The sequence below is a fragment of the Salvelinus fontinalis genome, chromosome 34 (genome assembly GCF_029448725.1).
Source record: "Salvelinus fontinalis isolate EN_2023a chromosome 34, ASM2944872v1, whole genome shotgun sequence".
NCBI lineage: Eukaryota > Metazoa > Chordata > Actinopteri > Salmoniformes > Salmonidae > Salvelinus > Salvelinus fontinalis.
In genome coordinates, this window is record NC_074698.1 from 18,842,245 (window position 1) to 18,914,333 (window position 72,089).

A 72,089-nucleotide genomic window follows, 5' to 3' on the forward strand; every position below is an offset into this window, starting at 1 on the left:
TCAGAGGGTGTGTGTGGGTTCAGAGGGTGTGTGGGTTCAGAGAGTATGTGGGTTCAGAGGGTGTGTGTGGGTTCAGAGGGTGTGTGGGTTCAGAGGGTGTGTGGGTTCAGAGGGTGTGTGTGGGTTCAGAGGATGTGTGGGTTCAGAGGGTGTGTGGGTTCTGAGGGTGTGTGGGTTCAGAGGGTGTGTGGGTTCAGAGGGTGTGTGTGGGTTCAGAGGGTGTGTGGGTTCAGAGAGTATGTGGGTTCAGAGGGCGTGTGTGGGTTCAGAGGGTGTGTGGGTTCAGAGGGTGTGTGTGGGTTCAGAGGGTGTGTGGGTTCAGAGGGTGTGTGGGTTCAGAGGGTGTGTGGGTTCAGAGGGTGTGTGGGTTCAGAGGGTGTGTGGGTTCAGAGGGTGTGTGGGTTCATAGGGTGTGTGGGTTCAGAGGGTGTGTGTGAGTTCATAGGGTGTGTGTTGGTTCAGAGGGTGTGTGGGTTCAGAGGGTGTGTGGGTTCAGAGGGTGTGTGTGAGTTCAGAGGGTGTGTGGGTTCATAGGGTGTGTGTGGGTTCATAGGGTGTGTGTGGGTTCATAGGGTGTGTGGGTTCAGAGGGTGTGTGGGTTCAGAGGGTGTGTGGGTTCAGAGGGTGTGTGTGGGTTCAGAGGGTGTGTGGGTTCAGAGGATGTGTGGGTTCATAGGGTGTGTGTGGGTTCATAGGGTGTGTGTGGGTTCAGAGGGTGTGTGTGGGTTCAGAGAGTGTGTGTGTGGGATGAAACAGAATCAAAGAGAATGTGTAAAATAGTAGAATCTTCATTACAGACACATTAATTCAACCTTTCATATTGTATTTCACTGTGTAAGACATGAGGATACGGATGTCTGGGCTTTTTATAAACTACTGTGCCCCACTTTAGGCAGGGACTCTGGCCCATTTTCTGTAGTGACAAGTCTATCACAGCCCGCGGTTTTAACACAATAAATGGAGGGCGACGATGTGACAAAAGGGGAAAAAGGCACACTCTGCGGTGTGTGTGTGTGCAATTTTGTGTGTGTATGTGCACGTGTATGAATGCGCGTGTGTATGTGCTTAAAAAGCCCCAGAGAATCATAATGTTTCACACTTCCAGAAACAGAATGCACTCTGATAGAACTAACGTGCTCTTCAGAAACACAATCAGAAGCCTACTGAACCAGCAGATGGACAGTAATCAGCAACACTGGAAGACAAACTAAGGCCCATGGAGTTGAATCAAGACCTTTGTGTTCATTAGCACTTTTGTTCACCTGGATTCATTCTCTGTGAAACCTCTCTCTTCCTCAACCCAACCCTCCTCTCACACTTCTTGAGAGAAAGATTAGCAATTTCTCTCTCTCTCTTTCTCAACCCAACCCTCCTCCCACCCTTCTTGAGAGAAAGATTAGCAATTTCTCTCTCTTTTGAGCTCTCTCCCTCTCCTTCTCTCACTTTCACTCTCTTTCTCTCCCTTTCTCTTCCTCCCTCCCTCTCTCTCTATCTCTGATGACATGTCAGTTGGGAGACCTTTCTATATTTGTAATAATGGTATATTTCCGTGCCGCCTGTCTCCCCAGCTAACCTCCTATCTGTGCCGGTGTAGAATCAAACACCATCCACCTGCGGTGTCGCCAAGCAACAGCCAACAGCGACAACTCATGTTCCTAGCGTCCCTGGCAATGATGGTCAACATCATCACACCACGGAACCTCTGTCAACCTGTGAAGGATGAGAAACAGTGAATAGGCTCAACACCGTGCGGCAGGAGACTGTCTGTCTCTGTCTTTCACCTGGGAGTGTTATTCAGTGAACTCCGAGGTGATTTTCCTTTAATACCGTATCTCCTTAATGTTCTTGTAACGGTCCTGACCTGTTTTATGTTGTTTTTGTATGTGTTTTTGGTCAGGGCGTGTGTTTTGGGTGGGCAGTCTATGTTTTGTATTTCTAGGTTGGTTTTTGTGTTCGGCCTGGTATGATTCTCAATTAGAGACAGGTGTGTATCGTTTGTCTCTAATTGAGAGTCATACTAAGGCAGCCAGGGTTTCACTGGGGTTTTGTGGGTGTTTGTTCCTGTGTCCTCACAGGACGGTTGAAAGTTAGTCACATTTGTTGTTTTGTAGTTTTGTAGTGTCTTGTTTTGCTGTTGTCATTAAAAGATGGCTTATTTCCCTCAATCCGCATCTTGGTCCTATCCATGCTCCTTCTCGTCTAAGGGGGAGAACAACATTGACTGCCTTTACAGTTCTCCCTTAATCGTTTCTGAGTTATTCTTTTTTTCTTTCGAAAAACAGCCTTAATTGGTGGCTAATTTTACCGGGCGCAGATCATAATTTTAGGGCCTTCTGAGGGACCGATTGTATTCCTTTGCTAATGACAGACAACATTACTCAATCTAAATGAGATTAGCCCGGCCCCAGGCCATTTCTAGTTGGGTCATGTTAATACTTAGCTATCACACAATGAATCAACAAGCGTTTAGCATTAGTGCTAGTTTACGCTAATGTGCCTGTTGTTATGCTAACGTTGCGCTAGATTCGACCACGGATCAGAACAGAATTCAAAACAGGAACATTATGAGGGGCAATTATGCAATCATGAGGGCTGGCAGTTAATGCGTGTAATATCATACAAAACTCAATTAAATGTAAATGTTCAAGGGCTCGCATCTCCTTTGTAGTCTGGTATCAGATATTCATATCCAAGGATAATTTCCCCTGCTAGATCAATTGCGCTGATGCCTCTTTATTATAAATGACATTCTACAACCTCAGTACAAACTAGACAGTGAGGTAGATGTCGCCTTTGCAGTGAGTGTCAATACACTATCGTGTTCATATAGTTTCTACGTCTATCTGTATTTACCGTTTTATAACAGTTGAAGTTTGATTAGAATCTTAGATAATAGTATTTTTCCACTGAAGTAATGGGACTGTAAGCATTTTTCTCCAAATAAAGTATTTTTAGTTGACTGATGGGCTATAGATTTTATGCACAGATCCTTCACTTTACGTATGAATAGGCATTTCAAAGACCACATCACGCCTCTGAACGTCTCCTTCTATTGTGAAAGGTCAATTACAAAGTGATGGGCCAACATGAAGGTTTGGTGCATGATGACAAAGAAAAGAGAGAGGAAAAGAGAGAGAACATCATTTGTTTGAGATTGCATCATCATGTGGTATGAATGGCCTCCCAACAGAAGTTGGTCATTCGACACGCTGCTTTTTCGGCCACTGGCGATTGGCTAGTTTCAGAGGCAGGACTGTCGTCACAACTAGGGTCATCTAAACCCACTGCCTCTGTCTCCATCTGCAGCCTGTGACTTCTCTCATTCCTTAAGGATGGTAAGTTGGACCGTCTTAGGATGGTAAGTTGGTGGTTGAAGTTATCCCTCTAGTGGTGTGGGGGCTGTGCTTTGGCAAAGTGGGTGGGGTTATATCCTTCCTGTTTGGCCCTGTCCGGGGAATCATCGGATGGGGCCACAGTGTCTCCTGACCCCTCCTGTCTCAGCCTCCAGTATTTATGCTGCAGTAGTTTGTGTCGGGGGGCTAGGGTCAGTTTGTTATATCTGGAGTACTTTTCCTGTCTTATCCGGTGTCCTGTGTGAATTTAAGTATGCTCTCTCTACTTCTCTCTTTCTCTCTCTCGGAGGACCTGAGCCTTAGGACCATGCGTCAGGACTACCTGGCATGATGACTCCTTGCTGTCCCCAGGTAACCTGGCCGTGCTGCTGCTCCAGTTTCAACTGTTCTGCCTGCGGCTATGGAACCCTGACCTGTTCACCGGACGTGCTACCTGTCCTAGACCTGCTGTTTTCAACTCTCTAGAGACAGCAGGAGTGGTAGAGATACTCTAAATGATCGGTTATGAAAATCCAATTGACATTTACTTCTGAGGTGCTGACTTGCTGCAATCTCGACAACTACTGTGGTTATTATTATTTGACCATGCTGGTCATTTATGAACATTTGAACATCTTGGCCATGTTCTGTTATAATCTCCACCTGGCACAGCCAGAAGAGGACTGGCCACCCCTCATAGCCTGGTTCCTCTCTAGGTTTCTTCCTAGGTTTTGGCCTTTCTAGGGAGTTTTTCCTAGCCACCGTGCTTCTACACCTGCATTGCTTGCTGTTTGGGGTTTTAGGCTGGGTTTCTGTACAGCACTTTGAGATATCAGCTGATGTACGAAGGGCTTTATAAATACATTTGATTTGATTCAACCTCTCCTCTCATTCTTCAACCTCTCCTCTCATTCTTCAACCTCTCCTCTCATTCTTCAACCTCTCCTTTCATTCTATCACTCTGTTATTTTATTCATGGTTTTATAGAGCAAGGGATGGAGGGACAGGAGGGGAAATGGTTGAATTGATTGATTGGTCCAATGTGGTTGGTATGTTGATCGATTGAGTCCAACCACAGCATCACTTTCCTCCGTGTGACACTGCCCGACCACGGCATCACTTTCCTCCGTGTGACACTGCCCGACCACAGCATCACTTTCCTCAGTGTGACGCTGGCCGACCACAGCATCACTTTCCTCAGTGTGACGCTGCCCGACCACAGCATCACTTTCCTCCGTGTGACGGTGCCCGACCACAGCATCACTTTCCTCCGTGTGACACTGCCCGACCACAGCATCACTTTTCTCCGTGTGACGCTGCCCGACTACAACATCACTTTCCTCAGTGTGACACTGCCCGACCACAGCATCACTTTCCTCCGTGTGACACTGCCCGACCACAGGCATCACTTTCCTCCGTGTGACGCTGCCCGACCACAGCATCACTTTCCTCAGTGTGACGCTGCCCGACCACAGCATCACTTTCCTCAGTGTGACACTGCCCGACCACAACATCACTTTCCTGCGTGTGACACTGCCCGACCACAGCATCACTTTCCTCAGTGTGACACTGCCCGACCACAGCATCACTTTCCTCCGTGTGACGCTGCCCGACCACAGCATCACTTTCCTCAGTGTGACGCTGCCCGACCACAGCATCACTTTCCTCAGTGTGACACTGCCCGACCACAGCATCACTTTCCTCAGTGTGACACTGCCCGACCACAGCATCACTTTCCTCAGTGTGACACTGCCCGACCACAGCATCACTTTCCTCAGTGTGACGCTGCTTGACCACAACATCACTTTCCTGCGTGTGACACTGCCCGACCACAACATCACTTTCCTGCGTGTGACACTGCCCGACCACAACATCACTTTCCTGCGTGTGACACTGCCCGACCACAGCATCACTTTCCTCCGTGTGACGGTGCCCGACCACAGCATCACTTTCCTCCGTGTGACGGTGCCCGACCACAGCATCACTTTCCTCCGTGTGACGGTGCCCGACCACAGCATCACTTTCCTCCGTGTGACGGTGCCCGACCACAGCATCACTTTCCTCAGTGTGACACTGCCCGACCACAGCATCACTTTCCTCAGTGTGACGCTGCCCGACCACAGCATCACTTTCCTCCGTGTGACGGTGCCCGACCACAGCATCACTTTCCTCCGTGTGACACTGCCCGACCACAGCATCACTTTCCTCCGTGTGACGCTGCCCGACTACAACATCACTTTCCTCAGTGTGACGCTGCCCGACCACAGCATCACTTTCCTCCGTGTGACGGTGCCCGACCACAGCATCACTTTCCTCCGTGTGACACTGCCCGACCACAGCATCACTTTCCTCCGTGTGACGCTGCCCGACTACAACATCACTTTCCTCAGTGTGACACTGCCCGACCACAGCATCACTTTCCTCCGTGTGACACTGCCCGACCACAGGCATCACTTTCCTCCGTGTGACGCTGCCCGACCACAGCATCACTTTCCTCAGTGTGACGCTGCCCGACCACAGCATCACTTTCCTCAGTGTGACACTGCCCGACCACAACATCACTTTCCTGCGTGTGACACTGCCCGACCACAGCATCACTTTCCTCAGTGTGACACTGCCCGACCACAGCATCACTTTCCTCCGTGTGACGCTGCCCGACCACAGCATCACTTTCCTCAGTGTGACGCTGCCCGACCACAGCATCACTTTCCTCAGTGTGACACTGCCCGACCACAGCATCACTTTCCTCAGTGTGACACTGCCCGACCACAGCATCACTTTCCTCAGTGTGACACTGCCCGACCACAGCATCACTTTCCTCAGTGTGACGCTGCTTGACCACAACATCACTTTCCTGCGTGTGACACTGCCCGACCACAACATCACTTTCCTGCGTGTGACACTGCCCGACCACAACATCACTTTCCTGCGTGTGACACTGCCCGACCACAGCATCACTTTCCTCCGTGTGACGGTGCCCGACCACAGCATCACTTTCCTCCGTGTGACGGTGCCCGACCACAGCATCACTTTCCTCCGTGTGACGGTGCCCGACCACAGCATCACTTTCCTCCGTGTGACGGTGCCCGACCACAGCATCACTTTCCTCAGTGTGACACTGCCCGACCACAGCATCACTTTCCTCCGTGTGACGCTGCCCGACCACAGCATCACTTTCCTCAGTGTGACGCTGCCCGACCACAGCATCACTTTCCTCAGTGTGACACTGCCCGACCACAGCATCACTTTCCTCAGTGTGACACTGCCCGACCACAGCATCACTTTCCTCAGTGTGACACTGCCCGACCACAACATCACTTTCCTGCGTGTGACACTGCCCGACCACAACATCACTTTCCTGCGTGTGACACTGCCCGACCACAACATCACTTTCCTGCGTGTGACACTGCCCGACCACAGCATCACTTTCCTCCGTGTGACGGTGCCCGACCACAGCATCACTTTCCTCCGTGTGACGGTGCCCGACCACAGCATCACTTTCCTCAGTGTGACGGTGCCCGACCACAGCATCACTTTCCTCCGTGTGACGGTGCCCGACCACAGCATCACTTTCCTCAGTGTGACACTGCCCGACCACAGCATCACTTTCCTCCGTGTGACACTGCCCGACCACAGCATCACTTTCCTCAGTGTGACACTGCCCGACCACAGCATCACTTTCCTGCGTGTGACACTGCCCGACCACAGGCAGCGTCACACGAAGTTTGTAGCTTTTGTATTTGCACTTACGTTTATAGCTTCACGGTCGTTTGTTGTTTTGTTTAGTTTTGTTATAAGTGTTCGTTTCGTGTTTTCACTCTTCTCTAATAAAAGAGAATGTATTTTTTACATGCTGCGTTTTGGTCCTCTCTCTCACCGCAAGACGATCGTGACACCTCTTGAGATGGGAAACATTTTTTTATTAAGTTGAACATGTGCTCTTTATGAAAGAATGTTACATTTATGTGAAATCTGGAGGGGAAAGAATCTGGAAGGTACATACTGAAACAACAATCATAAAGTTACACATTTACCAAACTGAAAGAGAAAGTAACTTTTGAGGAGTCGTTATACCGCACTGAGCCAGGACAAGTGATGAGTGTTAGGTCAGCGTGTGGAAGAAAGATTTCTTATATTATCTTATCTTATCTTACCTTTTCATGTCCATAACGTCCTTGTCAAGGTAATTAAAACATACAAATGATTGACCATTTACTGGAATATAGAATAGAAAGAGTTTCACTGCAGAGATTCAAACATCTCGTGTCAACCTTCAGTACAGGTCAGTGACTCACTATTTGACAGGCTGTGCGTTTGTATGACTGTCTTTGGACCAGGCTTAGTAAGACCTGGATCCTTGTTGAAATAAGACCTTTCTTGACTAAGTTACTTCTAATCTTAAATGTGTGAGGTAAACCTTTGCCACCGTAAGACGAATGGAGAAATAGAAAGTCACATTTAGAACATTAGGACAGAGCTGAATTATGTCATTGCGCTTCTGTATTACTGTCATTGGAACAGGAACAGTTCGTCCTGGGTTCTTGTTAATCTCTTGTATCATATTTGACTGATTTCTCTCTCGTTTTTAGATATGGGGTGTGAGTGTGAGAATAAGAAAAGATGGCTGGTTGGTGTTTTTGTATCTTTGGTGTTGATCATCTTGTTGATCGTCTGTCTTTACTATGCAGTGGTGAGTTATTTATTCACTCTTCATTTATTATATTATACATATTTAACTGTCATTGATTGCCCTCGATCAGTGTTTACCAAACTCTATTACAAGCACCTTCATCGTGGGGTAGGCAAGCTAAGGCTCCATCATACAATCCATCCTCACCACTACTGCTGTATGCAAATGTGATTTCAAGCACTGGACTGTTTCCATTAAAAAAATCTTCTGGGATGTAGGGACCTGGCATGTCTTTATTTGACACTATGAAATGTTGTTTTTACAGTTCAAGCCGTTTGCGCTGGACATGGCCCCAGATTCTGTTGATGACAAATATGATGGTTGCACAACGGAAATGTACACTAAGGCGGCCAAGTATCTCCAGGAAGAGAGAAATTCAAACTCAAAGTTCAATGAAGCCTGGAAGATAGCCGAACAAAAAGCAAAGTCACCTAAATATGGTCTGTACAGAGAGCATTCCATTGCTATGTATTTGTACACAAATAACAAACCCAAAACCAAATCTAAATCTAAATCACAATCCTTCTACTTTGACTTCAACAAAGCAGTTAGAAATGGCAAATCACTGTATGGAAAAACATTCCAGTACCAATCCCTGCACTTCTATCTGACTGATGCCATTCGCATCCTTAAACTAAGTCAAACAACATGTAGGACCACCTACCGTAGAACTGGCACGTATTTTGATCAGAGTGTTGTTGACAAAGAGATCCGTTTCGGTTCTTTCACCTCAAGCTCTCAACTCAAAACCTTATAAACTTTCGGTAACGTTTCCTGCTTTGAGATCAAAACATGTTTTGGGGCTAACCTGACATATTACTCTGCCTATGCAAATGAGAGTGAGGTTTTAATTCCGCCCTATGAGGTATTCAAAGTCACTGAAGTCCAGAAGAACCAGTTGTGTAAGGTTGTCTACAAGGTAGAGAGCACTAGATCTCAGAGCAACCTGAATTGTAGATTGCTAAATGGAGTGCAATCAAACCAGAGAGGGAGCTTTTTTCCATTCAGCAGAACATCAGATAAGCCTGCAGGCTTCATAATGCTCTATTTTATGTTCATATTTACTGTATATTACTGATCATTCACCAGCAATGTACAATGACACGTCATCTGAAACAAAGAAAACAGTTCCATCTAATTTGTGCTTTTACAAAGGTTCAGCTCTCAGATAAAAATGTTTTTAAAAAACTGTTTCAACTTGCGTTGCTTTCTCAGTTAAGATTGTTGTTGTTTTTCTCCTGACATTGTATAGTTAATCTGTGGATATTGTACAGTTAAATGACAGAGTTCGGTTCTGAACAAACTGAGTAAAAAGACTATAAAAAGTGTCTTCACCCAACTGGGTGCCTCAGCTACAAGCACACTCTGCACATGATCAAACAACCATGTATATGTCAGGGCAAGAGAAGGGTACAACTTATTGGAACTTCTCATCTGTTGCCCAATATTGCCTAACTGTTGTGCTGTTGCTTCGGGGTCGAGCAGTCTGGTAGCAGTTGCTCTTTCTCTAGTCACTTCTCCATGATGTTTATCAGTGACCTCCTGTTCACCTTACTCAACAGACCTGGGTCATGTACTCTGTTACCCTTTTCTCTCACAGTAACTTACCATTCACAAAGTTCCGCTTCACCCTTCATTGACCCCTAACATGTTTATTGTTCATGTAACATAATCAATCAGTTCTAATCTGGTGACATGAAGAAGTATATTTAAGCAATAAGGCACAAGGGGGTGTAGTATATGGCCAATATACCACAACCACCCGAGGAGATTTATTGTTATTATAAACTGGTTACCAACGTAACTATAGCAGTAAAAATACATGTTTTGTCATACCCATGGTATATGGTCTGAAATACCACAGCTGTCAGCCAATCAGCGTTTAGGGCTTGAACCACCCAGTTTATAATTCAGGTTAGAACCCAACAATCACATGAAGAAGAGTTAAAGGGGCACTTCAGATCCTTCAAGGAGCACAGTTCCGTGTCGTGTTCAGTTACGGATCCTTCTGGAAGACATACAATCGTATGAAAAAGTTTGGGCACCCCTGACAATTTCCATGTTTAACCCTTTATAAATAATTGGGTGTTTGGATCAGCAATTTCATTTTGATCTATCAAATAACTGATGGACACAGTAATATTTCAGTAGTGAAATTAGGTTTATTGGATTAACAGAAAATGTGCAATATGCATCAAAACAAAATTAGACAGGTGCATAAATTTGGGCACCCCAATAAAAAAAATCACATCAATATTTGTTACAGCCTCCTTTTGCTAAAATAACAGCCTCTAGATGCTTCCCATAGCCTCTAATGAGTGTCTGGATTCTGGATGAAGGTATTTCGGAACATTCCTCCTTACAAAACATCTCCAGTTCAGTTAGGTTTGATGGTTGCCGAGCATGGACAGCCCGCTTCAAATCATCCCACAGATTCTCAATGATATTCAGGTCTGGAGACTGGGATGGCCATTCCAGAACATTGTACTTGTTCCTCTGCATAAATGCCCGGGTAGATTTTGAGCAGTGTTTTGGGTCGTTGTCTTGTTGAAATATCCAGCGCCGGCGTAACTTCAACTTTGTGACTGATTCTTCAACATTATTCCCAAGAATCTGCTGATATTGAGTGGAATCCATGCGACCCTCAACTTTAACAAGATTCCGAGTACCGGCACTGGCTACACAGCCCCACAGCATGATGGAACCCCCACCAAATTTGACTGTGGGTAGCAAGTGTTTTTCTTGGAACGCTGTGTTCTTTTGCCGCCATGCATAACGTCCCTTGTTATGACCAAATAACTCAATCTTTGTTTCATCAGTCCACAGCACCTTATTCCAAAATGAAGCTGGCTTGTCCAAATGTGCGTTTGCATACCTCAAGCGACTCTGTTTGTGGCGTGTGCAGAAAAGGCTTCTTCTGCATCACTCTCCCAAACAGCTTCTCCTTGTGCAAAATGCGCTGAATTGTTGAACGATGCACAGTGACACCATCTGCAGCAAGATGATGTTGTAGGTCTTTGGAGGTGGTCTGTGGGCTGTTTTTGACCGTTCTCACCATCCTTCGCCTTTGCCTCTCCGATATTTTACTTGGCCTGCCACTTCTGGCCTCAACAAGAACTGTGCCTGTGGTCTTCCATTTCCTCACTATGTTCCTCACAGTGGACACTGACAGCTTAAATCTCTGCGATAGCTTTTTGTAGCCTTCCTCTAAACCATAATGTTGAACAATCTTTGTTTTCAGGTCATGTGAGAGTTGTTTTGAGGCCCCGATTTTGCCACTCTTCAGAGGAGAGTCAAAGAGAACAACAACTTGCAATTGGCCACCTGAAATACCTTTTCTCATGATTGGATGAACTTGTCTATGAAGTTCAAGGCTGAATGAGCTCACCAAACCAATTGTGTGTTCCAATTAATCAGTGCTAAGTAGTTACAGGTATTCAAATCAACAGAATGACAAGGGTGCCCACATTTTTGCATATCCTATTTTTCACATCTGATTTAATTTCATACAACTTAATATTGCTACACTAAACATCTTTGTCTGGACAATACCCCAGTACTCAGCTTTTATTAGAAAATGAATGGCATGCCACTGTGATCATTTTCTGTGACGACAGAGTAAATTGATATGCTGCCTCAGAGGGGTGCCCAAACTTTTTCATACGACTGTATATTGTGAAGAGCAGACATGTCTTTCTTGTGGAATCTATCAGCTCCATTACATCTATTCTATTAAAAATGTTATCTGTATTATTTTCTTTTTATTGATTATATTTCCCCTGACAGTGTGATCGATTGACATTTTGTTAGCATGTCCACTGCTGCTTGTATTGAAAGCAATGTGATTGATAGACATTTTGTTAGCATGTGCACTGTTGCTTGTATTGAAAGCAATGTGATTGATGGACATTTTGTTAGCATGTGCACTGCTGCTTGTATTGAAAGCAATGTGATTGATAGACATTTTGTTAGCATGTGCACTGCTGCTTGTTTTGAAAGCAGTGTGATTGATGGACATTTTGTTAGATGTGCACTGCTGCTTGTATTGAAAGTAATGTGATTGATAGACATTTTGTTAGCATGTGCACTGTTGCTTGTATTGAAAGCAGTGTGATTGATGGACATTTTGTTAGCATGTGCACTGTTGCTTGTATTGAAAGCAGTGTGATTGATGAACATTGTGTTAGCATGTGCACTGTTGCTTGTATTGAAAGCAGTGTGATTGAGGGACATTTTGTTAGCATGTGCACGGCTGCTTATATTGAAAGCAGTGTGATCGATGGACATTTTGTTAGCATGTGCACTGCTGCTTGTATTGAAAGCAATAAGTAAAAACAGAAAAAGAAAGCATTATGACAGTCCTTTTTATCCACTGCTTCTGTTCTAAGAAGGATATATTCCACCTCATCTAAAGCAACTACACGTTACATGTAAACAAATATTACCTTCAGCCTCGAAGCAAAACTGTATCTAGTTTGAAATATACTTCACTATCAGTGTAGCCTGGGTACCAGTATGTTTATCGAACATTCCACTACTTGTACTGCATGTCATATGTTTTTTTTTTTTTTTTTGATTTTGTGCACAATATTTAATTTTAAAAGCCTGCTATATTAAATGAAGTGCCCTTCAATAAAGACCAAATGGAACATTCAACAAATCAGTTTTTATATGAATAAAGTCTTAAAACTGCCACTGCTTTTTACTTTGCCATTATCTGCCATTATCTGCTGTTATGTGGTGGGAAACTGAGCGGGTCGAGCATAACACGACATCCCTGTTACCCATAGAAAGACAGGCTAGAAATACTTATTTTATTTAACCTCTTGAGATGGGAAACATTTTTTCATTAAGTTGAACATGTGCTCTTTATGAAAGAATGTTACATTTATGTGAAATCTGGAGAAAAAAATCTGGAAGTTACATACTGAAACAACAATCATAAAGTTACACATTTACCAAACTGAAAGAGAAAGTAACTTTTGAGGAGTCGTTATACCGCACTGAGCCAGGACAAGTGATGAGTGTTAGGTCAGCGTGTGGAAGAAAGATGTCTTATCTTATATTATCTGATCTTACCTTTTCATGTCCATAACGTCCTTGTCAAGGTAATTAAAACATACAAATGATTGACCATTTACTGGAATATAGAATAGAAAGAGTTTCACTGCAGAGATTCAAACATCTCGTGTCAACCTTCAGTACAGGTCAGTGACTCACTATTTGACAGGCTGTGCGTTTGTATGACTGTCTTTGGACCAGGCTTAGTAAGACCTGGATCCTTGTTGAAATAAGACATTTCTTGACTAAGTTACTTCTAATCTTAAATGTGTGAGGTGAACCTTTGCCACCGTAAGACGAATGGAGAAATAGAAAGTCACATTTAGAACATTAGGACAGAGCTGAATTATGTCATTGCGCTTCTGTATTACTGTCATTGGAACAGGAACAGTTCGTCCTGGGTTCTTGTTAATCTCTTGTATCATATTTGACTGATTTCTCTCTCGTTTTTAGATATGGGGTGTGAGTGTGAGAATAAGAAAAGATGGCTGGTTGGTGTTTTTGTATCTTTGGTGTTGATCATCTTGTTGATCGTCTGTCTTTACTATGCAGTGGTGAGTTATTTATTCACTCTTCATTTATTATATTATACATATTTAACTGTCATTGATTGCCCTCGATCAGTGTTTACCAAACTCTATTACAAGCACCTTCATCGTGGGGTAGGCAAGCCATCGCTCCATCATACAACCCATCCTGGGGTAGCCAAGCCATCGCTCCATCATACAACCCATCCTGGGGTAGCCAAGTCATCGCTCCATCATACAACCCATCCTGGGGTAGGCAAGCCAAGGCTCCATCATACAACCCATCCTGGGGTAGCCAAGCCATCGCTCCATCATACAACCCATCCTGGGGTAGCCAAGCCATCGCTCCATCATACAACCCATCCTGGGGTAGCCAAGTCATCGCTCCATCATACAACCCATCCTGGGGTAGCCAAGCCATCGCTCCATCATACAACCCATCCTGGGGTAGCCAAGCCATCGCTCCATCATACAACCCATCCTGGGGTAGGCAAGCCAAGGCTCCATCATACAACCCATCCTGGGGTAGCCAAGCCATCGCTCCATCATACAACCCATCCTGGGGTAGCCAAGCCATCGCTCCATCATACAACCCATCCTGGGGTAGCCAAGTCATCGCTCCATCATACAACCCATCCTGGGGTAGGCAAGCCAAGGCTCCATCATACAACCCATCCTGGGGTAGGCAAGCCAAGGCTCCATCATACAACCCATCCTGGGGTAGGCAAGCCAAGGCTCCATCATACAACCCATCCTGGGGTAGGCAAGCCAAGGCTCCATCATACAACCCATCCTGGGGTAGGCAAGCCATCGCTCCATCATACAACCCATCCTGGGGTAGGCAAGCCAAGGCTCCATCATACAACCCATCCTGGGGTAGGCAAGCCAAGGCTCCATCATACAACCCATCCTGGGGTAGCCAAGCCATCGCTCCATCATACAACCCATCCTGGGGTAGCCAAGTCATCGCTCCATCATACAACCCATCCTGGGGTAGGCAAGCCAAGGCTCCATCATACAACCCATCCTGGGGTAGGCAAGCCAAGGCTCCATCATACAACCCATCCTGGGGTAGCCAAGCCATCGCTCCATCATACAACCCATCCTGGGGTAGGCAAGCCAAGGCTCCATCATACAACCCATCCTGGGGTAGGCAAGCCAAGGCTCCATCATACAACCCATCCTGGGGTAGGCAAGCCAAGGCTCCATCATACAACCCATCCTGGGGTAGGCAAGCCAAGGCTCCATCATACAATCCATCCTCACCACTACTGCTGTATGCAACTGTGATTTCAAGCACTGGACTGTTTCCATTAAAATAATCCTCTGGGATGTAGGGACCTGGCATGTCTTTATTTGACACTATGAAATGTTGTTTTTACAGTTCAAGCCGTTTGCGCTGGACATGGCCCCAGATTCTGTTGATGAGAAATATGATCGTTGCACAACGGAAATGTACACTAAGGCGGCCAAGTATCTCCAGGAAGAGAGAAATTCAAACTCAAAGTTCAATGAAGCCTGGAAGATAGCCAAACAAAAAGCAAAGTCACCTAAATATGGTCTGAACAGAGAGCATTCCATTGCTATGTATTTGTACACAAATAAAAATTAAAAAAACAAATCTAAATCACAATCCTTCTACTTTGACTTCAACAAAGCAGTTAGAAATGGCAAATCACTGTATGGAAAAACATTCCAGTACCAATCCCTGCACTTCTATCTGACTGATGCCATTCGCATCCTTAAACTAAGTCAAACAACATGTAGGACCACCTACCGTAGAACTGTGTTTTGATCAGAGTGTTGTTGACAAAGAGATCCGTTTCGGTTCTTTCACCTCAAGCTCTCAACTCAAAACCTTATACACTTTCGGTAACGTTTCCTGCTTTGAGATCAAAACATGTTTCGGGGCTAACCTGACATATTACTCTGCCTATGCAAATGAGAGTGAGGTTTTAATTCCGCCCTATGAGGTATTCAAAGTCACTGAAGTCCAGAAGAACCAGTGGTGTGAGGTTGTCTACAAGGTAGAGAGCACTAGATCTCAGAGCAACCTGAATTGTAGATTGCTAAATGGAGTGCAATCAAACCAGAGAGGGAGCTTTTTTCCATTCAGCAGAACATCAGATAAGCCTGCAGGCTTCATAATGCTCTATTTTATGTTCATATTTACTGATCATTCCCCAGCAATGTACAATGATACGTCATCTGAAACAAAGAAAACAGTTCCATCTGATTTGTGCTTTTACAAAGGTACAGCTCTCAGATCAATAGTAAAAGCCTGTTGAAAAGCTGCATTGCTTGCTCAGTTAAGATTGGTGTTTTATTTTCCTGACATTGTACAGTTCATCTGTGAATAGAAAAAAGAATGAGGCTTAACATGAATTGCAGCTTCTTTTGAAACCAACAAAGAAAAACATTGAGAATGAATACCTGAATACTGACACTTTTTATGTGCTATTATGCCTATGCATTAGATTTGAGATGTGATACGTTTTACACTTGTCTTGCCTGAAAGAAAATAAACAATAGGGAATTGAAGGGAATCAGACACACAATAGAACGACAGACAAAACATACACAAGCCAAACAACAAGAGGTTGTACCCCAATTTTATTTATTCTCATTCATAGTAACAACTTTATGTTGACTGTTGGATGGAGACTGAAAGAAAGATAGAGAACAGCAATATCAGCTAACAGAGATGTGATGGGAATCAGCAGGTAGTTCCTCAGAGTTAGTAGAGGAGAAGAGTACAGGCATACTGTGTGTGTGTGTGTGTGTGTGTGTGTGTGTGTGTGTGTGTGTGTGTGTGTGTGTGTGTGTGTGTGTGTGTGTGTGTGTGTGTGTGTGTGTGTGTGTGTGTGTGTGTGTGTGTGTGTGTGTGTGTGTGTTTTATTGTTATAACAGCAAGGCTCAATAGTAGTCCTGTTTAGAACATTGAAACACATTATAGGTGTTGAGCACAGAGGCATAAAAGACATGTGTTCCTCTCCCTCTACGTTCATCACTCTACAGAAGGGAACGGGAATGTGTTTTCAGTGTATTAAATGGTATCCCAGACAGGAACAATGGTATCCACCTCCATGAGTAAAAAGCATGACCGATGCAACAAACTATCAAAGTCTTTTTCCGTCATCACATCTTGTTTGATACATTATTCTATTAAAAGATGTGATTTCAATTCAGCAACACTCTATACATGCTTTGTGTTGGCTTGACTTTTGTATATACATTTTCACATTTCAAACCACCACACGTCTGTTTCAAACTGTAACAATGGTCACACAATGATATCAGCATTTCCTGTTTACGGTGGCCCCTCAGGGACAAACATCCACTTTGAAATCCCCTGCCCATAGTCCAGTTCTCTGCCTCACAACAATGGCAATAAAGCAGTGAATCCTTGAATCTCCAGACGTCAAGGGGTTGAACTGTAGAAGCTATAATGGAATATTTCCTGAGAAGCCAAAATGAAAGAGAGGTTTGGAGGACAAGGATGCCATGGATGACTGGAGCTCCAGTTTACAGATGTGGATTGGCGCTAGGCCTCTCGAGAGATGGCTAACTTTTTTTTCTCCCAACCTTCAGATCGACTTCTCTGTTCTGCACTGGACGGTGGAGACCTAGAAAACATCCACCCAGACAGAGAGCAGACAGACAGACAGGTAGCCTTTCAGCCACTTCATTCTCTGTCGGTTCTCGATCCTTATCCAACCGCCGGCCTGGCTGTTGAAAAGCTGAAAGAAGTCCTGTGCTCTCTCAATTCCTGGGAGAGTCGGCTTTTGTTAGCTGCTCTTTTCCTGTGACCAGTGCCCCCACAATGTCAAATCTCAGTAGGGTTTTAGATTAGAACACGGAAGAAAGGGGACTGGGGACTGACATAGAAATAAATAAAGATTGCAGAATGTCCATAGGTTCCATTGACATCATCATGTCAGCCATATTGGACTGGACTCTATGGTGACTGAGCAGTAGGAATGATCTTTGACACAGAGATGAGATGGGGATGAATTGAGATTGCTGTAGGATGAAGGGTATCAGAGATAAGTTTTAATACAGCTGGTTCGACTTAGCAGTTATGGATAAAATGTCATCAATCCAGTTTCAATTTAAAAAAAGAATTAAACATACACTGAGTGTACCAAATATTAGTAACACTTCCCTAATATCAAGTTCCACCCCCTTTTGCCCTTTAGAACAGCCCCAATTCGTTCGGGTTTGGACTCTATATGGTGTCGAAAGCATTCCACAGGGATGCTGGCTCATGTTGACTCCAATGCTTCCCACAGTTGTCAAGTTGGCTGGATATCCTTTGGGTGGTGGACCATTCCTGATACACACTGGAAACTGCATGAATAACCCAGCAGCATTGCAGTTCTTGACACAAACCAGTGTGCCTGGCACCTACTACCATACCCTGTTCGAAGACACTTCAATCTTTTGTCTTGCCCATTCACCCTCTGAGTGGCACACATACACAATCCATGTCTCAATTGTCTCAAGGCTTAACAATCCTTCTTTAACCTGTCTGCTCCCCTTCATCTACACTGATTGAAGTGGATTTAACAGGTGTCATCAATAAGGGATCATAGATTTCACCTGGATTCACCTGGACATTCAGTGTCTGCACATTCAAAGGTGCCATTTCTCTTTTAAACTTGAAAATGTACAACACATTCTTAATCTGGAAATTAGCAGTAGTTTGGATGTGTGTTTTTTTTTATAACAGATGGTCATTTAATCATAGAAGTGTCTAGAATTAAATGGCTATGGTTGCAGGAAAAAAAGGGCATAATATAACATAACTCTAACCCTCACCTTAACCAAACCCCTAACCTTAACCTAACTACAACCAACTAAGTTTTACATGGGTTCGCTGGTCAGTCATGTCCCTTTAGTTTTTCCCAGATACAAATGAATGGCTTTGTTGAGAACTCAATCCTTGGATTTGTTTCTCTATTAAACTGACAGTGACACAAAGTAAGGCTGGACAACAGTAGCTACTAACAGATATCACAGAGACACAGAGCTCTACTCCAGTAGGCTATACAGTAGCATGCAAAGGTGACAGAGGGCTTCAGGTTGGACAATACATTTAGTTGAACTACGTTCGATACTTAAAGCAGGTAAAATAGGGTGAAATGTTGTACATTGAACAATTCACGCAACAGTTTCCCAACACACATTGGCAATCAAAATCCATCAACAAGAGGATATTCCACTCTCTTCTCTTTTAAGCATTTCAAGGACACATTTTAAAGGGAATGGTTTTCTTGTATGTAGTGTACGACATAAACAATGATGGTGACTAGTCTGTTGCAGTCAAAAAGCACACAGGAACAACAAGGAAGAGAACCAAGCACTGTTTATGTCCAGTGACCCTTAGAAACCATGTCACGGGCAACATTTTATAACCTTATATCTCTGTCCATGTCCTCAGTCCTCGTCCTCATGTTGTTTTTCACTGAGGAGGGGCTTTGTCTTTTCACTGGCTCCGTCTTTCCCTGGAACCACGGACTCTGACCTACCTCCATCCTCCATCCACATCAGGGGGGCATCCTCAGTCCACCGGCCCGTCTAAAGCTCATCTCACACGGGCGTGGTCCGCCGGTTGACCCCGTCCTTCAGGTCATTGGGGAAGCAGTTGTGCAACTGCAGGAAATTGCCTGAGCCGTGCTCGGGGCTGTATGCGTTCTCCGGCACGCCCCCTTTCAGACCCCCCTCGCGGGTCAACGTGTACATGGTCAATTCTCCCAACGGCCCCGTTGCCGAGGTCCCACCCTTCAGCCTCGCCGGCGAGTTCTCCTGCGAAGCGTCAGAGGAGCGCGAGCTGGAGTGGGACGTCCGCCGGCGGAAGCGGTAACTGGGTATGCGTGAGTAGGGTGAGGAGGAGGACATGGAGCGGATGAAGTCGCGACGAGCATGGAAGCGGACCTCCTTGTTCTTCTCGATGTAGATGTTGACAGCCAGGACGGCCACCATCTCGGCCACGATGAAGGACAGCGCTCCGAAGTAGAAGGACCAGCCGTAGCTGTAGGTGTTCTTCTTGTCCTCATCGCGCTTGTCACTGGGGTCGCCGGCGTTGCTGGAGATGTAGACAATGATGCCAATGATGTTACTCAGGCCTGAGAGAGTTATAGAAAGACAGAAACACAGAGAGAGAGTGTATATGAGGGAGACACCGAAACAGAGACAGAGAGAGACAGAACATCAGACAATCTCTCAGCCCATTGGTTTTCCTATCAGGCTTCGGCCCTAACTTGAGGAACGTGTAATCAGACCTCTGGATAATACTAGTCATCAGTCAGAGATCCCAGGACACATCTTCTCTCTGGTCTGATAAGTAATGAACAGTCTTAATGATCGGTGCCACTTCTCTACATGACTGACCTCCCCAGCCCTAACACACTGCTCTAATGTATGTAGAGGACAGCGTATGGCCTTCTCAGCCTGCGCTGTGAATGGACTTCACAATTCAGACCGAGCACAGGTAACTGATGACGGTGTGTGTGTGTGTCAGGCCCTGAAGGGTGTGTGTGTGTCAGGCCCTCAAGGGCGTGTGTGTGTCAGGCCCTGAAGGGTGTGTGTGTGTCAGGCCCTGAAGGGTGTGTGTGTGTCAGGCCCTGAAGGGTGTGTGTGTGTCAGGCCCTGAAGGGTGTGTGTGTCAGGCCCTGAAGGGTGTGTGTGTGTCAGGCCCTAAAGGGGGCGTGGCTTACCTGCGGCTACGAACAAGATGCCGGCGCTAAGCAGGATGCTGTTCCTGCTGCTATAGATACGTCCCACGGCCAAACACAGCCCCCCCAGCATCAACAGACAGGTGCTGAGGATAGGAAACACACTGGACGCCCGCACAATACCTGGAGTAGAAAGAGGTATGGTTAGTCAAACACACACACACACACACATGCGCACACACACAAACACACACATGGACACACATACACACACTCTCTGGCACGACTAACAGTCAGAGGAAAAACTCCCTGCAGCTTTTTTCTGTACACACTGAGTGCTACTGTGGGTTTTAGATATTGAATAAAATCACTCTTTAAAGTCTAATGTCTTGGGGGAATATAAGAAAAAATAACCATAACTTAAAATGACGAGCAGTAACAACAGTTAGGATTACTACACACACAGTCATGAGGTCTGAACATTTATTAGAAGAGAAGTGGAGAAGAGAAGTGAAGTGAAGATGACAGGAGAGAGGAGAGGAGAGGAGAGGAGAGGAGAGGAGAGGAGAGGAGAGGAGAGGAGAGGAGAGGAGAGGAGAGGAGAGGAGAGGAGAGGTCAAGAACAGAAGAGACAATGACCACTCACGTAGGAGGTATTCTGAGCTGTCTGTGTCATAGTCGTTATCATCTGGGAAATGGTTGATACGGTAACAGCTCCCTACGTTAATCCCTGCAGGACATTGAAAGAAACATTGCATTGAATTTACACACCGTGAGTGAAACAGCTGAGGAACAGACCTCAGTTATTTTCTTACATCGTCAATCAAATCAAATGTTTTATAAAGCCCTTTTTACATCAGCAGATGTCAACAAATGCTTATACAGAAACCCAGCCTAAAACCCCAAACAGCAAGCAAAGCAGATGAAGAAGCATGGTGGCTAGGAAAAACGCCCTAGAAAGGCAGGAACCTAGTAAGAAACCTAGAGAGGAACCAGGCTCTGAGGGGTAAACAGTCCTCTTCTGGCTGTGCCGGGTGGATATTAAAAGAGTAAATGGAAATTAAGGCTAGATCGTTCTTCAGTCACAATGGTTGTAGAGGGTGCAACAGGTCAGCACATCTTCAGTAAATGTCAGTTGGACTTTCCTAGCCGAGCATTCCGAGGTCAGTAGGTGCGGTAGAGAGAGCGAAAGAGGGAGGGAGGGAGGGAGGGAGGGAGGGAGGGAATGAGGGAGGGAGGGAGGGAGGGTCGAAAACAGTAGGTCCGGGACAAGGTAGCACGGCTGGTGAACAGGTCAGGGTTTCATAGCCACAGGCAAAAAGGCAGAAACTGGAGCAGCAGCACAACTATAGTGGGGCAATAAAGTATTTAGTCAGCCATCAATTGTGCAAGTTCTACCACTTAAAAAGATGAGAGAGGCCTGTAATTTTCATCATAGGTGCACTTCAACTATGACAGACAAAATGAGAAAAAAAATCCAGAAAATCACATTGTAGGATTTTTAATTAATTTATTTGCAAATTATGGTGGAAAATAAGTATTTGGTCAATAACAAAAGTGTATCTCAATACTTTGTTATATACCCTTTGTTGGCAATGACAGAGGTCAAACGTTTTCTGTAAGTCTTCACAAGGTTTTCACACAATGTTGCTGGTATTTTGGCCCATTCCTCCATGCAGATCTCCTCTAGAGCAGTGATGTTTTGGGGCTGTTGCTGGGCAACACGGACTTTCAACTCCCTCCAAAGATTTTCTATGGGGTTGAGATCTGGAGACTGGCTAGGCCACTCCAGGACCTTGAAATGCTTCTTACGAAGCCACTCTTTCGTTGCCCGGGCGGTGTGTTTGGGATCATTGTCATGCTGAAAGATCCAGCCACGTTTCATCTTCAATGCCCTTGCTGATGGAAGGAGGTTTTCACTCAAAATCTCACGATACATGGCCCCATTCATTCTTTCCTTTACACGGATCAGTCGTCCTGGTCCCTTTGCAGAAAAACAGCCCCAAAGCATGATGTTTCCACCCCCATGCTTCACAGTAGGTATGGTGTTCTTTGGATGCAACTCAGCATTCTTTGTCCTCCAAACGCAACGAGTTGAGTTTATACCAAAAAGTTATATTAGACCTGAGGCATGGTTCTAGGTCTCTGGTCCTCAGAGCGAGGGAGCGGAAGAGAGAGAGACAGAGAGAGAGACAGACAGAGACAGACAGAGACAGACAGAGACAGACAGAGACAGACAGAGACAGACAGAGACAGACAGAGACAGACAGAGACAGACAGAGAGAGACAGAGACAGAGAGACAGAGAGACAGACAGACAGAGAGACAGACAGACAGACAGACAGACAGACAGACAGACAGACAGACAGACAGACAGACAGACAGACAGAGAGAGGGGGAGAGAGAGAGAGAGATGTAAGAATTAGATGCAGCATACTTAAGTTCACACAGGAAACCAGATAAGACAGGAGAATTTCGCCAGATAGGACAGACTGACCCTAGCCCCCCAGCACATAGACTATTGCACAATATACACAGGAGGCTGAGACAAGAACTTGGCAAGAACTTGGCCGTGTAGACAAAGTGTTTCCAATCTCTCCAAAAGAATGTGGTGATTGATGGTGTCAAAAAGTGGTACTAAGGTCTAAAAGCACGAGGACAGAGGTAGAGCCTCGGTCTGAGGCCATTAAAAGGTCATTTACCACCTTCACAAATACAGTCTCAGTACTATGATGGGGTCTAAAATCAGACTGGAGCGTTTCGTATACATTATTTGTCTTCAGGAAGGCAGCTTTTTAAAACATGTTTGAGAGGAATGAGTGGGAGATTCGATACAGGCCGTTAGTGGGGGGGGGGGGGGGGCAGGCTTTGGCATTTTCAGGAGAGGCTTCATTACTGCCCCATTTAGTGAGTCTGATACACATTATGTTCAACATAGGAGGGCCAAGCACAGGAAGTAGCTCTTTCAGTAGTTTAGTTGGAATAGGGTCCAGTACAGTGATGTGTATTCATGGCTGCCATTTCATTTTTTTCAAATCGCAACAGGCTGAATATATCTCACAAGAGAAAGCATCAGAGCGAAACAGAGTCTCTCTGTTTCTCTACGTGTAGGTCGTCTATCTGATGCTGTCTGGTCCAAACCAATATGACATTGTTGCCGCCCGTAGCATTGAATCCAAGGGAAGCCAGCAAGCATCTGGCCTCCATTGAAAAAAAAAATAGACAAAACTAGCCAATCATCGTTGAGCTAAACTGAGCGACCTCAGCTGTGCATGGTCCAGGTGCATAAAAAGTGTTAACTATCAAATCCCATTGAGAGCATACGCAATTGACAGAAAAACTTTACTTGTTGCTTCTTGTTGTGTTGTTTTCCCCCGGTAGCTAGCTAGCCAGCTAGTTAAAATTGGCCCTTTCCTAAATTAGCCATGGATGGAGATAGGGATTTGGAGTTTGGTTTTACTTAATTCTCTGTACTGGCTAATGATTAAAATGATGGAAGTTCAATATGTAGCTAGATGTAGAAGGCTAATGTTAACTAGCTAATGTTGCCCATAAATGGAAGTTAGGCTAGCGAGCAAGTACTTTAGCCAAGTAGCCTAGGACAGCAAAAGATAGCTTGTACTGTATGACAGAGCGCTAAGCCGTTTCGTGACCATAAAAGAGAGGAGGATGGCATTGGAGTTTCTCTACAAGTAGAGTGAGTCAACATGTTTTTCTACTTGCACGAACGCTCACACAGAAATCAGAACCATGGACAGCCATATCATAATAAGCTTACGTTGATTGGACTGTTTTGGGTATGTTTTAGTTGTCACTGTATTAGACTAAGCAGAGGTGATTTGATGATGTTGAAATGTTGAAGTTGAAATGGTGTTGGAATAGTGGAGCTCCTGTTTTCTTTGTGACTTGCTGTAACTCTCTGTGGTTCTAAATCAATAGTTGTTTAGTGGTCTGAAAATATCAGAAACATTAACTTTCTTGACTATGCTGTAGGTCATGTAACTATCTGTTACTGTACATGCAATATGCTTTGTGGACTTCACTGGACAGAGGTGGCTTCCTCAGTGATTTTACCCACACACTGCTTCTGGTCCAGTCGACAGCTGGAAGGTTTAGAGGCCATGACTATTTTCGTGAATGTGTTGAGAGATACAAGATAAAAGAACTTGAGTGTCTGCATTGATCCTAGGTCCTGGCAGTTCTGTGCAGACTCAGGACAACCGAGTTTTGGAGAAATAGGCAGATTCAAAGAGGAGTCCGTAATATGCTTTCTAATGATCATGATCTTTTCATCTAAGAAGTTAATGAATTCATCACTGCTGAAGCGAAGGCCACCCTCTCTTGGGGAATGCTGCTATTTAGTTAGCTTTGCAACAATATCAAAAATACATGTTGGATGGATTTTATTCTCCTCAATCAGGTTGGAAAAGTAGGCTGATTGAGCAGCAGTGAGGGCTCTTCAAAACTGCACGGGACTGTCTATATTTACACACAGTGTGTGAAAAAGCTGAGGAACTGACCCCGGTTCATTTCTTACACATTAGACTAATACAGTACTTGAAGATAAGGGCACCAGGGGGACAATATAAGATAATAGAAACTGGCATCTCATTTAAAAAATATATTGCCTTCCTCCTATTGAAAAGCTCTAGATTCTCATAACTTAGTGATGAATAGCACTGTAGGACACAATAGGACACCATCTTTTATTCATCCACTATAACAAACTGGTTAACACTGAGATATTCATCCACTATAACAAGCTGGTTAACACTGAGATATTCATCAACTATAACAAGCTGGTTAACACTGAGATATTCATCAACTATAACAAGCTGGTTAACACTGAGATATTCATCTACTATAACAAACTGGTTAACACTGAGATATTCATCTACTATAACACGCTGGTTAACACTGAGATATTCATCCACTATAACAAGCTGGTTAACACTGAGATATTCATCCACTATAACAAGCTGGTTAACACTGAGATATTCATCTACTATAACAAGCTGGTTAACACTGAGATATTCATCCACTATAACAAGCTGGTTAACACTGAGATATTCATCTACTATAACAAGCTGGTTAACACTGAGATATTCATCTACTATAACAAGCTGGTTAACACTGAGATATTCATCTACTATAACAAACTGGTTAACACTGAGATATTCATCTACTATAACAAACTGGTTAACACTGAGATATTCATCCACTATAACACGCTGGTTAACACTGAGATATTCATCCACTATAACAAGCTGGTTAACACTGAGATATTCATCCACTATAACACGCTGGTTAACACTGAGATATTCATCCACTATAACAAGCTGGTTAACACTGAGATATTCATCCACTATAACACGCTGGTTAACACTGAGATATTCATCCACTATAACAAGCTGGTTAACACTGAGATATTCATCCACTATAACACGCTGGTTAACACTGAGATATTCATCCACTATAACAAGCTGTTTAACACTGAGATATTCATCCACTATAACACGCTGGTTAACACTGAGATATTCATCCACTATAACAAACTGGTTAACACTGAGATATTCATCTACTATAACAAACTGGTTAACACTGAGATATTCATCCACTATAACACGCTGGTTAACACTGAGATATTCATCCACTATAACAAGCTGGTTAACACTGAGATATTCATCCACTATAACACGCTGGTTAACACTGAGATATTCATCCACTATAACAAGCTGTTTAACACTGAGATATTCATCCACTATAACACGCTGGTTAACACTGAGATATTCATCCACTATAACAAGCTGGTTAACACTGAGATATTCATCTACTATAACAAGCTGGTTAACACTGAGATATTCATCTACTATAACAAGCTGGTTAACACTGAGATATTAATCTACTATAACAAACTGGTTAACACTGAGATATTCATCTACTATAACAAACTGGTTAACACTGAGATATTCATCCACTATAACACGCTGGTTAACACTGAGATATTCATCCACTATAACAAGCTGGTTAACACTGAGATATTCATCTACTATAACAAACTGGTTAACACTGAGATATTCATCCACTATAACACGCTGGTTAACACTGAGATATTCATCCACTATAACACGCTGGTTAACACTGAGATATTCATCCACTATAACAAGCTGGTTAACACTGAGATATTCATCCACTATAACACGCTGGTTAACACTGAGATATTCATCTACTATAACAAGCTGGTTAACACTGAGATATGGAGCTCATGGAGCGCTTGTTCAACTGAACTTCATCTCCTCCTTGGTGGCGGAATACATTATTCCATTACTCCCCCTCTTGGTTCGTACACTGGTGTCAGAAGTGGGATTGTGAGGAAGTGGAAAAGAATGTGAGGAATGGTTTGTCCTCAGACCTCGATGGTGTGTTCAACGCGACAAGGGGATGTTTGGCTCACCTCAACCCATTACCTTTTCCCTATATTGGCTTTAGATAAAGCAGCAAGCAGCCGATGAGAACCTCATCTAAGGTGAGGTGAGGCAATGGTTATTTGTTCTGGCTTCCAAAAAGGTGCAGTCAATGCCCTGCGTCTCTCTGGGGCTTGCAAATTAAGATTCCAGCTCATTGCACAACATGTAAATCGTGGGCCACCACAAAGCCAATTTGAGTTAGATGCTGGAGGAACAACACACACACACACACACAAACATACACACACTGACATTACACCACAGTGTGATTAAGAATGCATTACCCAGAGGTATTTCGTGCATTTCAGTGCATGTCCAAATTCATCTGAGGTGAATCTCTGATTGGTTGAGCTCAGGGAAAACAACCACCTTATTGGAACAACAAAGGAGTGGGCTCTCTGATGGCTTTAAGTACCTGTCTCTGTGTGTGTGTGTGTGTGTGTGTGTGTGTGTGTGTGTGTGTGTGTGTGTGTGTGTGTGTGTGTGTGTGTGTGTGTGTGTGTGTGTGTGTGTGTGTGTGTGTGTGTGTGTGTGTGTGTGTGTGTGTGTGTGTGTCTGTTGGGTAGGGGAGAGACCTATTGCTGTAATATTGTACACACTCAGGGGAGGGAGGGAGGGAAGGAGGGAGGGAAGAGGAGGAGGTGGAGGGATTAGGGTGGAGGCGGGAAGGAAGATGAGGAGGAGGGAAGAGGAGGAGGTGGAGGGATTAGGGTGGAGGAGGGAAGTAACATGAGGAGGAGGGAAGAGGAGGAGGTGGAGGGATTAGGGTGGAGGAGGGAAGGAAGATGAGGAGGAGGGAAGAGGAGGAGGTGGAGGGATTAGGGTGGAGGAGGGAAGGAAGATGAGGAGGAGGGAAGAGGAGGAGGTGGAGGGATTAGAGTGGAGGAGGGAAGGAAGATGAGGAGGAGGGAAGAGGAGGAGGTGGAGGGATTAGGGTGGAGGAGGGAAGGAAGATGAGGAGGAGGGAAGAGGAGGTGGAGGGATTAGGGTGGAGGAGGGAAGGAAGATGAGGAGGAGGGAGGAGAAGGTTAATGGATACATAGTGTTGTTGTGGTATTGCTGTTCAGCCTCCAATTCAATAGACTACTTACCATCTCTGCCTTGGGCTGGACTGGACTGTACCTGAGTTTATTCGCAGTGTTGAGCACAGCCAGCACTCAGCAGTGTCACTGTCAACAGTTACTGTGGTGTGTGTGTTTGTGTGTTTGTGTGCTTGTTGCATGTGTCTTGAACGAATGTTATAAGATTCCATGGACACCTTTAACCATAGTGTTGTTGTGGTATTAACCATCTTATTTCCTCCCTCAGATCCCTAATGGCTGAACACCAGTGACAGGGTTGACACAGTTTCCTCCTGACTGTATAAAACCTTATTAGGTGAGTAACCACCAAGGAGGACCCTAACAGCTAGTCAGAGACCCAGGAGACCCTCTCTGTACACCCAGGGTGACTCACAGAGCAGGGGCCTTGAGACACACACATAGCCATTAACTGGGTCTGCTGTTTAATAAGGACCGTAAAATCACACAGTCTGTCTGTATGTTTATATGGCAAATAAACACCTCATGTAACTGATAATTGTCCCGAAGAAGAGCATCGTTACCCAGTAGTGGTGCGTGGGTGAAATCCCTGGGGAAGCCCCTCCCCCCATAAAAAGCCAAATTTCCACATACAGTATATGTTGTGATAATTGCATTGTTTGCTCTATAACCTGCTAGAACCACAGAGAGTTACAGCAAGTCACAAAGAAACAGGAGCTCCACTATTCCAGCACCATTTCAACTTCAACATTTCAACATCATCAAATCACCTCTGCTTAGTCTAATACAGTGACAACTAAAACATACCCAAAACAATTTTGTACAATCAACGTAAGCTAAATAAGATGTCGCAGTGCATGGTTCTGATTTCTCGCTGTGTGTGTGTGTGTGTGTGTTTATTTAGGTGGAAAAAAACATGTTGACTCACTCTACTTGTAGAGAAATGCCAATGCCATCCTCCTCTCTTTCATGTTGACAAATGACTCTGTCATACAGTACATACTTTTAGTTTTGTTGCCCTAGGCTTCCTGGCTAAAATGCTTTCTCACTAGCCTAACTTCCGTTCATGGGCAACGTTAGCTAGTTAACATTAGCCTTCTACATCTAGCTACATATTCAACTTCCATCCTCTCAGACCAGGGGCACAATGTATGAATTAATGGTTGGATCAGAATCGCCGTTATAATCATTGGCCAGTATGGAGAATTAAGTAAAACCACAAGTCCAAATCCCTATCTCCATCCATGGTTAATTTAGGAAAGGGCCAATTTTTTCTAGCTAGCTAGCCACTAAAGGACAACAACACAATGAGATGCAACAATTAAAGTTGTTTCTGTCAATGACGTATGCTCTCAATGCGATTTGATAGGAGTGAAGCCAAATCCAAACTGGCTTCTTTTGACACTCAGTTTAGCTCAATGCTGATTGACTATTTTACACTTTTTTGTTAAGGGAGGCCAGATGCTCACTGGCTTCCCTTGTCTTCAATGCTACGGGTGGTAACAATGTCATACACTTTATGACCAGACCGCATCAGATAGATGGTCTACACGTAGAGAAACAGAGAAGTGCTGTTTCACTCGCTCGGATGCTTTCTCTGGTGAGATACATTCAGCCTCTTGCAAATTGAAGGAAAATTATGAAAACACAGAGACGAAAGATAAATAATTGAATGTTTTTTTAATTTTGGGGTAAGCCTGGCTTCTCTTGGCATCAATGAATACACACCACTGTCGTTACCAGGACTGTTATTCTCATCTGTGTTTTGTTCTTTCTAACAAAAGCGATGTTTGGACATGACAATGACATTGCTGGAATGGACATAACGGGTGAGCAGTCATTTATTTATGTCCAGCATTTCCCCTCTCTTGCCTCCTCACCCATCTCATCTCCTCCCTCCCCCAGAGCGTCTCACTCAGACCCCAGCTCCAACCTCCCCAGTCTGTCTGCCGCCATGGCCCCTTCCACCTGTGTGTGTGTGTGCGTGTGTGTCTGTCTAGGGGAAAAGGTAAAGAGAATATTGCATCTGATTTGTAATCCGATTAGAGACAGAGGCTCCTGGGCTTGTGATTTACGAGCGGTGGTTATCAGTCTAATGTCTAAGGTGTGTGTGTGTGTGTGTGTGTGTGTGTGTGTGCGTGCGTGCGTGCGTGCGTGCGTGCGTGCGTGCGAGAGAGAGAGAGAGAGAGAGAGAGAGAGAGAGAGAGAGAGAGAGAGAGAGAGAGAGAGAGAGAGAGAGAGAGAGAGAGAGAGAGAGAGAGAGAGAGAGAGAGAGAGAGACAGACAGACAGCGTGTGAGAGAGAGACCAGTCCCTGAGGCCTTCCTTGGAGACCACCGCTGGGCACATTCTCTCCATGGCAACCCCAGTTCTGTTCCAACAGCCTGATTTCCATAATGTCTCTAAGGATGCCTTTGACATCTTCATTGTGCTTTAGTACAGCTGGCAACCACCGACAGCCTGTCACATGACTCCCTGTCAACAGCCCCCTAACCCCTCAAGAAATATATCCCCATACACACACCTGTCTATACCTGTTGTTTACGAAGCATGTGTCAAATACATTTTGATTTGAAACACAAAACACAGATATTACATCATGTACCCACACACACATGCCCTGTGAGTGAAACAGCTATCACAGCACATCATTGCTGTGGGTGACAGAGTGATGTACTTTGTCATTATTGTGAATTAACTCAGCTCAGCCAATAACGAAAAAGCCTCAGTGGAATAAGCCAATCGCAATACAGTATCACAGCATCATATCCTACACTCTCTCAACTCTCCCTGGTGTCTACCCTGCCTTTTTCCTATCCTCAAGACATATCATCTCTCCAGTTGAATATTTTAATGGGCAGATTAATTAAGGAAACCCTCCAAATGAACATCAATACATATATCTATAATATATAGTATAGACACATCATTAATACAGCCTGGGGGCTATAATGTAATGGTACATGAGGTGGCTGTATAGTACAGTCAGTGAATGTAAGGCAGAGTCCCAAATGTCACCTTATTTCCTTTAAAGTGCACTACTACGCTACTTTCAACCAGGGACCATATGTCTCTGGTCAAAAGTAATGCACTACATAGGGAATAGGGTGTGATTTGGGACTCCTTACATTCACTGACTGTACTATACAGCCGCATAGTATACCATTACATCATGAAAAGGGGCCAGTGAGGCTGTGGGTTGGAGTCTATCAGGGGGAGTAATCTGGTTTTATAGAGCTGTAAACAGATAGGACACTGTTCCCCAGCCTATAAAACAACCAGCCACTGTTCCCTGGTCCTCTCAGGTGGTAGCATAGAAATGTAATTACTAGAAGGGACAATTATTCTGTGATGGGTGGTCCAGCTCCCAGCGGCCATATTAATCTGTTTCTATGGTGGTATAGGCAGCTGGAAGTGCTAAAGGCTGGGATCGCTAGAGGTGCGACTTAATAGTGCAGACTGGCTTCCTCTCCTTGTCTCCTTTCCTTCATCTTCACCAACGTGAATACCGGGATGCATCTCAATAGGCTAAAGTGGCTTTTTCTCCTTGTCTCTTTTCCTGCATCTGCAGTCTGTTACAATGGGATAAAACTGGATAGGTTAAATTTAAGTCACCGGTAAGGATCCTCCATTTCCCATTCAAACCTGTGTTTTCAGATCAGTACAACTGAATGAGAGGAGGTGAGGATGAGGTGAGGAAGCCACTTTAGACTATTGAGATGCACCCAGCATCTCCATAGTTTCCAGCCCACCCACATAATAAACTGGCTCTTAGGTTTGAGCTTCAAAACTAAATATAGGAATAAATGAATCATTCAGTAATGATAGAGTTTGAGTGGCGGTTCACCGATTGAAATGTCACCTGTGTGTAATTTGTAACACATGGAACCAAGCAGCGCTCCACCTGATTTTGTACTCCATTGGCCTATAGTTAGTCATCAGGGTTCAAATGTTATGGTGTTGTCCCCTTATTGGCTCAATAGACCCCCATATAAACTCAGCAAAAAAAGAAACGTCCCTTTTTCAAGACCCTGTCTTTCAAAGATAATTCGTACAAATACAAATAACTTCACAGATCTTCATTGTAAAGGGTCTAAACAATGTTTCCCATGCTTGTTCAATGAACCATAAACAATTAATGAACATGCACCTGTGGAACGGTTGTTAAGATACTAACAGCTTACAGACGGTAGGCAATTAAGGTCACAGTTATGAAATCTTAGGACACTAAAGAGGCCTTTCTACTGACTCTGAAAAACACCAAAATAAAAATTCCCAGGGTCCCTGCTCATCTGCGTGAATGTGCCTTAGGCATGCTGCAAGGAGGCATGAGGAATGCAGATGTAGCCAGGGAAATAAATTGCCATGTCTGTACTGTGAGACGCCTAAGACAGCGCTACAGGGAGACAGGACGGACAGCTGATCGGCCTCGCAGTGGCAGACCACGTGTAACAACACTTGCACAGGATCGGTACATCCAAACATCACACCTGCGGGACAGGTACAGGATGGCAACAACAACTGCCGGAGTTACACCAGGAATGCACAATCCCTCCATCAGTGCTCAGACTGTCCGCAAAAGGCTGAGAGAGGCTGGACTGGGGGCTGTAGGCCTGTTGTAAGACAGGTCCTCACCAGACATCACCGGCAACAATGTCGCCTATGCGCACAAACCCACCGTCACTGGACTAGACAGGACTGGCAAAAAGTTATCTTCACTGACGAGTCACGGTTTTGTCTCAACAGGGGTCATGGTCGGATTCGTGTTTGTCGTCGAAGGAATGAGCGTTACACCAAGGCCTGTTCTCTGGAGCGGGATCGATTTGGAGGTGGATCGGAGGGTGAGGCCTAGGGCCATTCCCCCCAGACATGTCCAGGAACTTGCAGGTGCCTTGGTGGAAGAGTGGGGTAACATCTCACAGCAAGAACTGGCAAATCTGGTGCAGTCCATAAGGAGGAGATGCACTGCAGTACTTAATGCAGCTACCGACTGTTACTTTTGATTTTGACCCCCCCCCCCCACATGTCTGTGGAACCTGTTCAGTTTATGTCTCAGATGTTGAATCTTGTTATGTTCATACAAATATTTACACATGTTAAGTTTGCTGAAAATAAACACAATTGACAGTGAGAGGACGTTTCTTTTTTTGCTGAGAGGAGAGGAGAGGAGAGGAGAGGAGAGGAGATGGAAGGTGGAGAAGGAAGGAAAAGGTAGAGATGAGAGGAAAACAGAGGAGAGTAGAAAAGTGGCAGTGCTGGTGGAAGTGAGAGCCCGGTGGCTAATTAGGACCCTTGCGGCCTTTCGGCGGACACATTTTAATTACAGACCTGTGAAGCATGCTGAGAATGCCAAGCGAGATTCAAAATAAGCTAATTATGAGCGCTATAGTGAGAAAGGAGCTGTCCAGTGCTGAACTTAAACTAACAAAAGACAAGGGTTTGATTTCAGCACCGGACAGCTTCTTACTCTCTGCTACAGCTAATAGCATAGATGGCAGGGATGCTGATGGGTGGGGATGCTGGACAAAAGGGATTTGTCTTCTGCTGACAAATGTATTCAAAGATTTACGGCACCCTACTCTGTGGACAGCGCTCAAGCTCTCTGCTCTGTCTGCTCTGTCTGTGAATGGAACCAGTGACTGGAACCAGTGATTGGAACACAAAGTGCTTGTGGAATAGTGATTTCCAGAGCACTAAATTGTGAATTTCTGAAATTACAATCACAAGGGAATAGAATTAAAGATAGCCATTGACCAATCAGAAGTTATAATTTGTGAAACATGCCGCTAGGCTACATCCTGCTTTTACATTTTTATCCCATGCATATACATGTCGAAAGAATGAACACTTGCTGAGCAGAACACTGAGAAATGAGCTGTCCAGTGTTGAAATGAAACTAGCACAGAGGCTAATAAGAACACATTAGTGGGCTGTGTTCATGCTAATAGCTCTTGCTATGTGCTACTTTAATTTCAACACTGGACAACTCAAGATTCACTCTGCTCAACAAGTGCTTACTGTCCCCATGTTTTAGATGTGTTACAATGTGTTTCTACGGTCTGGTGTCACAGCCGTTGACTCCTAGAGAGAGGCTGCATATCTCACACTTAATGCATGGACCTGGAAGTTGGATTGTGAGGTCAGGTGACAAATACCTTTTCGCACTGACCTAACTATCAATTGCATTACCCAGAATGCTTTTTCAAGTTTCAAGTTTTCAGCACAGATAGAACTATGAGCTAGATATTTCCCCAGATGTATAAATGTGAAGCATCCGGTTGACATTTCCACTCACTACCAAATATGGTGATGAGAGGATGCCCAGTGGCCCACATTCTGCTCATTTTCTCATCGATGAAACATTTGATCTTCATACAGTTTTCTTTTTCCAAACTACAATTTATAACAAACAGAGTGGACTGCGTTTTGTAAACTTTACCCATTCCCAAAGTTTCAAAAAATTCCATTGTTTAGATTTAGAAGGAGTGCAAGGGCGAATTGCACACAAACTTCACCAAGTAGGCGTTCCCTAGCCGAATTATGCAAATAAATATTGGAAAGTGCCACTAGTTCGTCCTTGGCTCTGCCCACTATCATTAATTTGCTCAGATGAAAACGACAGACTTTGGTCTATCTTGGGTTAGTAATAAAAACTCTTTGTTTTTATTGTCACTAGTAGGCCTGCAGTGAAATACTTTTCTTGCTTTCTCTTTCCCAACAATGCAGTAATCAAGAAGTAGGGCAAAAAAAGAAATACAAAAGTCAAGTAGAACCAAAACACACGAGAAATAGAAATGAGAAGAAAACGAGAACGTGAGTAAGCTATATACTGTACAGTGTCAGTTCCAGGGTCAGTTACGAGAACGTGAGTAAGCTATATACTGTACAGTGTCAGTTCCAGGGTCAGTTACAAGAACGTGAGTAAGCTATATACTGTACAGTGTCAGTTCCAGGGTCAGTTACGAGAACGTGAGTAAGCTATATACTGTACAGTGTCAGTTCCAGGGTCAGTTACGAGAACGTGAGTAAGCTATATACTGTACAGTGTCAGTTCCAGGGTCAGTTACGAGAAAGTGAGTAAGCTATATACTGTACAGTGTCAGTTCCAGGGTCAGTTACGAGAACGTGAGTAAGCTATATACTGTACAGTGTCAGTTCCAGGGTCAGTTACGAGAACGTGAGTAAGCTATATACTGTACAGTGTCAGTTCCAGGGTCAGTTACAAGAACGTGAGTAAGCTATATACTGTAAGGTGTCAGTTCCAGGGTCAGTTATGAGAACGTGAGTAAGCTATATACTGTACAGTGTCAGTTCCAGGGTCAGTTACGAGAACGTGAGTAAGCTATATACTGTACAGTGTCAGTTCCAGGGTCAGTTCCAATACCATATTTACAATGTGCAGGGATACTGGAGTGGTAGGGGTAGATATGTATAGGGGTAAGGTGACTAGGCATCAGGATATATGATAAACGGAGTAGCAGCAGTGTATATGATGGCTATTTTAAGTTACGTTTTTATTGTCATGTGCACTAGTACAGTGAATTGTGCACTAGTACAGTGAATTGTGCACCGTCAATTGGCCTTTCTTGCTTGCTCTAAGATCTGGCATGCGTCAACAACGCCTGGGCACAGTCTCTTCCTCTTGTGTTCTTATCTACTGATGATTGTCCCCATGACAACCGAGGGACACTTGTACACTCAAATGGCGTCTGGTGTGTTGATAGTGGTACATTTGATCTGTTAGCCTTGTAATACATGTTGATCTAAATGTCAGAAAGATTGTCTGAATAAATAGCATTTCTAGCCATAATGTACTGTACTGTAGATAGACTATAAATAGGCTATTCAGATATACAGTACTGTAGATAGGCCTATTTATAGTCTATCCAGATATATACAATAACTGTGGAACCTCTGTATGTGCAAGAACTGTAGTAAACAAACATAGCAGTCAAAAATAGGGAAAAACTTGTTTTCTTTTTTCCCTTTCCTTGATGGACGATGCAGCGCTTTTATAGGTTTTGGACCGTGGCGTCATAATGGATGCGAACATTTCGTCACACGTTTACATCATTCATACACATCAAGCACTGTTATCTTATTTGGTGTCTTAGATTTTTTTTGTTCCTGTTATGTTTACTACCGTGCTGTATGTTTACACGGAATAGATAGGCTATTTGCAGAGCTGAAAGAAACGACAGGGAATAGGATGTTGAAAAACGAAGGGGATGTATTGAAAAATCAACTAGGTGTCCTAATTAGACTATCATGGCCTGTAATATATTTGATAGCCTATAAAACCACGGATGTGTTGGAGAGCTATACCAATCATAGGCCTGCCATCATCCATGCTCATCAAACTTGCTCAGCCTTTCCTATTCCAGCTGTTTTTTTCCTGTAGAAAGCAGCCAGTAGGTGCAATAAAACACTGTGTGATAACCACATCAGAGATACTGCACTCCGGCTGCCAAGCCATTTGTAATCTCTGATGGGCCTGTCCGAGCCACGCCTGACTTTCAAAAAAGTACCTGCATCAGGCGCGTCCATGCGCTCGTGGATGTCTGTGGTGTGGAGCAGGCATGGATAGATCAGGAAAGATTCATAATGTGTGTTGGAATAGGAGCTGAACACACAGAAACAGACATAGGCTGCCTACCTTTTGGATGACATAAATTGATTATGCCGCCGAAGCCTCGTGTAAAATAACCTGGCTAATCTTGTAAACTTTTCTAGCTTTTTCAAATTGATAGTGTGTTAAAATGTTGTCCATATTTATAATTTCAACAGTGTTGCTTATTAGCAAATACATTCACTATCAGGAGGCCAACATTTTGTATGATGACGAATTCTGGCTTTAGTCTAAGTCAAACATTTTGGCCGCGCAGTTTATTCAGCACCACCGACAGCTGCTCGAGCGCTATGCTCTGCCTGCGATTGGAACACAACAAAGTGCTTCAAGAATAGTGACTTCACGCGCGCTAAATTATACATGTCTACTTGCTAGTGATATCCACACCCCTCAGCACACGTATTCTCAAATCATTACTAACAGCATTGAGGTCAGGAGTGACTGTGGGTTGACTGAAGGGACACTTGACTTGCAAATTGGGGTGGTAAGCCCTAAGGTCCCATGAAGATAAGACAACCTTGTCATATAGGCTAGGATAAATCCCAAGCCCTTGGAAAAAACTAAACAAGTACAGGTTAAAGTCTGATTTGTTGGACAGCGATTTCAGCAGCTTTGTTTCACCCACGTAAGCTAAACCACCTCAAATTATCATGGAACATTAGGTTACAGTATTCAAGTAGAGTTTGATACAAGAACCTAAACCTTGAAAACGTCTTAATTCCAATTGTTCTAAAAGGCTAACAGCAGTGGATGAATGGTAATATATTGTTGCCCTTGCCTCCGCATCTGACCAACTAGACTACGAGCCATGTAGGCCTATTGGGGGCTCTGGCCTATACACGACGTATTATCAAAATACTTAACATAAAACTACATTAAGCAAGCATGTCTAGCTATACCTATAAAAAAATATATGCATTTGTACATCTTTAATGGCATAAGAACATTATATTTTACTTTGTTTGGACAATGAGATCTCTGTACAGATTCGTCTTTATTTTTACAACCTAGTCTCTCATGTTTCCATAGCAATTAGAGAGACGTTGCCAAGCAACACCCTCAAATACAATAAAGACGTGAATGAAGGCAGAGCTCGTCCTGAAGGCAGGACTCATAAAGGTCCTCAGAGCGTCTTTAAGTTTAGGAAACAGCAACAGTGTAGTGAACATACCAACCAACTTCACTCTGTCAGTGATTTATAAACTTTTTAAACAAGTGTGTTGATAAACTTGTTTCCTCCATTATCTCCCATAATCCACTCATAGAATTAGAGCACCGTTTCTGATAGAAACGTATTCCCTGTATTTAAACTAGATCATTCTTACGGCCAACACCTTCTGCGTTTCGTGTATGTGTCATGCTCATATCACTGCCAATCAGTCCTTATTAAAGACTACCATATTTACTCTCACCCTGTTTGGCGCGCGTAAAAACACACTCTTTGACGGCGTTAAGTCTTCCTCTCTCTTAGCGAAGAGAAGCCAATACAGTTGATAGTAGAAACAAAACAGCACTTCTATGAGACAGACAATTACCTTGATCATTCTTCCTCCAAATATGTAACATGAAGCCAAATACTTTTCCCTTTTCTGTTTTTAATATATTAGGCTACCCGTAAGCACCCTTTCTCCACATGAACTCAACATGACTTCACATTACCAAAGTATAATAGAAAGAGTAACCTATTTCAGCTTGCCTTACCTTCAATACAACAGATTCTCCACAGCCCAGAGTGCGTAAGATCTCCCCTTGCCTTCTTGGGTTGTGACTGGGTGTCATCCGTACTGGCATTGGTTGCGTTGCATATGTATGCCCGTGAGTACAGCCAGTAGTCCGTCCCGATGGCTATGGTCATGAGGCTGAAAGCGGCGAAAGCCCCCACGGTAGCCAGCAGTGTCTGAACCCCACGGTCACACCACGCCATGGCGCTTCATATTATTCAACAGAGCCCCGTCTACACACACCTGTAGAGCGTCACGGCGCGGCGGGTCATCTGGTCATACCGCATGTCCACTGCGCTTTGCTCGCTCCTCTCTCCTATCCAAGGATCTGAGACGTAGGCTACGTGTTGACTATGGGTGACACCGGATCAAAATGTTCACTTGGAGCTGTAGCGCTCACTCCGTGTGACAGCCAGCTTGAGTGATCCGAACGGGAGAGAAATCGGTGTCCACACTGATCTGACGCGCCCAGACAGCCCACATGTTTGGCCATTCATATTTTCTGAATCGCCTGATATTTAACCCCAGGTTGATTTTATGTTCCTGGTTTGCTCCTAACCTATATACCAACTTTTATTGGAATCATAACCTATCAATATCACTGATCTATGGAGAGATGTCACTAGGAAGGGAGGGGCTGCAGAGAAATAATGACAGTCCGGTATTGACATCTCTCTCTGTGATCTACCTCTCAAGCCAGTTCAAGCCTGGTTCATGTGTCAAAGACATGGAGACCTGAATTACCCTCCTAAACCCCAGATATCTGGCACGAGATATCACCCAGATACGTGGTGCTTACCAGTATTGTCTTAGACCTACTCTCACTACTGACTGCTGCCCCCAATGCCACTGTAACTTAAGCCTCTGAAAACGAAAATGGCGACAGTCACTCGTATTCTTGATTATAATTTAAGCTAAACAGACTGGCAATCAGGATAGCTCAAGCCCTCTGTGCAGGCTGTTAAAAATGCACTTAGATGTTTACTGAGTACATGTTACTATCAAGCACACTATAAATCACAGCAGACAGTAGGACACCACTGTTCTTCACATGTAGCCTGAGGCCTATATGCTATTATAGGTATTGATGAAACAATATTACAACCTCATGCCACATTAACCTTTGGAGAAGACTAGAGACAAGCATATAAGACACAGCCTGCATCTCAAATGGCACACTATTCCCTTTTTATTGCACTACTTTTGACCAGGACCCATAGGGCTCTGGTCAAAAGTAATGCACTATATAGGGAATATGGTGCCATTTGAGATGCACAAAGAGCTACCTGCCTGTGCTAGCCAGCCTATGACAATGACTGATACTGTATGTAGGCACAGCATGTAACAAGAGGCAGTAAAAGTCACAGTGGCCAGAATTTACAGGCTATTGTCCCTCTGTGAAGGAACAACAGGAAGCACCATCCACCCCTGACGTCATGCTGGGCTTCTGATTGGTTGGCTTCCACCAGGCCCAGTAGATGTAGTCTGGGGGTCAATAGTTTGTGTGTGTGTGTGTGTGCCTGACACAATGGTCGATCACTTACTGGAGTCTGAAGAGAGCCAAGCACAACTACCCGTTGCAGCTGATGAGCGTTTACTATTGTCGATATGGAAGCAAACCATGTGGCAACAGAGAGTCAGTTAATTGTGTGGCTGGCTGTAAGCTTTACAGCAAATTATTAGGGCCAGGAGTCTTTTATGACCATGTGACCTGATCAAGAAAAACTCCTGGGTCCTTATTCAAAAAGTGTCTCAGAGTAGGAGTGCTGATCTAGAAACAGTTCCCCTGTCTGTGATCAGTAGATGGTTTTGTGTCTTTATGTCACTGTTGTCAAACTCATAAGCATGTTCACTCTAGGGCAGTTTCTCAAATGGCACCCTATTCCCTTAATAGTGCACTACTTTTCACCAGGGCCCATAGTGCTCTATAGGGAATATGCTGCCATTTCGGACTCTAATTCACCTTGGAAAATTGTTCAACTGAGCATCGCCTTTCATATAATCTATCCCCTTATCCTCCACTCTTTCCTTCATTCTTTCCCATGTAGTTCTGTCCACCACACTCCCTAACATCTACTGTTCTATCCTCCTCCCTCCACCTCTCTCTGCTGTTGTTGTTCTTCAGTCGACCCCTCCCTAATTCAACCATACTCCCCGATGTTGCTTCATACCACATCACCTCCCTCCCACAACCATACTCCCTGATGTTGCTTCATACCACATCACTTCCCTCCCACAACCATGCTCCCTGATGTTGCTTCATACCACGTCACATCCCTCTCAACCCTGCTCCCTGATGTTGCTTCATACCACATCACTTCCCTCCCACAACCATGCTCCCTGATGTTGCTTCCTACCACGTCACCTCCCTCTCAACCATGCTCCCCGATGTTGCTTCATACCACATCACCTCCCTCCCACAACCATACTCCCTGATGTTGCATCATACCACATCACGTCACCTCCCACAACCATGCTCCCTGATGTTGCTTCCTACCACGTCACCTCCCTCTCAACCATACTCCCTGATGTTGCTTCATACCACATCACTTCCCTCCCACAACCATGCTCCCTGATGTTGCTTCATACCACATCACCTCCCTCCCACAACCATACTCCCTGATGTTGCTTCATACCACGTCACCTCCCTCTCAACCATACTCCCTGATGTTGCTTCATACCACATCACCTCCCTCTCAACCATGCTCCCTGATGTTGCTTCCTACCACGTCACCTCCCTCTCAACCATACTCCCTGATGTTGCTTCATACCACATCACCTTCCTCTCAACCATGCTCCCTTATGTTGCTTCCTTCCACGTCACCTCCCTCTCAACCATACTCCCTGATGTTGCTTCATACCACATCACCTTCCTCTCAACCATGCTCCCTTATGTTGCTTCCTACCACGTCACCTCCCTCTCAACCATACTCCCTGATGTTGCTTCATACCACATCACCTTCCTCTCAACCATGCTCCCTTATGTTGCTTCATACCACGTCACCTCCCTCTCAACCATACTCCCTGATGTTGCTTCATACCACGTCACCTCCCTCTCAACCATACTCCCCGATGTTGCTTCCTACCACGTCACCTCCCTCTCAACCATACTCCCTGATGTTGCTTCCTACCACGTCACCTCCCTCTCAACCATACTCCCTGATGTTGCTTCATACCACATCACCTCCCTCTCAACCATACTCCCTGATGTTGCTTCCTACCACGTCACCTCCCTCTCAACCATACTCCCTGATGTTGCTTCATACCACATCACCTCCCTCTCAACCATACTCCCTGATGTTGCTTCATACCACATCACCTCCCTCTCAACCATGCTCCCTGATGTTGCTTCCTACCACATCACCTCCCTCTCAACCATACTCCCTGATGTTGCTTCATACCACATCACCTCCCTCTCAACCATGCTCCCTGATGTTGCTTCCTACCACATCACCTCCCTCTCAACCATACTCCCTGATGTTGCTTCATACCACGTCACCTCCCTCTCAACCATGCTCCCTGATGTTGCTTCCTACCACGTCACCTCCCTCTCAACCATACTCCCTGATGTTGCTTCATACCACATCACCTCCCTCTCAACCATGCTCCCTGATGTTGCTTCCTACCATGTCACCTCCCTCTCAACCATACTCCCTGATGTTGCTTCATACCACGTCACCTCCCTCTCAACCATGCTCCCTGATGTTGCTTCATACCACGTCACCTCCCTCTCAACCATGCTCCCTGATGTTGCTTCCTACCACATCACCTCCCTCTCAACCATACTTCCTGATGTTGCTTCATACCACATCACCTCCCTCTCAACCATGCTCCCTGATGTTGCTTCCTACCACGTCACCTCCCTCTCAACCATACTCCCTGATGTTGCTTCATACCACGTCACCTCCCTCTCAACCATACTCCCTGATGTTGCTTCATACCACGTCACCTCCCTCCCACAACCATGCTCCCTGATGTTGCTTCATACACCCATACCACATCACCTTCCTCTCTCAACTATACATATTTCCCCCCCTTATAGACAGGCACCCAATTCCTGGCATTCTCCCTCCATCTATACACCCCCACTGCCATCTTCCATCAGCCACCCTCCCCCTCTCCTATACAGACTGATTTCCCAAAGCCCATCCCCCGCACTCCACTGTGAGTGTGATCATACAGCTGACAAATAGCTTTACTAAACATGGAACAGCAATATCCATGGCTGTATAAACACAGTTAAATTCAGGTTTCAAGACTGAGGATCATAAAGATGAAAATATGAATGGAATCTTAACTTTATATGACAAGCAGTAAAACAAGTGTTTTCTTCTTTTTATATCCCCCCCAAGACAGACTATACAGAGTGATTTCATTCCAGATCTAACACCCACAGTAGTATGTACAGAAGAACCTCAGCAGCAGGGAGTCTTTCCTCTGACTGCCGATCGTTCCAGTGTGTGTGACTGCATTCAGTGTCTCCTCAGTGTATTCTGAGCCTCACAGCCAACAGACAGGAGGTTTGGTCTCATCAGGCGGTCGCCAGGAGACAAGACTCCGTGCACTTTCCTGACTCCTGTTCAATACGAATGCCCAGTCAGACAGAGGCAAATAGACAGACAGCATGCAGACACAGACAGACGGGTAGGCAGATGGACAGACGAACAAATCACCTTCATTCTGCAAATATATTCACATTCTGTTAAAGGTCCCCAAAGCGCACTCATCCCTGGGTCGATCCTCTTCTCAGTTCACTGCAGCTAGTGACTGGAACGAGCTGCAACAAGCACACAAACTGGACAGCTTAATCTCAATCTCTTCATTCAAAGCCTCAATCATGGACACTCTTACTGACAGTTGTGGTTGCTTTGTATGATGTATTGTTGTCACTACTTTCTTGACCTTTGTGCTGTTGACTTTGCCCAATGATGTTTGTACCATGTTTTTGTGCTGCTACCATTTTGTGTTGCTACCATGTTGTCATGTTGTGTAACTACCATGCTGTGTTGCTGCCTTGCAATGTTGTCTTAGGTCTCTCTTTATGTAGGGTTGTCTCTCTCTTGTTGTGATGTGTGTTTTGTCCTATATTTATATTGTGTTTTTTTATTATTTTTTTTAATAATAATCCCAGGCCCCTGTCCCCGCAAGCGGTCTTTTGGTAGGCTGTCATAGTAAATAAGAATTTGTTCTTAACTGACCTGCCTAGTTAAATAAAGGTTAAATTAAATAAAAATATTTGCATGTACAGGAATATGACTCGGAGAAATGGTGCTGCCACAATAAACAAACAGACAAACAGGATATACAGACAACATACAGTACCATTCTACAGTTTGGACACTCCTACTCATTCAAGGGTTTCTAATTATTTGTACTATTTTCTACATTGTAGAATAATAGTGAGGACATCAAAACTACGAAGTAACACATATGGAATCATGTAGTAACAAAAAAAGTGTTAAACAAATTCTTCAAAGTAGCCACCCTTTGCCTTGATGACAGCTTTGCACACTCTTGCCATTCTCTCAACCAGCTTCATGAGGTAGTCACCTGGAATGCATTTCAATTAACAGGTGTGCCTTGTTAAATGTTAATTTGTGGAATTTCTTTCCTTCATGCGTTTGAGCCAATCTGTTGTGTTGTGACAAGGTAGGGGTGGTATACAAAAGATAGTGCTATTTGGTAAAAGACCAAGTCCATATTATGTCAAGGACAGCTCAAATAAGCAAAGAGAAATGACAGTCCATCATTACTTTAAGACATGAAGGTCAGTCAATCCGTAAGATTTGAAGAACTTTGAATGTTTCTTCAAGTGCTGTCGCAAAACCCATCAAGCACTATGATGAAACTGGCTCTCATGAAGACCGCCACAGGAAAGTAAGACCCAGAGTTACCTCTGCTGCAGAGGATACGTCCATTGGAGTTACCAGACTCAGATTGCAGCCCAAATAAATGCTTCAGATTTCAAGTAACAGACATCTCAACATCTACTGTTCAGAGGAGACTGCATGAATCAGGCCATCATGGTTGAATTGCTGCAAAGAAACTACTACTAAAGGACACCAATAAGAAGAAGAGACTTGCTTGGGCCAAGAAACACAAGCAATGGACATTAGACCAGGGGAAACCTGTCCTTTGGTCCGATGAGTCCAAATTTGAGATTTTTGGTTCCAACTGCAGTGTCTTTGTGAGATGCGGAGTAGGTGAACGGATGATCCCTGCATGTGTTGTTCACATCGTGAAGCATTGCTACCACAGCATTCTGGAGCGACACCCCATCCTATCTGGGCTTAGTGGGACTATTATTTGTTTTTCAACAGGACAATGACCCAACACACCTCCAGGCTGTGTAAGGGCTATTTTACCAAGAAGGAGAGCGATGGAGTGCTGCATCAGATGACCTGGCCTCCACAATCACCTAACCTCAACCCAGTTGAGATGGTTTGGGTTGAGTTGGACCACAGAGTGAAGGAAAAGCAGCCAACAAGTGCTCAGCATATGTGGGAACTCCTTCAAGACTGTTGGAAAAGCATTCCAGGTGAAGCTAGTTGAGAGACTGCCAAGAATGTGTGAAACTGTCATCAAGGCAAAGGGTGGCTATTTTGAAGAATATTTTGATTTGTTGAAAAAAAATTGGTTCCTACATGATTCCATGTGGCATTTCATAGTTTTAATTTCTTCACTATTATTCTACAATGTAGAAAATAGTATAAAATAAAGAAAAACCCTTGAATGAGTAGGTGTGTCCAAACTTTTGACTGGTACTGTATGTAAACTCAGCAAAAAAATAAAGGCCCCTGTCTTTCAAAGATAATTTGTAAAATCCAAATAACTTCACAGATCTTCAGTGTAAAGGGTTTAAACACTGTTTGCCATGCTTTTCCAATGAACCATAAACAATTAATGAACATGCACCTGTGGAACGGTCGTTAAGACACTAACAACTTACAGACGGTAGGCAATTAAGGTCACAGTTATGAAAACTTAGGACACTAAAGAGGCCTTTCTACGGAATCTGAAAAACACCAAAAGAAAGATGCCCAGGGTCCCTGCTCATCTGCGTGAACGTGCCTTTGACATGCTACAAGTAGGCATGAGGAATGCAGATGTGGCCAGGGTAATAAATTGCAATGTCCGTACTGTGAGACGCCCAAGACGGCACTACAGGGAGACAGGACGGACAGCTGATCGTCCTCGCAGTGGCAGACCACGTGTAACAACACCTGCACAGGATCGGTACATCCAAACATCACACCTGGATGGCAACAACACCTGCCCGAGTTACACCAGGAACGCACAATCCCGCCATCAGTGCTCAGACTGTCCGCAATAGGCCGAGAGGCTAGGCTGAGAGAGGCTGAACTGAGGGCTTGTAGGCCTGTAGTAAAGGCAGGTCCTCACCAGACATCACCAGCAACGACGTCGCCTATGGGCACAAACCCACCGTCGCTGGACTAGACAGGATTGGCAAAAAAGTGCTCTTCACTTACGAATCGCGGTTTTGTCTCACCAGGGGTGATGGTCAGATTCGCGTTTATCGTCGAAGGAATGAGCGTTACACCGAGGCCTGTACTCTGGAGCAGGGTCCGTCATGGTCTCGGGCGGTGTGTCACAGCATCATGGGACTGAGCTTGTCGTCATTGCAGGCAATTTCAACGCTGTGCGTTACAGGGAAGAAATCCTTCTCCCTCATGTTGTACCCTTCCTGCAGGCTCATCCTGACATGACCCTCCAGCATGACAATGCCCCAGCCATACTGCTTGTTCTGTGCTTAATTTCCTGCAAGACATGAATGTCAGTGTTCTGCCATGGCCAGCGAAGAGCCCGGATCTCAATCCCATTGAGGACGTCTGGGACCTGTTAGATCAGAGGGTGAGGGCTAGGGCCATTCCCCCCAGAAATGTCCGGGAACTTGCAGGTGCCTTGGTGGAAGAGTGGGGTAACATCTCACAGCAAGAACTGGCAAATCTGGTGCAGTCCATAAGGAGGAGATGCACTGCAGTACTTAATGCAGCTGGTGGCCACACCAGATACTGACTGTTACTTTTGATTTTGACCCCCCCCTTTGTTCAGGGACATGTCCATTTCCGTTAGTCACATGTCTGTGGAACTTATTCAGTTTATGTCTCAGTTGTTGAATCTTGTTATGTTCATACAAATATTTACACATGTTAAGTTTGCTGAAAATAAACACAATTGACAGTGAGAGGACGTTTCTTTTTTTGCTGAGTTTAGGAGGACAGAAGAAAATAAGAGAGGTGTAGAAGAGTATGAGTGAGTGAAGCAAAGAGAAGAGAATAGGAGGAGAAGGGTGAGGGGGCAGAGCTGAGGGCAGCATGCAAGATGAGAGTTTGCTGAAAATAAACACAGTTAACAGTGGAGTTTTGTGTTGTTGCTGAGTTTACATGAATGTTAACTGAATGTCTTTTGGAAAAGTGTCTATAGTAGAAACAATTAACTTTTTACCTGCAGGATTATTCTGTTCCCACCTCTTGGCATACTGCGTTATATGAACTGATCTGTGAAAAGACTGGAAGGGCAACAAGATTAGTTTGTCAACTATAGTAAATGACTCACCTGCCACCTATTGGACAGATGGGGTACTACTGAATAATTCACACTTCCTTGGCAATCCAGATTAATTTGGTTTAGTCAGTGGTGTAATGCACTTAAGTAGTTTTTTGGGATATCTGTAGTTTACTATCTGACAACTTTACCTTCACTTCATTCCTAAAGAAAATAATGTACTATACATACAATTTCCTTGACACCCAAAAGTACTAGTCAGTGGTGGAAAAAATACCCAATTGTCATACTTGAGTAAAAGTAAAGATACCTTAATAGAAAATGACTCAAGTAAAAGTGAAAGTTACCCAGTAAAATACTACCGGAGTAAAAGTTTTAAAGTATTTGGTTTTAAATACACTTCAGTATCAAAAGTAAATGTAATTCCAAAAATATATCAAAAGAACTGATAGAAAACTATTTAATAAGGAATTTGAAATTAATTATAACTGTACTTTTGATAATTAAGTACATTTAACCAATTACATTTACGTTTGATACTTAAGTATAATCAAAACCAAATATTAAAAAAACACTTTTAAACTTTTACTTAAGTAATATTTTTCTGGGTGACCTTCACTTTAATGAGTCATTTTCTATTTACTTAAATATGACAATTGGGTACTTTTTCCACCACTGGGTTTAATATAGAACAACGTAATATAGAAAATAACATTAAGAGTCTAGGAAGAATATAGAAATACCATTATGTGATGACATAACAAAAGTGTGTTTCAGCCAGACAGTACATTCTGTTCCTCTTCTTAGCGTTTGTCACACCAGCTGTGAAACCCCAGACAACCTACTGTAGTAGTTAGTGCTTGCCTTACCAACCTAACTTACAATAGATCAGATTTGTCATTAAGTTCATATTGATCTCAGTCTAAAATTGATTGTGTAGCTCAATAATTTAAGATGATGCAGACATGAAGCGCAAAAAAAACCTAATATAGGGGACTTGCATTGGATTTGTGCCACATATGCTAAGAAGTTGTCATTTGGTGACAGTGACCAGGTAAACCACAGCATGGATTGATGTCTGACCTTGTCCATAGACTGCTGGCATGGTAAGGAAACCAGATGCACAACTTTTACAGGGGACAGGGGGGGACATGCCCCCCTACACATTCTGAAATTGTATTTTTGCCCCCCCTGTTTTATAATTGATAAGTGATACAAAACGAGGCCTGGAGGAAACCAAGAGGTCATTTTGTAATGTGGGTGAACTATCCCATTCAAGGTCATTCTGTGTGTAACACCTAACACATACACTAAGTGTACAAAACATTAGGGACACCTTCCTAATATTGATTTAGCCCCTCTTCTGCGCTCAGAACAGCCTCATTTCATCAGGGCATGGACTCTACAAGGTGTCGAAAGCATTCCACAGGGGTGCTGACCCATGTTGACTACAGCTGGCTGGATGTCCTTTGGGTAGTGGACCATTCTTGATACACACAGGAAACTGTTGAGCATGAAAAGCCCAGCAGCGTTGCAGTTCTTTACACAAACCGGTGTGCCTGGCACCTACTACCATATCCTGTTCAAAGGCACTTAAATGTTTTGTCTTGCCCATTCACCCTCAATGGTGAATACACAATCCATGTCTAATTGTCTCAAGGCTTAACAATCCTTCTTTAACCTCTCTCCTCCCCTACATCTACACTGATTGAAGTGGATTTAACAGGTGACATTTCACCTGGATTCACCTGGTCAGTCTGTTATGTAAAGAGCAGGTGTTTCTAATGTTTTGTACAGTTACACTCATTGATGTCACAAAGTAACAGTCTCATTCTTTCTCAGGTTATATAAGTGAAGGTTCAAGCGATGAAGAAAAGCTGAAACTAACCATACATACTGACAAAAGAAACGGGGGAAACCACAGTTCAAAGTTTGATCCAAAGTGGACATTTTAGTGATTTAAGAACAAAAACACAACAAAGTTTTACTTTTCATACTGTAGATATCACATCAGTAGGTCCTGTTGAGTCACATTTTTCAAACGCTTCTTTAGTTAAACAGCAAGTCACACCCCATTACCCCCCCCATCTGTTTAGATCATCTTGTTAGGCACGAGGGAGGGAGTACTGTGTTTACAGCCCTTTTATAATTCAATACATGCCCATTGCAGCGTCCAAATCATCTTAAAATGCTCCCTTCAAGAAATCCACAATGACTAAAAACAGGTGAAAGTAATGTGTCAAAAACAACGTTATTTCTGGCTCCACCATACCGCCTTCACTATCTATATCTGTTCAGTCATTGCAAAGCTTAGATACACAAGTGACTAAGGGAGCATTTCTAGAGTATTGGGATGTGACATTCAATGATTCCCTTTTCGTTCTGAGCACAGTGCAGAGATACAGTTAAACCCCATAGGCTGGGTCCTGGTGGCGCTCCAGGAAGAAGTCACCCTTACACAGATCTAGGGTCAGACTATTACTTCACCCCCAAACCTCTATTCCCAACAAGGGGACTGAGGCAATATCTGACTCTGGATCAATGGCTAGTGGGTATCTTCTACCTACTCCATGGAAGTACCCTGAGATCTGCTAGGCAGCTGTGGTCACTGCAGTAGAGGGTGGGCGGGGCCAAAGTGGCCCAGGTTCTCACACGCTTTAAGCCAGCGCTGGACGTTGGCTGGAGAGGAGGCGGCGGGGCCTGTCTGGAGGACGCAGCAATAACAGGCGATGTCAGCCAGCGAGAGCTCGGGACCGGCCAGCCAGGAGTCGCGACCCAAAGCGCCGTTGAGGGCGCGGAGGACTGCCGACTGCTCCTTAGCGCTTCCCTCAGCCAGCTGGAAGAAGGCGGTGTCCACCCAACTGTCCACCAGTGTAGCCAGGGCGGGGTCGCTGGGGTAAGGGGCAACGAGGCGGAACAAGAAGCGTGCCACGTTGGCCTCGCCCTCGATGGGGCACATGTTCTGAATACTGAACTTCATCTGCAGCTTTGAGACTAGAGATACAGAGAGGGGAGACAGAGAGCGAGAGGGGAGACAGAGAGCGAGAGGGGAGACCGGAAGAGAGAGGGGAGACCGGAAGAGAGAGGGGAGACAGAGAGCGAGAGGGGAGACCGGAAGAGAGAGGAGAGACCGGAAGAGAGAGGAGAGACCGGAAGAGAGAGGAGAGACCGGAAGAGAGAGGGGAGACCGGAAGAGAGAGGGGAGACCGGAAGAGAGAGGGGAGACCGGAAGAGAGAGGGGAGACCGGAAGAGAGAGGGGAGACCGGAAGAGAGAGGGGAGACAGAGAGCGAGAGGGGAGACAGAGAGCGAGAGGGGAGACCGGAAGAGAGAGGGGAGACCGGAAGAGAGAGGGGAGACAGAGAGCGAGAGGGGAGACCGGAAGAGAGAGGAGAGACCGGAAGAGAGAGGGGAGACCGGAAGAGAGAGGGGAGACCGGAAGAGAGAGGGGAGACCGGAAGAGAGAGGGGAGACCGGAAGAGAGAGGGGAGACCGGAAGAGAGAGGGGAGACCGGAAGAGAGAGGGGAGACCGGAAGAGAGAGGGGAGACCGGAAGAGAGAGGGGAGACCGGAAGAGAGAGGGGAGACCGGGAGAGAGAGGGGAGACCGGGAGAGAGAGGGGAGACCGGGAGAGAGAGGGGAGACCGGAAGAGAGAGGGGAGACCGGAAGAGAGAGGGGAGACCGGAAGAGAGAGGGGAGACCGGAAGAGAGAGGGGAGACCGGAAGAGAGAGGGGAGACCGGAAGAGAGAGGAGAGACCGGAAGAGAGAGGAGAGACCGGAAGAGAGAGGAGAGACCGGAAGAGAGAGGAGAGACCGGAAGAGAGAGGAGAGACCGGAAGAGAGAGGAGAGACCGGAAGAGAGAGGAGAGACCGGAAGAGAGAGGAGAGACCGGAAGAGAGAGGAGAGACCGGAAGAGAGAGGAGAGACCGGAAGAGAGAGGAGAGACGGAAGAGAGAGGAGAGACCGGAAGAGAGAGGAGAGACCGGAAGAGAGAGGGTACATTTACTCCAGAGATAATCTAAATAGGTGTAAAAAATGTTTAAAGCAGCTAACAATGAAAGGACACATTGACCATACATATGAATAGTAAATGATGAGCGATACTTGTACGTCTGACATCACATCTCCCTAACCTAGCCCAGTCACGTCAGTTCAAAGCTAGGTGACATTCCCAGCCATACCCTGTCTCTTACTCCACTACTCTTTCTACCCCCCACCTCCCAACATTCCCCTCTTTTTCTACCCAGTTTCTCCACCCCCTTCACTTAACCCAATCTGCCCACCCCATATTTCTCCACCTACAGTCCCCACTCTAAACCTTCTACTCTTTTACTACCCTGTCTCTGACTACCCCCATCCTCACCATCTTTCCATATAAGGGTGAAGCCCAGCTGGAAACGCTGGCGGACGTAGCTGTCTGCGTAGCGCGGCCCCAGGCAGGAGAGGAGCTGCGCGGGCACACCGGACACTGACGAGTGGACATGCACGCTGGAGAGCACCCGGTAGCGCTGGCACAGCATTGCGTGGAGCACCAGAAGGGTGAGGGGCGGTCGTGCTGGATTGGCGTTGATTACAATGTCCCGGAGGGCACCCAAGTCCTAATGGGTACAGGACAAATTATGATGATACCCTCATAAGGCGTTTCCACCAAACTTGGCACAGCCGAAATAGACAAATTAAGCGGAGTATTGACGAAACTCAACTTAATGAATTGCTATTCCTATAAGATCTCTAACAGACAAGAGCTCCACCTCTCTAACAGACACGAGCTCTACTCCTATAAGATCTCTAACAGACAAGAGCTCTACTCCTATAAGATCTCTAACAGAGACGAGCTCTATTCCTATAAGATCCCTAACAGACAAGAGCTCTACTCCTATAAGATCTCTAACAGACAAGAGCTCTACTCCTATAAGATCTCTAACAGAGACGAGCTCTACTCCTATAAGATCTCTAACAGACACGAGCTCTATTCCTATAAGATCCCTAATAGACAAGAGCTCTACTCCTATAAGATCTCTAACAGACAAGTGCTCTTTTCCTATCAGAGCTCTAAATGACAAGGGCTCTATTCCTCACCTTGCCCAGTAGGGAGTCCAGGTCTGCAGTGCCTCTAAAGGCTGTGGCTGTGGGGCTCTGGGAGAGAGAAGTCACAGTCTGGTCCAGGTCAGCGTCGGGTGTGGTCACGGTCTTGGCCAGGCCATCCACAGCTGCCTTCAGTTCATAGAGCCTGCGCATGATCTCATCCTGACGTACCTCCAGGTCTCTGAACGCAGGGTCCACCTCTGTCCCTCCATTCTACGGGAAGGGGGAATGGAGAGCTATGGTTAACACATATATAGCACATTAAGACAAACACACACATCAGCCGTTACAGTTGATTTTATACTGACGCAGCTCCAAAGCCTGCACTGCAGGGCCCACCTGTCTGTTATTCAAGACAAAAGAGAAAGTAAACACACCCTGCCACAAACAAACACACACCCATGCTGCCCTCAGGGCCCTGTGAAAGAAATGTGTTAACACAATACAAAGACATTACATGATCCTTCTCTAAACCTGTTAGGCCCAATGTTCCCTCCAAGCTGCACGCAAGCTCACCCGGGACTGCCGCTAGATTGACCTTCTCAACTTAGAGTTTTCCCTGTTAGTTAACATTATCAACGCTTCCCTTTACTGTGGCAATTGTGATCAAATCAACGCAATATTAGCAACTTTCAGTGCAACATTGGTTAGGCCTTTGTCACACTGAGGGACTAAGTAGTCGGGCAGATAATTGTTTTAGGGGGAATGAACACTGAGGGAGGTGAAGGGATTGATTGCAAAGAAAGCTGCGTTTCCTGAGGAAATCTTTAGCTGAGGTGTCAACAAAACACCAAATGTGAAAACAGAAATGTGTCATTGAGGCATTCTTATAAACTAGCTAGATAATTTGGTCTGATGATTGTAAACAGGGAGTCATTGTTGATAAGGCTGAATTCAGAGCCATTCCTATAGCCAGCTAGCAACATTATAATAGACTGCTCGGGTTATGGCTGAATCCATTAGCCTACATGGCATACCTTCATATAGAAAAGGCTACTAGAAATGACTACTCGGCTATAAAACCTAGTTGATCATCATACTGTATAATGACATGTTTTTTGCAGCTGTCTCTCTAACGTTAACTAGCTACAGTAGTAAGTTACTGGCAGTCAGTTACACCCACCCATATCATCCACTCAGTCTAGGACACAAAATGTCTGACCTGGGCCAATCATATGCTTGCTGCTAAAATAAAAATATAGGTCCTGAGTAGTGTACTGGTAACGTCCTGTCACAAATTCTAGTGGGGACAACCAAAACATCTAACTACAGTAGTTTACTCAACTAGTCAGCCACACATCATTGCGTCAGCCGAATAGGAAATTGGTAGGGTTGAAGCTAGGCTAACGTTAGCTAACGTTAATTATCTGGCAAATTATCTAGCTGTTGTTGTGGGGCTATGTAACGTTAACTCATTTTTGACGACAAAATGTCATATTTATTAGCTGGCTAGTTAATTCATGACATTAGTAAAATTAGCTAGTCATTTATGGTCGAAATTCAATTAGTTACCTGAAGCGCATGTTCGGGGCAGCTACTTGCACTTCTCTGCGCGTGGATATTCGGCAATTTGTACATGCAGGTTGGCAAATCAATCTTTATGTCATCCCCAAAGACGGGCTTTACCTGGTACATGGGCATATTGTTGGGTGGTTAGTGCCCTCCAAATTAAAAATTACAACCAATTTTCCAGCAACAGCTGACTTCTGGGGACGTTACTTGACAGACGGCTGCAGCAGCCCGCGACCGAAAGGAAGGATGCCCGACTCGGTGTCGCACGTCACATCCGGTGAAAGTGATTCGAGTTCAAAGTGATCTTTGATTTGATCAGGTCCGTCCGGGCCAGGTACGATTTTGTGTGTATAAGGAATATTTCTCCCTATGCAGCTAATGACTAGTCCTGGTCTAATATACTGTAGCTACTGCAGTTATTGCTTAATATCAGCAGCAGTGGCGACGCTCATTCAGAGCAGGTGGGAAGACAACCAGTTTAGCTAAAAAAATTATATATATATTATATATATTCTTCCTGTTTTGCATGTTATTTGGGCATCAATACGTGTGTCACATATCAGTAAAATATATATATATAATTGAGTTAATAAATCCGCATACAAACACGGTCTCTTTTTTGTTTTCTTGTGTAAAGCAGCTCCAAAATGCTGCTTTACACAAGTGGTGTTTCAGCCTAGCTCAGTGCTTTCTGTGTCATATGAAGCATTACATATGAAGAGAAATTATACATAAAACGTATCGGTGCTCATCGGCCATTCGACATAAACATTACACAACAAGTTGGAAATCGCAAATTCAACAATGAGTGCTAAGGAGCCACTGCAGCCCCGGATCAGTGGCGTCAGAGGAGATGGCTTTTGTGCTATTGTGTGTGTTTTTTCACATTATTTGTAACTTATTTTGTACATAATGTTTCTGCCACCGTCTATTATGACCGAAAAGAGATTCTGGATATCAGGACAGCGATTACTCACCTCGTACTGGACAAAGATTTTTTCTTTAATGAGTTGGACGCGAAGGATTTACTTCAGACTCCCGACAAGGCCCAAATCCCCATCATTCTCATGAAGACGAGACAGAGATATCAGGGACGTAGGTCGGGTTGCCTTGTAAGGATCCGACGACGAGTGGGTAATCCGCCTCTACCATCAGTCCTTTTAGCCAACGTGCAGTCATTTCATAATAAAATGGATGATATCCGATCAAGACTATCTTACCTCCGGGACATTAAAAACTGTAATATCTTATGTTTCACCGAGTCGTAGCTGAACGACTACATGGATAACATACAGCTGGCTGGATTTTTGGTCCATCGACAAGATAGAACATGTGCCTCCGGTAAGACAAGGGGTGGAGGTCTGTGTGTATTTGTAAATAACAGCTAGTGTACAAAATCTAATATTAAGGAAGTCTCAAGGTTTTACTCGCCTGAGGTAGAGTATCTCATAATAAGCAGTAGACCACACAATTTACCAAGAGTTTTCATCTCTATTTTTTCGTAGCTGTCTATTTACCAGCACAAACTGATGCTGGCGTTATGATCGCACTCAACAAGCTGTATAAGGCCATAAGCAAATAAGAAAAAGCTCATCCAGAGGCGGCGCTCCTAGTGGCCCGTGGACTTTAATGCAGGGAAACTTAAATCCGTTTTACCTCATTTCTACCAGCATGTTACATGTGCAACCAGAGGAAAAAAACTATAGACCACCTTTACGCGTACATACCCCAAACACGTACACGTACATACCCCAAACAGAAGCCATGGATTACAAGCAACATCTGCACTGAGCCAAAGGGTAGAACTGCCGCTTTCAAGGAGCAGGACTCTAACCCGGACGCTTATAAGAAATCCCACTATGACATCAGATGAAGCATCAAACAGGCAAGCGTCAATACAGGATTAAGATTGGATCGTACTACACTGGATCCGATACTCGTCGGATGTGGCAGGGCTTGCAAACTATTACAGACTACAAAGGGAAGCACAGCCGCGAGCTGCCCAGTGACACGAGCCTACCAGACAAGCTAAATTACTTCTATGCTCGCTTCGAGGCAAGCAACACTGAAGCATGCATGAGAGCATCAGCTGTTCCGGACAACTGTGTGATCACGCTCTCCGTTCCCGATGTGAGTAAGACCTTTAAACAGGTCAACATTCACAAGGCCGCAGGGCCAGATGGATTACCAGGATGTGTAGTCCGAGCATGCGCTGACCAACTGGCAGTTGTCTTCACTGACATTTTAAACCTGTCCCTGACCGAGTCTGTAATACCAACATGTTTCAAAGAAACCACCCTGTACCCAAGAACACCAGGGTAACCTGCCTAAATGACTACCGACCCATAGTCATGAAGTGCTTTAGCCATGAAGTGCTTTGAAAGGCTGGTCATGGCTCACATCAACACCATTATCTCAGAAACCCACTCATATTTTCATACCGCCCCAACAGATCCACAGATAATGCAATCTCTATTGCACTCCACACTACCATTTTCCCACCTGGACAAAAGGAACACCTAAGTAAGAATTCTATGCATTGACTACAGCTCAGCGTTCAACACCATAGTGCCCTCAAAGCTCATCACTAAGCTAAGGACCCTGGGACTAAACACCTCCCTCTGCAACTGGATCCTGGACTTCCAGTCGGGCCGCCCCCAGGTGATAAGGGTACGTAACAACATATCTGCGATACTGATCCTCAACACGGGGGCCCCTCAGGGGTGCGTGCTCTGTCCCCTCCTGTACTCCCTGTTCACCCATGACTGCATGATAAAGCATGACTCCAACACCATCATTAAGTTTGCCGACAACACAACACCAACTATGATGAGACAGCCAATAGGGAGGAGGTCAGAGACCTGGCAGTGTGATGCCAGGTAAACAACCTCTCACTCAACGTGGTCAAGACAAAGGAGATGATTGTGGACTACAGGAAAAGGAGGACCGAGCACGCCCCCATTCTCATCGACGGGGCTGTAGTGGAGCAGCTTGAGAGCTTCAAGTTTTTTGGTGTCCACATCACCAACAAACTATCATGGACCAAACACACCAAGACAGTCGTGAAGAGGGCACGACAATGCCTATTCCCCCTCAAGAGACTGAAAAAATGTGGTCCTCAGATCCTCAAAAAGTTCTACAGCTGCACCATCGAGAGCATCCTGACTGGTTGCATCACCGCCTGGTATGGCAACTGCTTGGCCTCCGACCGCAAGGCACTACAGACGGTAGTGCGTACAGCCCAGTACATCACTGGGGCCAAGCTTCCTGACATCCAGGAACTCTATACTAGGCGGTGTCAGAGGAAGGCCCTAACTCCAGCCACCCAGTCATAGAATGTTTTTTCTGCTACCGCACGTCAAGCTGTTCCGGAGCGTCAAGTCTAGGTCCAAAAGGCTTCTTAGCAGCTTCTACCCCCAAGCCATAATAAGACTCTGGAACAGCTAATGAAATGGCTACCCAGACTATTTGCATTGTCCCCCCCCCCACCACCATTATTTTTACGCTGCTGCTTCTCTCTGTTTATTATCTATGCATAGTCATTTTACCTCTACCTACATGTACATATTACCTCAATTACCTCGACTAACCTGTGCATTGACTCTGTACCGGTACGCCCTGTTTATAGAGTACTGTTATTTTATTGTTGCTCTTTAATTATTTGTTATTTTTCTATTTTCTTTTTTACTTCAGTTTATTTTCTTAAAACTGCATTTTTGGTAAAGGGAATATAAGTAAGCATTTCACTGTAAGGTCTACACTGTTTGTATTCGGCGCATGTGACAAATACAATTTGATTTCATTTGATTTGATCCCAGGCTGTGTTACAGCCGGCTATAACTGGGAGACCCATGGGATGGTGCACAATTGGACCAGCATCTTCCGGGTTAGGGGAGGGTTTGGCCGGCCGCGATGTCCCTGTCTCATCATGCTGTAGCGACTCCTTGTGGCGGGCCGGGCTCCTGCAAGCTGACCTCGATCGTCAGTTCGACAGTGTTTCCTCCGACACATTGGTGCGGCTGGCTTCAGGGTTAAGCGAGCAGTGCGGCTTGGCTCTCGACCTTCGCCGAGTCCGTAGGGGGGTTGCAGCGATGAGACAAGACTATAACTGCCAATTGGATATCACGAAAAAGGGGGTAACGCCATGTGCCAGAAAAGTTTGAATACATTGACCAGCATGACTTCTTCTGCGTTCAAAACTACTGGAAACTCGGAACTGGGAAATCTCCGACTTTTGTGAGTTCAAGACAACTGGGAACTCGGATAATCGGGATTTCGGGCTTCTTTCTAGAGCCCACAAGAAGGACCGCCGCGCCACATTCCTGTTCAAGTGAGCACGGCACATCAAGGTCCAACAATGTATTGTATGCTGCTGCATAAATTATGTAATGTGCCAGGGAGATATGTATACTGTAGCCAAGAAAGTAATGCTAAGTGTATGTCGTGTAGTAAGCTGTTAGTACACAATGTTCCTCACCCTAATAATTTGATCTCTTTCCTCCCTCATAACGTAGCCTACTGTTCTGACTTGATGGTGCATATGTAGCCTATAGCCTGTTTTAGAGAAATGTCATCATCGAATATTGTAAGAGCTTTCATTGTCTGCTTATTTGACCCCTTTATTTATCCTACAGTTCTGATTTGGTGTACAGGGATAATACTGTAAGAACAGCCCATGTTCTGAATTCTGTCGCTGTACATTTCAAAAGTGCTGAACATATAGTTATATTGACTACGTCCATCCTAGTTCACTCATTAATGTCTTAATCGAAATTACGGAATGCCTCTTATCCTCTCGTCGTTCCCTTTTGCCATAGTTTGTACATCTCAATTGTCAGTAGAAACCACATTTGTTTCAGCAAGTCAGCCATATCAGCTATGTTTTTTAAAAAGGCAGTAAATGAGGCTGAATGAACCATTTCGCTGCCAGACAAGGCTCTGCTGATGTTGTAGTGGTAAGGATTCACTCCATGGTGCTGGAAACAAAGCTCTGCTGTTGGGACAGCTTTATGTAGGCCCTAACAGTTTGTGGGCACCGTTTGTCACCGTTATAGTGCAATGAATGTATTGTTTAGTGTTGTGTTGTGTCTTTGCTGGCATGCATTAAAAAAAAATTCTTTTCCCCACCAAGATTTACATGCTAAAATCACCACTGATCCGCAGGAGGAATCCTGAAATACTGTTCTACTGCACTCCATCATGCCTCCACTAGAGGGCCTCCTACCACCAGGGAGACATCTGGAGATGCAGGGAAAGGGAAAGGCGTCAGCAAACCACATAGAGATAGATAGAGGACTCATCTTTATATCTGTGCTATTATAGTGTCTGTGACAGCATGGGCAGTTCGATTGAGGCTACAACCCATAGGAAGCCCCACCCAGTTAACTATTTTGACTTCTTTAAAATGGTGGAAATGTGGTAGAAGCACTCAATAGCAATGTCCATGCTAAAACGGTTTAAATCCATGATGAGTCCTCAATCTCTATGACACAGCAGCACATCTCTGATAGACTCCTAGACCTCTCATCATTAGAGCCCACTAGTCCAGTCCCCCTGACTATGTGACCGGACCAGGAAACACTCTAGGCCCTAGCTGAATATATATTTCTGGACATGTGGAATTCAGCAGAGCCTGGAATCATCCATCCCATTGGTTATTTCATTTGGTATCATTTGTATCTCGCAGTAGGCTAAACATAGAGGTAGAAAAATAAGAGGTGTGTGTGTGTGTAGGTGTGTGTATTTGAGACCAAAGGACAGTATCACCTGTCTTCAATGACAAGGTAGTCTGCGTTTATTATTCTTGAGACCACAGGGCCAAATCCTATGTTGCAGTAACGTTAACCTTATAGGTGCAGACAGGACAGATGTACAGTGTGAGTTTCTAAGCATGTGTATGTGGTGTGAACACACAAAAGGATGAATGTGTGTCTGTCTGTCTTCCTTTTCCAGTTAGTCTTCCTGTATACTGTATTTGCTCAGTCCAGCTGTCTACCATAGTAATAATACGATAGGCATTTAGCAGTTGTTTTATCCAATGTGACTTGCAGAACTTTTGACATTGACAGTCATACAGCTTTCACACAGACACATATACGATGCACGCACGCACACACACACACACACACACACACACACACACACACACACACACACACACACACACACACACACACACACACACACACACACACACACACACACACACACACACACACACACACACACACACACACACACACACACACACAGGGACATTTTGTGTATGTGCACGTTCACAGTAAAGGTTGAATATGTGACTGTCTTTTTCACTGTTTCTAGTCTGTGTGTGTGCGTATACAGTATGTCACATTTATTCAGTATATGTGGCCCATGCGGGACTCAAACCCTGGTTTTGCCAGCACCATGCTCTACCCACTGAGCCATTGGAACTACATGTTTAGGGCTATGGGATGATTTCTAGTGGCAGAACCCAATAGAAAAAACCAGAGTGGTTATATTTGAGTAGCTATGCAAATGTCAACGTGCCAGAGGCTGGTCTTGTGGTAGTGCTGCTCCCGGACCACACATACCCGCTGGCAACAGGGTTACGAATCCTACCTCTGTCTCCCTCCATTGAATTAGCTTTCTCTTACTTCCACAAAGCATTCCAGGATGTATGCAACAAGCATGCCCCTTTCAAACAATACATAGTTAAGGGCAGAGACAACCCTTGGTTCTCAGGTGAACTAGCTGAAATCATAAGGAAACGCAATACTGTGTGGGCTAAAGCAAGAAGGTCTGATTCGGCTGATGATTGGATGGCTTTTGTCCTACCTGTTTTGAAAGGAGGTGATCCCATTCTATAGAATAACAATTGGCCCATGTCTAAATTGTCTGTTATGCCAAAGTAACAGAGTTCCTAGTCAATAAGCAGCTTAAAGACTACCTCAAGGAAAACAATATTTTGAGTGGTTTGCAATCAGGTTTCAGGGCAAGCCACATCACTGTTACAACAACATGTATGGTTTTGGATGATATTCACTGTGCTCTGAATAAGAAGTTGCATTATGCCATGTTAATAGATTTGTCAAAGGCATTTGACACTGTGGACCATACTGTATTGGTGCAGAGACTGAAGTGTATTGGGATTACCGGTCATGCTCTACAGTGGTTTGTGAACTACATGTCAAATAGAACCCAGTTTAATAAGGCAGATGGTTGTAAGTCTGACATCATAAAGCTGCACTCAGGTGTTCCTCAAGGATCAATTGTAAGTCCCCTGTTGTTCATTATATAGAACAACACATTGGGAGACATATTGAGACAGTTGATGTAAAATTGTGGTGCAGATGACACTGTTCTCTATTCAAGTGGCAGCAGTTTGACTTTGGCTTTTGAAAAAGCTCAAACAGCTTTTAACATCCTTCAACAGAATCTGTAGGATTTGAAGCTTGTTCTGAATTCCTCTAAAACAAAATATAATGGTATTTTCCAATACTAAACACTCTGAAAACCATGCCATTAGTACCTTGGAAGGAAATTCAATAGAGCAAGTCAAGACGTACAAATATCTGGGAGTTTGAGTGGATGAGAAGCTGAGCTTCATTAATCATGTTGAGAATAGGTTTTTATTACCGGCATTAGGCTTGTTTTTCTTTGGAGGCCAGAAAAGAGCTGGTACGGTGTACATTCCTGTCTGTCTTGGACTACAGTGATGTCATTTATATGCAGACCTCAAACACTACCCTGAAGGCACTTGATTCCGTGTATCATGCAGCTCTTAGGTTAATTACCAACCAAAAGCATCTGACACGCCACTGTGATCTCCATAGTGCTGTTGGCTGGTCTTCGTTGACTCTATGTAGGCTCAGACATTGGTATACTATGATCTATAAGGCCATTTTGGGAAAACTGCCTCTTTCTCTCTGTTCTTCTTTGATAAGGTCAGAAAATAAATACCAATTATGGTCTCACTCTAGTTACTTTTAACAGTTTCTAAAACCAGAATGGCTCATGGCAAAACGTGTTTTAGCTACTCAGCTCCGTGGTTTTGAAACCCCAGGAGCTTGTTTCCTTGGAGGAGTTTAAAACTTTGTTTGACTCACGTTACTGAGGATTGTGATTGTCATTCGGACTTGACGTGGGGATACATATGATAGTTTTTTTTGTCTATGACGCTTGCATGATTCTGTAATTGAAAAAAATAAATATGGTGTGTCTGTCAGTTGTTACATATTTGTCTAAAACATTGTTCCTCTGCTGCTGTCTTGGTTGGACCAGGTCTCTCTTGAAAAATTGATTTTTATCTCAATGAGACAAAGCTGGATAAATGAAGGTTAAATAAAAATCTGTCTCCCTTTCTACTGTATCTGTCCTTTGAACAAATAAAATACTTAAAAAGACATTAACAAAAAACAAGGTACAGTCCCGATTATTTAATGAATTAACTGTATGTACTGTAAGTTGCGTAAATAAAATATTTCAATAACAGGAGATTTGGAAACCCAATCGTTCCCCCACTCCAGGAATGACCTGAAAGCAAGCAGCAGAGACGAGAGAGCTGGCACAGCATTAGACCCAACAGCATCTCCTCTAACATGTTACACCTGTTTGGTTCACCTTCCACCTTCCTCCTCTCACTCCCCTGTCAAGGGACCTCTCTGTCTTAGTGGACTAAGTCCTGTTACACCGTACATCATGACATCATCAACCCACATACCATACCATACGATATGCATGGAAATTCATTTTGTGAAGCCAGCATACAAATAAACAAAACGATACAATACACAATACACTATAATACATTCAAACTGGAAAATACTGGAAAGATAATAATGAATGTACAACACAATTATTCTATCTCTGCAGTCTACTGTCCGACCATGTATTGTGCCTACATCTGTCCTATGTCCCACTGTTCAGCATCCTACATCTGTCCCATGTCCCTCTGTTCAGCATCCTACATCTGTCCTATGTCCCACTGTTCAGCATCCTACATCTGTCCTATGTCCCACTGTTAAGCATCCTACATCTGTCCTATGTCCCACTGTTCAGCATCCTACATCTTTCCTACGTCCCACTGTTCAGCATTCTACATCTGTCCCATGTCCCACTGTTCAGCATTCTACATCTGTCCTATGTCCCACTGTTCAGCATCCTACATCTTTCCTACGTCCCACTGTTCAGCATCCTACATCTGTCCCATGTCCCACTGTTCAGCATCCTACATCTGTCTATGTCCCACTGTTCAGCATCCTACATCTGTCCTATGTCCCACTGTTCAGCATCCTACATCTGTCCTATGTCCCACTGTTCAGCATTCTACATCTGTCCCATGTCCCACTGTTCAGCATCCTACATCTGTCCTATGTCCCACTGTTCAGCATCCTACATCTGTCCTATGTCTCACTGTTCAGCATCCCACACCTGTCCTATGTCCCACTGTTCAGCATCCTACATCTGTCCTATGTCCCACTGTTCAGCATCCTACATCTTTCCTACTTCCCACTGTTCAGCATCCTACATCTGTCCTATGCCCCACTGTTCAGCATTCTACATCTGTCCTATGTCCCACTGTTCAGCATTCTACATCTGTCCTATGTCCCACTGTTCAGCATCCTACATCTGTCCCATGTCCCACTGTTCAGCATCCTACATCTGTCCTATGTCCCACTGTTCAGCATCCTACATCTTTCCTACGTCCCACTGTTCAGCATTCTACATCTGTCCTATGTCCCACTGTTCAGCATCCTACATCTTTCCTACTTCCCACTGTTCAGCATTCTACATCTGTCCTATGTCCCACTGTTCCGCATTCTACATCTGTCCTATGTCCCACTGTTCAGCATCCTACGTCTGTCCCATGTCCCACTGTTCAGCATCCTACATCTGTCCTACGTCCCACTGTTCAGCATTCTACATCTGTCCTATGTCCCACTGTTCAGCATCCTACATCTGTCCCATGTCCCACTGTTCAGCATCCTACATCTGCCCTATGTCCCACTGTTCAGCATCCTACATCTTTCCTACGTCCCACTGTTCAGCATTCTACATCCTTCCTACGTCCCACTGTTCAGCATCCTACATCTGTCCTATGTCCCACTGTTCAGCATCCTACATCTGTCCTATGTCCCACTGTTCAGCATCCTACATCTGTCCCATGTCCCACTGTTCAGCATTCTACATCTGTCCCATGTCCCACTGTTCAGCATCCTACATCTGTCCCATGTCCCACTGTTCAGCATTCTACATCTGTCCTATGTCCCACTGTTCAGCAACCTGATGGCCATCGGAATGAAACTTGCCTTGCTCCTATTCTTGCTGAACAGTGACAGGGCAAAATCTCAAAACATTGGGCAAGATTGTGTGTAGGTTCCTCTATGATGTGTTTGGCTTTGTCCCTTGTGGACCCCAGGAAGAGTAGCTGCTACTTTTTCAACAGCTAATGGGGATCCTAATAAAATACCCCCCCCAAAAAAATACCTTACCCGTCTATTATAGAGGCCCTGAAGCCCCCTGCACTGCAGCCCACAGAGCTTGGACCCCAGGTTTGCAGTCCTGAGGATGCCCTTGTTGGCTGCTGACAGCCCAGTGTACCAGCCCAGGAAACAGACAGTCAGCACACTCTCTATATGGCATCTGTGGTAGTTGGAGAGTATCTGGGTGTTGACATTCAGTTGTCTCAGTCTGTGCAGGAGGTGCAGCCATTGTTTAACATTTTCATAGATTTTTATTGAGTGTTGGCATTAACACTTCTTCCTCAAAGCAAAGAACAAGAGAGAGATTTAATTAAAATGAACAATTGAGTTTGGTGTTCCCATAGCTTGTTAGGCTTGAATAATTGACGTGGCTGCTGAGTTCCTGGAGGAGAGAGAGAGAGAAATGGAGAGAGAGAGACTGAGAGCAGGGAGCCCATGTGCTTAGGTAATGGTGGGATCTAGTTATACTGGGGCGAGAACCTGAAACTAGCAGCGTGAAACCTGACAGGGCGCTGTAAATCATGTAGGAACAAGGGCGGAGAGGGAAACAGAGCCCAGGAGTCGACCAATAGAACTGGAGGCTAATGTGTCAGTTAGCTATCTGCTTGAAGGCCAGTAGAACTAGAGGCTAATGTGTCAGTTAGCTATCTGCTAGAAGGACAGTAGAACTAGAGGCTAATGTGTCAGTTAGCTATCTGCTTGAAGGCCAGTAGAACTAGAGGCTAATGTGTCAGTTAGCTATCTGCTTGAAGGCCAGTAGAACTAGAGGCTAATGTGTCAGTTAGCTATCTGCTAGAAGGCCAGTAGAACTAGAGGCTAATGTGTCAGTTAGCTGTCTGCTAGAAGGCCAGTAGAACTGGAGGCTAATGTGTCAGTTAGCTATCTGCTTGAAGGCCAGTAGAACTAGAGGCTAATGTGTCAGTTAGCTATCTGCTAGAAGGCCAGTAGAACTAGAGGCTAATGTGTCAGTTAGCTATCTGCTAGAAGGCCAGTAGAACTAGAGGCTAATGTGTCAGTTAGCTATCTGCTAGAAGGCCAGTAGAACTAGAGAATAATGTGTCAGTTAGCTATCTGCTAGAAGCCCAGTAGAACTGGAGGCTAATGTGTCAATTAGCTATCTGCTTGAAGGCCAGTAGAACTAGAGGCTAATGTGTCAGTTAGCTATCTGCTAGAAGGCCAGTAGAACTAGAGGCTAATGTGTCAGTTAGCTGTCTGCTAGAAGGCCAGTAGAACTGGAGGCTAATGTGTCAGTTAGCTATCTGCTTGAAGGCCAGTAGAACTAGAGGCTAATGTGTCAGTTAGCTATCTGCTAGAAGGCCAGTAGAACTAGAGGCTAATGTGTCAGTTAGCTATCTGCTAGAAGGCCAGTAGAACTAGAGGCTAATGTGTCAGTTAGCTATCTGCTAGAAGCCCAGTAGAACTGGAGGCTAATGTGTCAATTAGCTATCTGCTAGAAGCCCAGTAGAACTGGAGGCTAATGTGTCAATTAGCTATCTGCTAGAAGGCCAGTAGAACTAGAGGCTAATGTGTCAGTTAGCTATCTGCTAGAAGGCCAGTAGAACTAGAGGCTAATGTGTCAGTTAGCTATCTGCTAGAAGGACAGTAGAACTAGAGGCTAATGTGTCAGTTAGCTATCTGCTTGAAGGCCAGTAGAACTAGAGGCTAATGTGTCAGTTAGCTATCTGCTAGAAGGCCAGTAGAACTAGAGGCTAATGTGTCAGTTAGCTATCTGCTAGAAGGCCAGTAGAACTAGAGGCTAATGTGTCAGTTAGCTATCTGCTAGAAGGCCAGTAGAACTAGAGGCTAATGTGTCAGTTAGCTATCTGCTAGAAGGCCAGTAGAACTAGAGGCTAATGTGTCAGTTAGCTGTCTGCTAGAAGGCCAGTAGAACTGGAGGCTAATGTGTCAGTTAGCTATCTGCTTGAAGACCATTAGAACTAGAGGCTAATGTGTCAGTTAGCTATCTGCTAGAAGGCCAGTAGAACTAGAGGCTAATGTGTCAGTTAGCTATCTGCTACCCACACCTACCGGCACTGGCTCCTCGCTGCCTAGCCAGCACAGCAGGTACTAACACTACTGTATCATTCTCTTACTGGGTCACACAGACTTGAAGAAATTACTTGAAAAACTAGAGAAAAAACTAGACCAAATAGAGTGGACAACGGATACATCTTTGCTTGAGATTTTCTCGGCTAGGCTAGAGCTAGTTGCGCTGTCAGAGGGACCAGGGGTTGAATTGGGTAAAAATGAGTTCAAAATTGACTTTCACTGTCTCATAGGGAGATAGAGGTTTAGTCACGGAACTCTCAATCAAAGATCATCATGTATGGTACCCATATTAGAGCAGCCTCATTCTCAGCAAGATGTCCTACTATGGACACCGTAATGCCTAGAGCTACATTTTGAGGGAATTTGCAATACTTATAATCAATGTAATCCCTTAATTGTAATAGAGCACTTAAGTCCCAGTCCTTCATCAAACATATAGTAAAAGGAAATGGTTTAATCAGACATATACTGTTGTTGGTCATCAATGTTGGACAACTGCTGCAATTTTGCCTTCTGCAACCTCTTAAAGGGATATACTTAGTCCACATATGACACATGCAAGTGAGTAAGTCTATGATGTCTTTGAAGGGTCAGGGGGACTAAATGACGAAACACACTGTACCAACAAACAATTAAATGCTGTGGGTGTTCGTCCTATTGCTTCTGACCAGAACATCGGCCATCATTTTCTGTTCATTCATTGACGATTCTACATGTTGAGTAGCACCCTGCATGTGGACACTTTACAAAGAGTCATCCTGCCACCTGTAATCGGACCCTCAAACTTAACTGTTACACTCAAATTGTTACCTATACACCCATAATGATTAGGTGCACGTTAGGACACGTCTGCCAACACCTCTTGTAGTTAAACCCAGACAGCACGGGCCTCCTAAAATGGCCTCCATTAACTAACGACTAACCAGTCAAATAGTGGACTGTCTCTCAGTATCTGATGCTGCTCCCTCATTTGGAAAAGTCCACAAAGTGCCTGTCTTCCTCTGCACAGCAATACCATTAACTCATTGTCAGGGTGGACCTTTACAGCACCTTTCAGATTGAGGCGTAGTCTCGTCTACAGTACAACCATGCATTATCACTAATGCAATTTGGCTTTAGTGTACTTACTGTAGTCTAGCCTCCTATTATAACCAATCACCTGTTCTCACTATTCTTGATGACTGATCAAGTTTTCTAGCACTGGCCAGTGGAGGCTGGTGGAGGGAGAAATTGGGAGGAGGTGCTCCCTAATTTTCCCCTCCCACAGCCTCCACTGGAGTAGGAATGGTACAACACTTTTGAATTTTATTTATTAAAGGTGCAACATGCAGAAATCGCTCCGCCATTTCGTGGTTGCTAAAATTCTAATAGTTTTCTTAATTTCATTTTATGTGACAAAACAAGCAGTCATTGTGTAGAGAATCATTGTACCATCTATACCGCTGTGAAATATATTTTCCTAATTCGAATCCCCGAGCTGACATGGTGAAAAATCTGTTGATCTGCCCTTGAGGAAAGCACTTAATCCTAAATGCTCCAGGATCGCTGATCACTGGCCATGAACCCACTCAGGGAGAATTGGATATGCAAAAAAAATAACATTTTTTATGTCATGTCTCACACCCGTACAGGTTACCTGCTTGTACATGCAGTAAAGCAGGACAAATGTAAGCACTACCCTATTTGACCATTGAGGTCACAAGCGAGACCTGGCCAAAATGGGTAGCTCAATGGATGATCCATGATGTGTGTGTCATTCAATGAAAAAGAGGATGCTATTTCTCACTGTCTGTCAAACATGTTAACAAAGCAGGACTAAAGCCTTGTGATTAAAAAGAGCCAGTGCTGTCGTCCGTATACATGGGATCCTACACGGAGCTCACTGAGCCCATTGAGTCATTCTAACACGCCGGCTTTTTTTGAAACTTTTATGGCGTTCATAAAAGACTTGAACATCCACCTCCATGGGTATCCGTGGGTATTGCCTGTTTTGTTCCCACCAGCCACTGCATCAATTTGTTATCAGCGGTGGAGGATGGGGTGCGCATTAAAGTTTCAGATAGACTTAATCAGTAAGGTGAGGTATGACCTTTTTGGTGACAATGAAGCGAAGGCATAAATTATTGAACCATTGCCTGTGAGGCAAGCAAGGACTGTATAGGCTGTGTCAGAGTCGGACCAAGTCTCTACAGACCTACGTCCAGGCCTAATGCATTGTGTCAAGTCCAGGGCCTGTGTGCTCGGTAGACCAACTTATCCCATCCCATCTCGTTAATGTATTTTGGTCAACATTAACCTACATTTCCCAGCATCATTGGAGAAGCCAGTCACATCTCCCTGTAGGGCAGGCTCTAGTTTCAACCTACTAACTCTAGACAGGGAATCAGGCACATGGATCGTAGGGGTCAGGACAGATGAATGCTGTTTGGTTGTGTTGCTTTAAAGATTCACAACTTTCAGGTAGAAATTATATAATTTGATATTGTGCCTCATAACCCTACAATAATATAGATCGCATCACGATATCAAATGATACATTTTCTTTAAAGTTCCCCTTTAACTTGAAGCACATAGAAACGTGTAACTTCAAATCAGTAACCTGAACCAATTAAACATTTCAGCTGTAAAAGCTGCATGTGCAGCAGACACAATTCAAACTTGGCCGTTTTCAAAAGTTTCAGTCTCTGTTTTTATGGGAGAATTGAAAGCATCTTTCAGCCTATAAATACACATACAACTCAAGACTTCATTCCCCTTTATAAACCATATTTATAAAGGGGCCTTCAAAAACGGGGCTGCCGCCAGTTGCCCATCCCTGGCCTAGATTTAGCCAAAATTAGGTTATCTAAGAAACAAACAATAATCTAGTTGCTGTTTTAATACTGTACAACTGAACACATGTAGGATATGTGTAGATTACGCTTTTCTTTCATTTGTCTCTGCAAAATATTGTAGGAAAGGCCCAGTGTAAACTGAATACACTAAAGTCCAAATAACATTTCATGTCATGATTTTGAATCTAAAGTCAAACAAACATTGTTCAGTGAGCCACATCCATCCACCTTTGTATCAGCAAAGGATCTTGTTTGCTGACTGACATTTTCTCCACATTTGCACTGTGTCTACGTAGTCCTGGGCATTATCTCACCATCACAGTTGCCTCTCTCTCTCCCTCCCGCTGCCCTTGAGCCATGATAATCGGCAGAGGATGGGGTGCACATTAAAGTTTCAGACAGACTTAATCAGTAAGGTGAGCCTGACACTCTTTTCTTGGTATGAAATTTTGGTGACAATGAAGCGAAGGCATCAATTATTGAACTGTTGCCTGTGAGGCAAGCAAGGACTGTATAGGCTGAGTCAGAGACGGACCAGGCCTCTTCAGTCCTAGGTCCAGGCCTAATGCATGGTGTCAAGTCCCCGGGACTATATGTGTCCTCCCAGTAGACCCACTTATCTCATCTCCTAAATGTCTTTTGGTCAACAACATTAGCCTACATTTACCAGCATCATTGGAGGAGCCAGACACATCTCCCTGGAGGGCAGACTTTGAGTTTCAACCTACTAACCCTTGACAGGGGGCTTGTTCAACATTGCAGCTGACAGTGCAGGTGACTGCCGACTGACTAATCTACAAATCCCCAATTGCATCACAAATAACTAGTCATTATTATTTGTAGATCAGTCAGTCACCATTTACCCACAATGCATTGTGGATTTGATGCTCTCGAACATGGCCACTGTCTTTTGGTCAACATTAATCTACATTTCACAGCATCATTGGAGAAGCCAGTCACATCTCCCTGGAGGGCAGGCTCTAGTTTCAACCTACTAACTCTAGACAGGGAATCAGGCACATGGATCGTAGGGGTCAGGACAGATGAATGCTGTTTGGTAGTGTTGGTTTTCAGATTCACAACTTTCAGGTAGAAATTATATTATTTGATATTGTGCCTCATAACCCTACAATAATATAGATCGCATCACAATATCAAATGATACATTTTCTTTAAAGTTCTCCTTTAACTTGAAGCACATTGAAATCTGTAACTTCAAGTCAGTAACTTGAACCAATGAAACATTTCAGCTGTAAAAGCTGCATGTGCAGCAGACACAATTCAAACTTGGCTGTTTTCAGTTCGTCTGTGCTTTTATACGGGAATTGATATCATCTTTCACAGCCTATAAAGATGAATACAACTCAAGGGTTCATAACCTTTTGTTGACCATATTGCTTGGATCTTCACAGAAATCCCCTCAGTGATGCTACAAGTGGCTTTAAACTATTAGCCTTTTGGTGCGTTGTATTGAATACTTAAAGAGATACTTCAGGATTTTGGCAACGAGGCCCAATGACCACTTCCACAGAGTCAGATACCATGCCAAGATCCCAAAGTATCCCTTTAAATCTGTCCTTACAGTGTGTGCACACATACAGACACAAAACCCCCTCTTTAGCCTGTCATAATCACAGACTACTGACCAAAATGTGTACCTGGAACAAAAACATGAATGAATCCTAGCTCAGTGTTTTACATAGAGTACTAACAACATTGTTGGCCTCGGCCAGTGAGAGAGTCTACAGTCTTCTATAATGTAGGACAGAGGGCTATACTTTTATTGAAGATATTTAAGAATGATTATCCTAGATTTAACCACAATTACATTATCTGAGAACAAACAATAATCTAATTGCTGTGTTAATACAACTAAAGGTGCGTAGGACATGCTCCAACTACATGTGTGGATTAGCCTTTTTTGTCATTTGTCTCTGCAATATATTGTAGAAAATATATTTATTGTCATGCTTTTGAATCTAAATTCAAACAAACATCGTTCAGTGAGCCACATCCATCCACCTTTGTATCAGCAAAGGATCTTGCTTGCTGACTGACATTTCCCCCACATTTGCACTGTCTGTGTCTACTGAGTATTATCTCACCATCACATCACTGTCTCTCTCTCTCTCTCTCTCTCTCTCTCTCTCTCTCTCCCGCTGCCCTTGAGCCAGGATCATCGGCCTGTCACATGATCTTGTTCCCCTGTCCCCATGCAGCAGGCAGAGCAGTTCTAGGTCCTGTTCATTGTGGCATGCAAAGGAAAAAAAAATTGCAACAGAAAAGGGAACGAAGTATTTACCATTAGACAGGTTCAGTCTGTTTTCTTCTGTTTGGTGATTAATGACCATGACCCTGTTGTGTTCCATTTCCTTTCTGTTTATCAGTCATGGCTGCTGACCCATCAGGGGTCACCACTCGGTTCCATTGTGTTCCCCACCCGGCAGCTTGTGTTACCCACTGGCTTCCCCAACCTTGTCCCCCTCCCCCCGACCTGCAATTCCCCGGGACTTACAGTATAGGGTCGCAGATTGAAAGGCAAGTCACAGAAGATGACTCTATTGCTGTCTCTCTTTCTTTCTTTCACACTGCACGCATGTATGCACACACAGACACACACACACACACACACACACACCATTATTTTCTTCTCTGTGTGCGTCTCCTGTGGTCCTGGAGAGCAGATTCCCTCTGATAAGGTGGTGTGATCCTCTGAAATAAAGAGTACAGCTCACTGTCCTACTGTAAGTGATGTACTGTATGTCATAGACTGTTCTCTCTGTTACCGCATGGCAAGCGGTACCGGAGAGCGCCAAGTCTAGGTCCAAAAGGCTTCTTAACAGCTTCTACCCCCAAGCCGTAAGACTCATGGACAGCTAATCAAAGTGCCCCCTCTTTTATGCTGCTGCTACTCTCTGTGTATTATCTATGCATAGTCACTTCAACTCTACCTACATGTACATATTGCCTCAATTACCTCCACTAACCGGTACCCTCGCACCTTAACTCTGTACCCCATGTATATAGCCTCGTTATTGTTATTCTACTGCTGCTGTTTAATCATTTGTTACTTTTTTTTAAATGTTCTTAAAACTTCTTAAAGCATAGTTGGTTAAGGGCTTGTAAGTAAGCAATTCACTGTAAGGTCTACACCTGTTGTATTCGTCGCATGTGACAAATAAAATGTTATTTGATTCGATTTTTCATTTGATTTGATGTTTGGACTGATTGACATGTATCGGGCTTATGTACTGTAGTTGTAGTAGTAACTTCCTGGTCAAATCTAGCGTACATCTAGAAATGTCTGGCTTGGTCCCATTGCTGCACTCTAATTACAATACGGTGTAGTGGCATGCCCATAATTTCATTAGAGATTAAATACAGTTTGAGAGGGCAGCAGCTGGCGAATGAGTAGCCAGGTGTGGGTTTGTAGGGTTTGGTGTTATGGTGCTCCCGTGTCCTTAGAAGCCAAATAA

At 44.5% G+C, this 72,089-nt stretch overlaps 3 protein-coding genes and 1 pseudogene across 4 annotated transcripts; 2 read left to right on the forward strand and 2 right to left on the reverse strand.

The window, feature by feature from the left end:
- The first annotated feature begins 8,272 nt into the window (after nucleotides 1–8,272).
- LOC129832756 (ecto-ADP-ribosyltransferase 5-like) lies at nucleotides 8,273–9,100 on the forward strand. Its single transcript, XM_055896756.1, is given in 1 exon segment — nucleotides 8,273–9,100. A coding segment is annotated over 1 exon segment (828 nt).
- A 4,249-nt stretch (nucleotides 9,101–13,349) lies between these two features.
- On the forward strand, nucleotides 13,350–17,240 carry LOC129833932 (ecto-ADP-ribosyltransferase 5-like; annotated as a pseudogene).
- On the reverse strand, nucleotides 16,229–40,311 carry LOC129833388 (voltage-dependent calcium channel gamma-4 subunit-like). The gene is made up of 4 exons (XM_055897958.1): nucleotides 38,123–40,311; nucleotides 20,934–21,017; nucleotides 20,330–20,470; nucleotides 16,229–19,738 (listed from the first exon to the last, which is right to left on the reverse strand). The coding sequence occupies exons 1-4, from the start codon at nucleotides 38,343–38,345 to the stop codon at nucleotides 19,203–19,205; spliced, it is 984 nt and encodes a 327-aa protein (XP_055753933.1). The 5' UTR covers nucleotides 38,346–40,311; the 3' UTR covers nucleotides 16,229–19,202.
- Nucleotides 40,312–48,592: 8,281 nt separating this feature from the next.
- LOC129833389 (aminoacyl tRNA synthase complex-interacting multifunctional protein 2-like) lies at nucleotides 48,593–53,522 on the reverse strand. Of its 2 annotated transcripts, none has more exons than XM_055897960.1 (4): nucleotides 53,382–53,522; nucleotides 51,750–51,968; nucleotides 51,034–51,268; nucleotides 48,593–49,662 (listed from the first exon to the last, which is right to left on the reverse strand). In XM_055897960.1, the coding sequence occupies exons 1-4, from the start codon at nucleotides 53,394–53,396 to the stop codon at nucleotides 49,274–49,276; spliced, it is 858 nt and encodes a 285-aa protein (XP_055753935.1). In that variant the 5' UTR covers nucleotides 53,397–53,522; the 3' UTR covers nucleotides 48,593–49,273. The 2 variants fall into 2 exon arrangements, with proteins under 2 accessions (XP_055753935.1, XP_055753934.1); XM_055897959.1 differs by having other exon boundaries at nucleotides 53,268–53,522.
- Nucleotides 53,523–72,089: the final 18,567 nt, after the last annotated feature.

Bases quoted from the DNA above. Each gene is read 5' to 3' on its own strand.
- LOC129833388 (XM_055897958.1), bottom strand. From the start codon at position 38,345: ATGGCGTGGTGTGACCGTGGGGTTCAGACACTGCTGGCTACCGTGGGG. The intron at 20,471-20,933 runs GTGAGTGGTCAT...TTTCTACTCCAG, and splicing joins CAGCTCAGAATACCTCCTAC to GTATTGTGCGGGCGTCCAGT. The intron at 19,739-20,329 runs GTAAGCCACGCC...TAACTCTCTCAG, and splicing joins CATCTTGTTCGTAGCCGCAG to GCCTGAGTAACATCATTGGC.
- LOC129833389 (XM_055897959.1), bottom strand. From the start codon at position 53,396: ATGCCCATGTACCAGGTAAAGCCCGTCTTTGGGGATGACATAAAGATT. The intron at 51,969-53,267 runs GTAACTAATTGA...CCCTTCCCGTAG, and splicing joins GCCCCGAACATGCGCTTCAG to AATGGAGGGACAGAGGTGGA. The intron at 49,663-51,033 runs GTGAGGATGGGG...CTGTATCTCTAG, and splicing joins CACCCTTATATGGAAAGATG to TCTCAAAGCTGCAGATGAAG.